A 72,089-nucleotide genomic window follows, 5' to 3' on the forward strand; every position below is an offset into this window, starting at 1 on the left:
ACTTTAGTTTTTTACAAGGGTCAACTTTATGGTTTTCAGACAAAATGGACAATTAAAATGACTAAATGCCCAAAACTGCTTAAGGCAATGTAGGGGAATGAAATACTATTTATTTACTGATTATACATGCTGAACTGAAAACTACTTGTTCATTTTGTAAAAACTTGTAACTGAAAACAACTAATGTCTCTTTCTTAAGGTAGAAGCAACACTAATTCTACACGATGCGACTTATGGACGTGAGCATTTACACATTCATACACCTGACAATGATGAGGTGGAAATCCAGCTGTGTCTGGTTTGTAGTTCAGGAACTTACATGAAGGCATATCAGAGATGCATGCAGTCCATAATAATAGCATATACCTACATTTAAGGCCTAGTTAGAGTTGTTAGTAGTTCCTAATAAATGTTACGAATGCAGGAGAGAGTGAGAAGAAACAGAGACAACGCGGTGGTATGAAGTGATTAAATAGGTTTATTTGATTTACAGACATGTACATTTTCTATCAATCCCCTAGAAGGAGCGTCACAGTTCAGTTCTAGAACAATATTCCTTTGATTTCTCTACACATTTCTTGTATTGACGCGCTCTAAAAATAAAAAATAACCTCTGTTTTCTGCTCAACATCAGAAATAGGTTTCTTTATACAGGATTCTTGTATAACAAGAAGTAGCACATTTCCCAGCACATCACTTCAGTGATTATCAACGTAGAATTACTCAATACAACGGACTTCTAAATAATTGATGCTAAATCAACTAAATTTGGCAAGTGAAACTCAATTGGTGACCCGGCTGACCAGAGCCAACGTCCCTTTTCATGTCAGGTGACAACATGTCAGCAACTACAGCGCTGTGAGCGTGACGTGACAGACTTCTGAGGCTGTGGTTAAAATCAATCCCTGAACATTTAGGTGTGCAAAATGGTTTGATCGGATGTTCTCAAAATAATAATAATAAAAAAAAATCTTTACAAGAGCTACAAAATGAATGCAAAAAGTATTGCACCCTAAACATTGGAGCAGTAAAATCCATCCACATCGCAGTTCCTTTTGTGTGTGTGTAACGTGTGTGAGATGTCCAGTTCATGATCACAGTAAACGGGATAAATCTCAGTGATGTATGATGCTTATGTGTAGTTTCTTGGGGATACAAAAGAATGAACAAACAATTTCTACACCCAATGATATACAACAATTTGCAGTATACTCAAACCTTATATTTCCCTTTATAGATTATTCTTCATTATGGTAACAAACAAATAAATACATTGCATCCAAGCCATCATTTACAATATGTTAAAGTTGCTGCATGATATAGCTTAATATCTATATATATATATATATAAATCTCTATGGTAGTTATTACATTTTTTAATTCATTTGGTAACATTAAGACAAAGAAAATCAACAAAAGGAGGTAAGCTTAGTCCATTAAGAAGATGTAGGTGTGTAAACGCGTCACATTCAGAGAGCTCCACGCAGTCGGAGAGAAGCTAAAGCTATTGATCTGGCAGCAAAGACGCTGCCCACACAGCAGCCCGCACGCAGCCGGTGAGTCATGCTCGCACATCAATGCTACAAGAACCACCTCAACTTTCCCTTTGGGCCTCCGCTAAGGTCATTCTATCCTCCTCCGGTGTTTTCTCGGAGGTCTGAAAAGTGCCTTTTTCTCCTTTTTATGCGTTTGTTTTCAAACCTTTGACGCCATTAGTGGCTTCAAGGTTGCAGAAAAAAAATGATCCTCCAGGTAATATGCAACAAAAAAGGATCCCTCAGGGTAGCTTCTAATGACGCTTTTACCTAAATCTTTACAAGCAACTAGCTATAGCTTATGTTTTGGTGGGGTTTTGCATTAAAGTTGCATGATTACAAATACCAGTCTAAGCATATGAGGGAAACAAATCGACCCCCCCCTCCCCCTTTTGTGTATTTCTACGTTGTGTGGTTGGGGTATTAAAAGAGACCCCTGCAGAGACATCTCAGGACTTGCTGGTCAGGTTTCAAAGGGGATGGGGGGGGGGGAAGGGGGGATTCCTCTGCGATAAGAGGTCGCCACCAGGATTTCCTGTTCCTGTCTGGAATTTTGATTCCCCTCAGTAATAAAGAGATGACCGCGGCCCCTGCTCTCCTAAAAGGTCCATTCTCTTAATTGTGGAATGGGATATCTACAATTGCGAAGTATAAAGGTATCTTTCCACAATGGCTGCTATTGTAACCAGCATGGGCAGGACGTGGAATCTGTCATTAAAAGCGACTCCGTCCCTGTGTAGGTTTGGTGTCCAGAAATTCAAAACCAACCATCAGAAAGAAAATCCCTCTGAAGAGAAACCTCTCTCCCCCAAAAGGCAGTGTGGATAAGAAAGGTTGGTTCTTTGTATTGCTTCTCGTGTACACAGAAAGACATTAAGCTACTCCTTAAAAGTCAGAAGAGAAGCTTTTCTTTTACTTTTGGGAAAAGCAAGTACATTATAAATTATAAAAACATAAAGTCCAGTGTCTGCTTAAACTGCCCGGATTGCATCACCTTCCTTCTGAAACAATCATAGGCAGTGACCTCCCGTTTCAAATCCAACAACATGCAGGAAAAAAAAAATCACAAGAAAGCTAATGAAAAATAATGTGCAGAATTCTCCCATCGCTGTCATGTTCTCTGGATCTGTCCACGCTTATGTAAGTGCTAGAAGCTCAAAAAAAAAAGAAGAAGGAAACAGCGGTTTGATGGGGAAGCGCCAATTTTTTCAGGGTGCTTTACTGATGATGGAACAGTTTTTTACTTTGAGGGCTATGATTACTAAGCTTTGATCGATGGCGAGGATACTGCATTCATCATGTAAACGTATTGAAGTCCAATGTAAATACTGAGGTTAATATGAGCAATTAAACTCCTGCCGAAAACTTTAACGAGACAAATCTCTCACTCCACAGAACTTGAATTATACAGCTTCTTTCTGTTTAACGGCTCAAAGTGTTTAAGAGCCAAGACAGAATGAATTGTGGGTAATTTGCACTGGAGCAACACAGACCCCAATGGAGCCTAATGATTGCAGGTGACACATGCGGATGTCGAGCCAATACAAACGTAATCAAACTCGCTAATGGCTGAATTCTGGCTGAATTCTGGCACGCATGTAAACATAGTCAGTGATCAGAAGTCAATGAGGGTTGTGGGTCAGTGCAAAGTCAGAAGGAATGTAATGACGCTATGGCACTTGGTGCAGATTGACAGCCAATATGACAGACAGACAAGCAGACAGACAGGCAGGTTCATTGTCAGCATTCAGTAGTATGGTATCAGGAGTCGGGGGGGGGGGGGGGGGGGTCACAGGGGATTGTGGCCCCCTAAAGTCCTCCCTGGAAGGTTCAGTGGATCCTTGGGGACAGAGGGGTGGAGGACACCAGCTGTCGGCTGGTCGGCAATCAGCTCGCGACTGTGCTCCCTCTCACTGACCTGTGATTTAGAGGCGTATCAAGGAGGGGCAAGACGCTCCCTCGTTCTAGTTCTGAGCAGCTTCTGTGAGTCTGCATAGACAAAGAGCAGCAGGAGCCAAGAGGAGGAGGAGGAGGAGGAGGAGGGGTGAAGAGGGGGAGGATCGTGGCAGGGACGGCAATGACGAGAACGTGGACATGACTTCAAACGAGTGGATCGGCTGGCCTTAGTTCTAACTCCCATGTGTCATCTTTAGAGTTTGGCTGCTCCTTCAGGTGGCTCCTCATGTTGTTGTCACCTGCAAGAGCGAGAGATTGAGGGGGAGAGAGAGAAAGAAGGAGGGAGAGAGTGGGAATGAAATATTGCCGTTAGAGTCTCGACTCACCACAGGACACTCTCATGTAATTAATGTGGAGGTCAGAAGCTCTGCAGCCATCTGTTAGGACCTCCCTGACCATGCCTGCACACAAGGACCAGCCTGTGACCTCAATATTTTCCTGCACACAACATACCAACACACAACAGTTTGTTTTAGGCAGACCCCCCCCCCCCCCCCCCCCCCGCCCCCCTACCCGATTATTCATAATTATTGTAAAATGTTTTTAATCCAAATAAATAGTGGCGTAACTCCGGGAGACAAGTGAATGTAGGAGAGTAAACAAAGTATTACTGGAGGATTAGAGGACTGTTGTTCTGGTTCTGTGGATACAGATCCAATCCTCTCAGGGATGAACCTTCCTTATTAGTGTCGGTTGTTGTGGTAAACTGTGAATTGTTCATGAGCCAAACTGGAAATGAGGCTGCTCAAATGCCATCGTGATAATTAAAGCTGCGAATGCTTTAATATGTGTGACATTGGCCCACCTTCTTGAAGATTACTTTGCTGTGTACCGGTCTGGAAAGCGGGGTAAACTTGGCTTTTGGCTTCGAAGTCGCAAGCTGCGTGAGAACTGACTGGCCTCTCACTCGAGGACGGACGGAGAGAGCGGAGAATGGGTTGGTGCGGCCCGACAAAGGATACTTTAATGTAAAGAAAGGAGTTCTCTCTTTTCACGTGTTCATTTTCTTATGAAAGAGGAAGTTGAGGGCCTTTCTGAATGCATTGTAGCCTAAACAGGTCCCATCATGTGTGTGGTTTGTGGTCACTGGCCTGCCCAGCACCATTAACCCATTCTGCTGACTCGCTTTTGTTAAATGATAAGAGTGCAAAGAAGGAAAGTCTGCGCCTGCAGCTGTGCAAACACTTTTAACAGTTAACGTTTGGACAGCGGTGACTAAATCAGAGTTTGGCCTTGAGATGTGAGTTTCCTACCCCAGTAATATGGGATTGTGGTTACTGAATAAATGAGCGCAAAGCTCCGCTGTCAGGTCTCACGCTGGTCTTTTGACTGCCGCCCCCCCCCCCCCCGCCCCATTTCCTCTAGTCATCACGCACCGTGGGGTCAATCTGGTCAGCGGAGGCCGGTTCCTTCTGCAGAGGAAGATAATTGGATCTCAGTCTATCTGATCTGCGTCTGGGAGATTGATATGATCGCGTTGGAAAGCGGCTTAGGCCGTCACTGCTCCTCTCGATCCTCATTCTGTTCAACGGGCGTGTGTCATTTCTCTCCTCCTCTGAATCCCTCTCCTTCACTTCCACTCCTCGTCAGAACCCAGCACCTGGTTCCTGTACTCTGAACACTACTACTGCTTCACATCGCCACCTTCCCACATTTCTGCCTTAATTGGTTCCCAGGGCAGCGTGTTGTACCACTGGGAGCACAATGGTCAGAGCAGGCGGGAACGCTGAACACTTGTCGACGGAGAGCGGATGAACTGTGAACCGTATTGATCGGCAAGTCGGACCCGAGGGAGGAAATAGTGGTCCGACACTGATTGGATTATCCCCCTTAACAGATTTGTTGACAATCAATCACCACAGTGCGCCACGATGCTTGGTTTTAGCTTTATTTAAATTAATCATTTTGTAGGTAAATTTGAATCTGACCTCAAGCCACTATAGTTGCGTTCTGTATAACTAGCCTGTTTAGACACTAGGGAGAAAACGCTTTAGCTGCTGAGTGTGACGGTCGTACCGAACATGAGCGTCCCCTGAAAACCTGATATGTTCAGAAGCCCCCGCGGGAGCCTTTCATGTCACCTATCATTAAGTGTGCATACTAATGCCGCCCTGTCAATGGTAATGACTTTTACTAAAAGGCCATAAGGCTGTAGTTTTGCATATTGCAGCACGCTAACTGCAAACCTTTGTATCCACGATATTTCTTCATTCTTTTTTCCTAAAGTGTCCCACAGATTTTTCTTCTAGATTGATTTACGGCCTTCAAGACAGCCGTTGCCTCCCATTCATCAATGCACAATGCAAATCGTGGAGCTTTCAAAGCTTGCGTTGGGTAATCTATCATACTATTACTATTTCTAAATGCCATGCAGCTGCAAGCACAAACAGCCTCAGCAGCAGTCTCACTGCACAAGGACAGGGTGAATTTGAATTTGATTTTTTTTCCAGATAAGTAACTATCTAAAATAATTACAAGACATTGAATTCAACTCCAATGATCCCTCTTGCAAAAAATCCATGTCTGTATCCTCGGGTTAAAGTCTACCTTTTGAATTATTACCTACAGAATAGTTTAGAATAGAATAGTCAAAATTCATCAAATTCCATGTCCTGATATAATACAGCACTGTACAAGGAGACAATGAAGCCAGAGCTTGAACCTAGAATGTAATGCTTTTCATCAGCTGATGCTCAAATGGCAGCTCCTTTTGATTCGTAAAAGAGAAATCTGGATGTAACTGACTTCCCACTCTGACTTTTCTCCTACTGGCGAGTAGGACAAATATGACACTTACAGATATTGCCATTATACTTTCCCAGGTGATTCTTTACATTTAGACATTTCTATCTGAGATTGTGTGTTTAAATATGCAAATGTAGTGAAAAAATGTATAAAAGGAGGAGACTTGTTTGTCACACATCCATCATTCCTTTTCTGAACCTCTTCATCTCACCCTGGACAAGGAGCAATATTGTAAGGTGGTGATAATAAGCTAAGCCATACACACATTCATGACCTTTTTTTCATTCTTTGCTCTTGGAGTAAACATAGTATGAATGTTTAGAGAAAAAATACACCCAGATAAGGTTACAAAGGAATGATTAGGAGGGGCTAAAACCTTGACCTTTTGGCTAAACATAATACCCTTCACACGTACTGTAAGTCACAACAGATTCCTGGTCCTTCTAATCAGTGATTCAGAGTTCATTGAACTCTTGTTATTCTTCACCAGCAACTACCGTAGCTCCCCATTGTTCCGCAGTGCAGTTAGCTGGTGTGCATTTATTGTGTAACTTATTTGTGTTATTTGTAATAATTAGAGGGTCTTTTGCACCGCGTGTCTGGGTCTGATAAAGAAAGGAAAGACGGAAAGGCGGCTGAGGTCTTGATAAGAGGCCAGATTGTTGGTCAAATAACAAGCACTCCAAGAATGCCAAGACAACCTGAGTACAAGGGGAAATGGATCATCTGTATTATTATCATCTGTCATTAATCTTTGGATAGCATCGGGTCGAAGTGCCTTTTAAGTCCTGAAGACCCTTTTTCTGTTCCTTCTCATGATAGAGTTCTTTACTTGAAGGTTACCAGGTAATGAGAGGAGAACCTTATAAAAGTTGATGTTCTGAGACCGTCTTTTTGTTTGAAGACACTTAAACCACTGAGGTGAAAAGCATTAAAGTCTAAAAGCTTCTTTAGGAGGAAAGGCAATTTACCTGGTCATACCTTGACTGTGGAGGGCGGTCGTGTCATCTGGCTCAACCTGAGGAGAGAGGAACGTCTTTAGGAATCAAAGATGCACAAACACTTTCAGACAAACCTCCTTAAACCACATGCAGCACTTAGTCCTTGCTTACACATTCTTTTAACTCTAACTAGCTCACTTTTACCAGCAATTTCTCCTGGTTTATCTTATCGAATGCAAGCTCTTCCCTGGTCTGTCTGTGTGCAGCCCTTTATCAAGGAGCATGGGCAGAGTCAATCCTGCTTGCTCACATCGCTGAGTGTAAATGTGGACCAGGTGAATGTGTTGAACTGGGGGGACACGCGGAACCAGAGCTATTAATGGAATCCCCGCTGCCCAAAAAAGCAAACTAGGAATAATAAAGCACTCTTTTGGGCTGGAAATAGAAAAGCGCGCTCCAGTGAGTTACTCGTTCGGACGCGCGCCTTTTATAAATAGCGCTGACTATCTGAGGACAGACTCGAAGCAGGGGGGAAAAAAACGCTGCAAAATTCTCTGTACAAATCAGGGGGTTTATAGTTTGAATGGAAGCTATAAATATCACAATCATGAAACAACTCTAGCTGTTCAAAGTTGTGGATGTTGCCATCTTTCTTAGTCCCCGAGGTGTAGTTCGCAGATTGTTACATAAGAGCTGCTGCTTCTTAAGTTTGCCTTCTTTCACCATTGGGAGGCTTTCTACAAATCTGTACTGTGCTGTAGAGGTCTAGCGTGTGGGATATGGGATGGTTATATTTGCTGAATAAATATACATATTTGTACAGCTTGATGTCATCTGACAAGCTTGTTTGTGATTAACCCAGCAATAGGTGAGGCAAGAAAAGCTGGAAGGGAACAAGGACTCCCCTGATAGGTCATATGTTTACCATCTCTAGATACTGTACATGAATGCAGTTCTGCAAAAAGTTTGGGACCACTTTGTATTAAGGGTGATTATTACCATTTATAACCACAACATTTCCTCTTTTTACTGTGTTTCAATGACAGTGCTGCTGGCTTGTTTGCTCATTAGACACACACCTTTATTCATATCGTGATGAGTTACTTCATTAAAGGTGCTCTACATGGAGTTCTACCTCCAGACGGCTCTCTGCAGAGCTGTTGGTTATCTAACGGTGCAAAGAGTACTGCTGCCAAGCTCATGATTTTTACATCGCTAATAGCTGCTATAATAATGTCGTATTTATTACATTTGCACCTTTAAAGACTATAAAAACCAGAGAGATTTTTCATTACCTGGCAACACAAAGGTTTTTCACATTAATGTCTTGTTGCTGATAAGAAAGTTAATTAATTATTTGTGACCTTTGGAGCAGGTGGCTTATCAAATAGGGTTAACAACATTTTATATAAATTGATTTTTAAATGTAGTAAAACTCAAAAGCCAGACTCCACACATGATTACAGGATTCTATTTGTTAAATAGCACATATAGGAACAACCGTCCAATGCCTCCAAGCGTCTCTGTGTTGTACCGGAGAAATATTTACTTCATCTGTTGTCTATTAGCTTTGCCCCACAGTGTGTTGTGTGAAAGTCAAGGGGTTGTGGTCAGATCTAGTTTGAGTGAACAAGTGCCAAGTTGGGAATTATGTGGTGAGATTGCTCAGACCACATACTGGACCACAAACCAATCTCATACAGCAGACGGCAGAAGTGTGACTCTTCTTTCAGTCATTATTTTTGCATTCCTCCCTTTTCTTACACTGGATCAGGCCCAGCAGAAGCCACAACCCACTTTAAAACTATAATGATTACACAAAGGAATTATTAAGGGCAGATGGATGCTTGAACCCGGAATTATTAAATGCAGTCCACTGAAACTTGAAGCTCAGTTTCCACATTTCTTTCCATGTTTACTTGTCCTCTAATTACATGAAATCAAAATTGTTCTTTTTCGGCTTAAGTTGTACAAAAATGTTTTGGGGGCATGGGTAAAACAAGCTACTAATGGTGAAGACAAAGAGGCTGCAGAGGGACGTCAGACAGCAGACTGCCATCCTGTCTAAAAATGTCCCTCATCTCCAACAGGAAGGAAGTCATTTCTGAGAGCGCTGGCACCAGCAGAGTAAGTCAATGTGATAAAAAAAGTAGGAAAAAATAGTCAGAAAGAAACAAGAAGTCATGTCTCACAGCCTGAGGGAGGATGAGTGTGTTTGTTTTTGCCTTTTAGGGGCATGAAGACCTATACAGTGAAACTGTGGGTTTGCGTTTTTTTGGTGTTTGTAATAGAAATATATGAATGCATTAAGAAAAGGGGATGTAGCTATCACTTAAAGAGAACACTTAAAGAAATTGATGGCTCGGACCGCTTGTGTCATCTCTGCAGCACTTATAGCTGATTGGGACTATCTATTGATTCTGGGGCCTTTCTGAGTGTTGCCACCATTGTTGGCATCACTGGGAAGCTTGTCCCTGACCCACGTTGAAACCCGGTCTCATTGCTCCTTCCCCAGCCTTGTGCACTGGGGAGGTGTGCTTGGATTTGTGGAGTTCTTATTCACAAAGTCAACGGAGGACATCAGGAGCACTTCTTAAATATTTAAAGAATGAATAACAAATGAAACGACGACGAGTTACGCAAACAAAGGTCTGAATCACTTACTGTTTCTCAGCCTTCTCCCTGTCATCCAGGAAAAACAGCGCCGTGGCCAAGAAAAACATGCCCCCCAGGACGATGATGAAGGGACAGAGCATGAGGGCATAGCCCAAACTGAGGAACCGCCACAGTGCTGACGTCGTGTAGCTCTGCTGAAGGGCGTCGGAGATCTGCACGATGAATACATACACAAAGAGAGAGAGAGAGAGAGAGGAGACATTTTAAACAAACTAATCATCCACCAAAAGTTAAAATATCCTGTCAGCATCTGACACACATCACGTTGTGCTGTCTGACTTAACATGCAGAGCGAGATCTGCACGTTTCATCATAGCAACAGACCAAAGTGACATGATGTATGACGCCTTGGTTTGTTTGAAGCAAAGCGGGATTTCACAGTGAATAGCTCACATTGCTGCAGAAAGCTTGTAGAAAACAACAGCTGGAGGAAGGTGGGTGTGAAGGGACTGTTTCTGCCTCCCAGCGTCATTCACGTGGCAGCTCTCAGAGACGTCGCAGCGCGTCGTGACGGAGGGGAGGCCCGACGACGGTAGCTTTTAGCGGATTACTCGTATGTATGCACGTCAAGAACAAGAGCCTCTAGTCTGTGAGTGAGCGAGTAAGAGTCTGAGCGGCCATAGGTCACCACGGCCGAAGCCCATTGACTAAATGTTATCGTCAGCAGAATGAGATGCTCTACGTAGGGAGCAGGAGAAGTGCTGACGGGAGGATGCCAGAGGGAGGGGCCGGGGTTCATTCCGCATATGCATGTGCATGCACGCACTACGAGGAGTGGTTGGAGAAAAGAGGTACGTGTGTGGCCAGTTGCATTGCCTGCAACTTGCTAAACACACATAGTGAGCCACTGCACATGTAATTATTGAGCGAGAAGGCCTCCCTTGGGAGATGCCAAGAGATTGTTCCTGGCGTCTCCCCCGCCACCCGCGCGGCCTGCGGCCATGGCGTGCTCGTGCAGTATAGGAGGAGTTTATTATGTGTTTCTCGGGGGACTCTAATGTGACAACTGCTTTGTTCTACGTGCTGACGGAGGGGAATTATGGCTACAGCAGTTCTTTTGCGATTGTTGGAGAAGTTATACTTTTGGCATTTGGACAAATCTGCATGGGAAACACAACGTTGTTTTTTCTCAAGTTGAGCGCCTTATCTGCCGGGCTGTTAGGAGCACATCTGAAAACCCAACAGTGAACCAAAAGGACTCACTCACACCCTCACTTTCTCCTGCGGTTGCCTAGCAATAACCACAGGTCAGTTTTTCCCGAGATTCTCCACTTATTTACAGAATTGGTGCCCGTCTGCAGGGGTGACTGCATATCTGGCTGCGCTGAGCGTGCGTCACGATGAGTCCATCGCACTTGCGTGCTAAACCTCAGATCGGGGACCGGAGGCGGGAGAGGTGATGTGCCTGGCACTTGTGGAGGGGGGGTTTGAGGAGGAGTGAGAAACCCCCGGACATTCAGTCTGTCACTCAGAGGAGAGCCGTGACCCCGCAGACTGGATTGAGAACTGTGGGGCCACGTCAGGAGGATTGTGGCTGGCAGTGTGTGTGTGTGTGTGTGTGTGTGTGTGTTGTCTGCATTATTCTGAATGTTGCAACTTGCAGGAATGTTAGCAGAAGAATTCCATTGTGAAGCTTCCTTTCTTCATATGACTTTTTAAGGTTCAAGGTGCATTTGAATAGAATTTTTATTTTAACTTTTATTAAGTCCATAAAATATCAGAAAATAGATGAAAACTCAAAGTAATATCTCTGCGCTGCTTTATCCAATTATTAATAACGTAAATGAAACGTTAATGTTCGGCCCTGCCTTGAGCTTACTTTTTTATTGTTTTTCATTTTGACATCCTAACTTCTCCTTCATTTTCTGCCCTCATCTGCCATCAATGACTCAACTGCCCCTGATGTTGCCGTCAGTCAACAAGTTCTTTGCCTTGTTCCCTTGTTTTGAATGTGCTTGCTCTATTTGGACTGACCCTACAAGCATGGCTTTCCAGTAAAGCATAGCCCTTTTATTGACCCTGAATCACATTAAATAGCTCTAAGAAACATCAAATTTGAAATGCATGTTTTTTTTTGTTTAACTACTGAAATGCTCAGATGACACTGAGTTTATCTATGGGCCGCCGATTTCTGCTTCCCAGAATGTGGATCTTTTTATTTCTTTTGTCTTTAGAAAGAGTACTAAGAGATGAATTAATGAACCCTTTTATCTGGCTTCGACAATAGTAGCACAGTAACATTTCCATCTAAGGAGGAAAAGACCTTTCAATGCAGCTCGTCAGACAGAGGAACTCAGGCATCAGTTTGATTCACTAATCAAGGACTTCCCCTTTGCTTTTGTAAACATGACCTGGGCTGTCAGCCAGAGACACAACAATAAAACACAATGTAAACCCATTGTGTCATTTCTCTCCCAGCGATTCATTGGCAATAATGTGCATTGTGAATACTGATTAAAAAAGCTAATCATTGGGAAATGGTGCCGTGATTTTCCTGTAGCACGTCTTTGTGTGTTGCTTTGTTTCTGCTTTCTTCCCTGCAAGAATGCTGCTCGACTGTCTCAGGTGGACCCTGTTTTACGCTCCATCGGATAGCCAGCCGCTCTTGTATTCTGGCTGTATGCATGTAGTTTCGATGGGTGGGGGGGAGGGGGGGGGCTGTTGGAGGTTGAGTGACTCTGACCTTGAAAGGCCTACCAGTAAGAGCTGGTCTTTCACTTCCCGACCAATCTGATGCAGTAACACAGGTTTACTGGAATATGCCCACTGACAGCCCGAGAAATCGCAACCTTGTTACGGGATCTCCTGAGACGTGTGCGAAAGCTCCTCTTGTACCCCACTTTGCACTGGCCCACTTAAAATCAAGAGCTGAGCCTGTATCCGACGCGTATAGTTTGAGTGGAGATGCGCCCTGAATGTTTGTCTGGAGGGGTTCTTACCAGGCCTATCAGGTACGGACTTCCTGCGTCACCCAGCAGGTGAGAGGTGAAGCTCTGAAAAGCCACTGCCGTTGCTCTTCTTGTGGGGATAACGACAAACTGCGCACACAGGGGGAAAAATACACAGCATCGTGTGAAATGATGAAGACACACATGCAGGCAAGTTTGTACACTGACTCTGCTTCGCACACCCACTTTGCTGACAGTCTAATGTTTTCACTTTTTCAATAATTAGCCCCACCCAAACTGTATTCCCCTCACACATTTCACAAAACCGTATCTAATTGGACAACCAACATTTTTTGCAGGATTTTCCAGGGACCCAGTGGATAAATATAGGTCCTCCGTACTTACCATTAATATGTCTGCTGTTATGGCCCAATTCAGGAAAAGCAGTGTTTCTCCAATAAAGATGCAAACCTAAATAGATAAAGCAGAAAGAGAATTGTCCATTTAGTCGGGATCATCAGGATCAGCCAATTTCCTGTGCACAAGACTGGTAACCAGACAGGAAGCCAAAAGAGGAGGCGGCAAACGTTGCTACCTTGAATGGGAATCCCCTGCTGAACATAATAGCTTTGGTTGCTGTGGCTTAAAAATATTTTACACCCAATTATACATGAGGTGAAGCTTTGTGGTCTCACTGAGCTGGGTATTTTGCCTTGGAGCTGTAAAAACAGCACACAATGATAGGGCTAGTTTCTTCTTTCAAAGCTTTTATATTCAACGTGTTAACGGTTGAACACCTAAGTTTAGCTCCGGCTGCACAATTTTAATTAATGTCCTGATTGGGTGGAACAGAGAAACTACACATTAAATAACACAACTTGGCATGCGTTGCACTATATGCATGTTGCAGGCTACTGTATGTGCCAACTGGGGTTGCTTCTCGGCCACTTTCTTTAAGACGGACCCAGAGGGATTTGGTTGCAGTGGAATCTCGGGTGGCGGTATTGGCTCTCCTCGTCTGGTACGGTTTGACACAGCCGGTCGTTGTGCGTTTCCTGGCGGGGAATAACCCTTCCGCCTGCGTGCCAGACGTACAGTACAGCACAGAGCGCTATAGAGGGAGTCTGACAGAGGAGATGTCTGTTCGGAGAGCCGCGAACCAGACACCGTGACCGAAATGTTAGCTGTTAGAAAAAGAGAAGCCCAGTGTTTCCTCAGATGTGTTGACGAGACAACAGCTGCGAGCGGGTCAACAGTCGTGGCCACGTCACGCCTTATAACGCGACACATCTGTCAGGGCTTTGGCATGAAACTTGAGCTGATCACTTACAACTGCCGCACTGCCCGATGATTTAATACTATACAGTAGAGCGGGCGCATGTAAAAAGTCGTGGCCTGTTAGGGTTAAGCTGCTAGCGTGCTGTTTACATGAAACAAAGAGAGAAGTAACTTTGGAAAGCATCGGCTGACCACAGCTTTACCCTTTCACACCAATCCGAAGATAGAAATCTGGTGTTCTTCTTCCAGCTGCTCCCACACCCTCAATTAATAAGGCTTGTCATTTAACAATGCAATTGTCTTTTGATTGGGTTCTAATTGCCGTTTCATAAAAGGAGTCATTGTCCAATCGTGGGAATACAAACCAGATTACTCAACACTTAACCACATCTCAGCCCAAAAAGAATTCTGAGATAAAACACGCCACGGTCAAACACATGTTCCTGTTATGTTCCATTGCATGCAGGGGGAAATATTTCTTCTTTGTATTTTCCAGTGTTTTCTCCACCCAAGGTGCTAAGAGTCAGTTCCTCTTCCTGTGTCTCTGATTAGACTCAGAAATATGCGCTTATTGAATCCAAAAGCCCAGAGTGCATTGTTTCAAGGCATTGATTGTGAAGTTGCACCCATTTCCTGCTTCACAGTCAATTAGACACAAGCTCTCTAAGCATTAGCCTGATACTCAGGCCAGACGAGGAGGGAGCCTCAGCTACCTGCAGCAGCCCCTGGGGCCATCTCAATCTGACATTATGAGAATCAGCCCCACTCACTGCCTCTGGGCCTGAAAGGACTGGCATCAGGCAGGTGTCCTTTTACAGCTTCATTCCTGATTCAAACATAGACCCCACTCGATGAGCCTCTACGAAGCCCGCTCTTTTCAAGTGGGATAAAGCACACTTTCACTTGTATTTCTTTGCCCCTGAGGGTTGCTAATTGCTCTTTGTGTGAGGAACACCTCTCAATGCCGACCTTTCGATTCTTAAGAAATAAGAAAGCAAAAAGTGACCTAATGTCAACTCCTTCCACGGTTCGAGGAAACGTCCCTGCTGGAGACACAACAAACGTGCAACAGAAAGTGACCCTTACGTAGGCTCCGACAATGCTCTTCTTTGCCACCACGAAGATGAGGCAGATGAAGATGGCTGATCCCAGCATGCTGACCGCGCACACCAGCGGGTCGGCTCGCTCTGTCTTCTGGCGGCATAGGCGCGTGGTGGCCGCCCCGATCACCACGCCCAACAGGCCCGTCACACAGGTGATCGCCCCGAAGATCAGGCTGGACAGGAGAGCACAGACAAGACCGTTATTTCAAATATCCTGCAGGTTTTGAGTTCATACAACACAAGTTCAGTTCCAGTAAAGAAGACGCATGAGTTATTAGGAAAGAATGAATGAAAACCTCCCATTATGAATAGATGAACTGGACTGAACTACAGTAGTATAGTGGTTTGAATGCAACGTGTGCTTCTATCCCTCTCGCTTACATGCTTTGGATTACACTAGTGAGTTATCAGCCTGCATCACTTTAGTCATTGACCTCTCACCTGTCTTTGCTACTGCAGATCTCTTTGGTGCAGTCCTCTGCTGTCTTCTGCACCACCTGGGCTCGGGCCAGGTACAAAGGGATCCACATCCCGAACGCCCCAGTGGCAAAAGACACTGCCGAGGATGCCAGGGAGGAGAACACATAGCTCCGACTAAGTCAGGAAGAAACACATGAAAATATTAGGTGATTACAGGTGATTATCGTGACTTACCAAAAGCTTACAGAAACAAGGTAGTGTTTACTGGATTTCTCTCCTTTAAACAACACATAAACAACTGCAATCACACAATAGAATGTATAGGGTTAAATGGTAAGTCAACTGAAATGATGTGCAGTTAAGGTCGATAGTTTTATGTGCAAGTCTGGAGTAACACTATGAAGACCTTCCATTGGTTGTGAATGCTGTGTACAGCTAAAGGTCCCACTGTGAGGGGGCTGAATACGTGGCTGCAGGACTGAAATAGATCCAATGAACCTGCATGGCTGCATCGGAGTAGCTTTATAGAGCTCATAACATTTCTTAAAGCCCACAAGTCATATACTGAAAAGGAGCCTAGAGCGTCATAAATGCAGACACCCTTCACAGTTTAACAGCATTGCAGACAGGGAATGATGTTCTCTGTAAGCTGTAGGTGGCCTTACTTCTTGGCGAGCGCCTTCATGTCACACAGCCAGGAGGTGCGGATCCTGATGCGTCCCAAGTGGTCAGCGACGCCTCTCTTTGGCTCAGGCACGAAGATCAGGATCAGGGTTCCCGCGGTAATCCCTAATACTGGGGAGACCTAGTAGGGGAAAGAGAGAACTGTAAAGCCTTGGATCGTGCCAACACATAATTTCCGTGACCTGATAATTGCACTGCCCGTGTTGTTGTTGGGGCAATGTGATGCAGATGCAGGGAAAAGGACAATGTGATCATGTAAACCTGTATAATCAAACAGTTATAATTCAAAATGGACCCTTTTGCCTGAGGAGCAATTAGGGGTTGGGTGCCTTGCTCAGGGACACTTTGACATGGCACATGGAGCAGCCGGGTTTTGAACCACTAACCTTGCGGCTCCCAGGGCATCACACTACTCCACGTGCCACCATCACACTTAACTGGATCTTAACTGATTTCTTGTGTTTCCGCGTTCACGCTTAATGCACCGAGAATGTAGCTCCTTCCGAACCTAAAGCGGGTTGCCCTTACCTTGTAGTGGGTTACTTTTTTAATCCAATAGTGATACATACTTTTTAGATACCATATCTTGTTGTGTGTTGTGTGTGAGTTTGTGTTTATTTGAAGAAAAAAAAAATACAAGACTCTGAAAGAGCTTTGAGAGCTGCTTTGTGAGCCCTGCACCAAGGTGATGAGCTCACACTTTCCCATCTGCTATTATGTTCACTATCATCTTTTATTGGTTATGAGGTAGCATGTTTGTGTGTGTGTGTGTGTGTGTGTGTGTGTGGCGGGTAGGGGGACAGAGATAAAAGGCAGGATGGGATGTGTGGGAGAGGAAGTGTTTGAGTAATACATTCTGCTCACAAAAGCAAAACCAATTTCATCTGTCAGGTGAAATTCATCTTATTATACTTTGCAGCTTATAAAAGCCATTTATGTGCTGTGAAATGTGCACATATTTATATGTGTGTGTGGTGAGGGACTAATTTTATTGATTATTTCTTTATCTTTCCCTTTCTGCTTGTGTGGAGCGTCTTAATCGGATCGACATCTACATCAGAATGTTATAAATGAGATTTTCAGCGTTAGGGCAAGGAGGAAAAAAAATATGAACTCTGTTATGCATAGGTTTTGTAGTCAAGTCTCCTCCTTGACCTTAGCTCGCACATTAGACATTTCCCACATGGATACTAGGCAATCAAACAAATTTGCTACTACCGTCCTGTGTTCCTCATTCGTGTCCTCCCCCCCCCTGGTCCTTATCGGCCACATTCTTTTGCTAAACACGGAAGGTAGCTGAACATGTTGGGCAAAAACAAACGGAAGCGCTGCAGTGTTTTTTTTTCCCTTTAAGCAGGAAACTGCTCCACAGAATTCGTTTCATGTCTTGGGATTTGTTTTCGTTTTCAATGCCACGCGGGTGATTAATTGGCTTTGAGATTGTTTTATTGGAATGTCATGGCTGGCTGCTGTGGAACTAACTTCCCGGCTCTTTGTGTTTTCTTCTCTTCTCTTTTAATACGCCACAAAAATAAATGTGTGTCCTGTTTCCTCTAACGCAGCAAGTTGCCACGTCCAGGATTTCTTCTCCACCACGACATACCGAGAGGACGTGTAATGTCTTCCTTTTAAAATGTCACCCGGGTCATAAGAAGAGTTGGGTCATAATTTGTTCGGGGGTTTTAAAGCTGACCCTGAAGTCAGCGGCTCTTGGGGAGTCCTGTTAGTCCGTTCATTGGTCCTCTTGCTGGTATGCCTTATTGAGCTGTTGGCTTCTAAACGTTTTTGTCTCCAGTTCCCATTGAGGTCACAGTAAAAGAGTGCCATGACAACAGTGATTTATGCTCCTGATTTACTCCCGTGTTTGCTCCTAAGTGCGCTGTGAGTACGCTACTGCAAAGAATTGTCCACTCAGGATTTTCTTGTTTTTTGGAAGGGACCCAAAGTGGGACATCCCAGCAAATTTCTACAGATATATATCTCTTGATAACTGAAATCAGCCTTTGTGAGCCAGTGTGTAGGAACAATGTATTTCTTCGTGCTCGGTCAAACTGCCTCCCGCGGGAGCTAGGTGTCTTCTCTGGTATACAGTCAGGTCCATAAATATTTGGACATTTTACATTTTTCACTCTGTACACCACAAAAATGGAGTTGAAATGAAAAAAGGGTGTGAAAAGATGTGCTTCAAGTGCAGACTTTCACCTTTAATTTGAGGGTTTTTCCATCCAAATCAGGTGAACCGTGTAGGAACTACAACAAATTCAAATGTGGCTGCCCTCTTTTTAAGGGACCCAAAGTAATTGGACAATTGGCTGCTCAGCTGTTCTAAGGTCAGGTGTGTGTAATTCCCTCGTTATTTCATTTACAAGGTGTAGATACAAGGTCTAGAGTTCAATTCAGGTGTGGTATTTGTTTTTGGAGTCTCTTGCGGTCAACTCTCAATATGAAGTCCAAAGAGCTGTCACTCAGTCAATCAGTGAAGCAAGCCATCAATAGGCTGAAAAATCAAAACAAAACCATCAGAGAGATAGCGAACGCATTTTTCATTGCCAAAATAATGAAAAATGTATTATGTATGTATGTCCAAATATTTATGGACCTGACTTTATGTTTTTCTGGAAGTTGAGATTCTTTAAAACACCTCAAAAGATTATCAGGGCGTCATTTTCATTCCATGCAATTTTCACTGTTGTCTTTTGTTTTAAAAAAAAGTACGTGTTGATGCTTTTGCAGAGGCAATAGCAAGCTGGTTGGTCTCTGTTGTGATGTAATGACACATTTGCTTGACCAAAAAGAAAACCACAGTAGAGCTAGGAGCCCTGATAGTACCAAGAAGAGGCATGTGGTACTGCATCCTTGGCAAGGCCAAAATGTACCTCCAACAATAAAAGCTTATAGTTTCATAAAATTCTACAGACAATAGAAAAAGCCCTTACACACCTTTTCATTTCACTGGGGCAGGCATTGATCTTGTGTCACCTGAGAAGACCCCCGCGGGTAAAGTGTAATTAAAGATGAATGTGTTTGCAGTGCCCGAAAGGAAACAGCTAGCGCCAGCCTTGATCTTTAATAGAAATCCACTTTTCCTGCTGCAGTCACTGGATCAGAACTGAACCACCACAACACACAGCCTTTGAGCCTGAACCCATATCACGGGAAGTCGAGTGCCTTTGATGTAAAAGTAGAAGAGTAGAAGGCTAAAGGCTCAACTGATGATGATGATGTATGTGAGAACTGTGCCGCCTTCAGCTCTCTCTGCGCTGTCACATCACGACAATGTCAGGGCCGCCGCATGTTGAGCCATGTGCGTGCCCCCTGGTGCCTCTGTCACCAGCGAACCCTCTGACCCCGGATCCAAGACGGGCTCTTCATCTGTCTCTGTGTGCATGTTTGTGTGCATGTTTGTGTGCAGTGTTGTAGGGTGATGCCCTTACCCTCAGTGCCCAGTGCCAGTCCCCCGCAGCCACCTTGGCGCTGGAGCCCAGGATGTAACCCAACCCACTGTTGAGAGACAGACAGACATCATATAAATTCCTCTGAACATGCACGTTATATCCAGTGAGTGTCCTGAAGCTTTCGCCTACTCTACACACATGTTGTTTGTGTGGCATGTTGAGTGTTTGGGTTCTTGACAGGGAGAGCTTATGACAGTGTAACTGATCAAAGCCCCGGGAGCCGCTTGGCCCGTTGTTCTATTTGTGGATGTGCGATTTGTGCACAAAATGCAGGTGCAAAGTTAACGCCCACGACCCCGGCACTAACTCGGTTGTCTGAAGGCTGTGTGCGGCACAGTGAAAAAGAATGAACATTTTGCAGCATTTTACCTCAGTTAAAGATTGTTTTGTGAGTCCTAAATGGAAATAACAGTGAAATGCTTTGAGGGAAGTGATACCATCAGATCGATAAGATAAAGACGCCCTTATGCTGCAATAAGCCTGTGCTGCTAGATAAGATCACCATCTCAAGGACAAACGGGGTAACCTTTGATATTTGTGTCACGACCGGACAATGGTCCTGAACCCAAATGCACGACTCACGCGACGAGGTTCCCAAAAAATCAAAGTTTATTAACAAAAGGAAGGGCAACAGCTGCTGAAATTAAAATCGCTCGTGGGCGAGAAAAAAACCTACACTAAATCTAAGAACAAAAACAAATCTATAACATAAACACTGGCTGAGAACGAGGAGTTGAACAATTGTTCCGTGGCACGGGACAAAGGGAGACTCAGACAGTATATACACACACAGGGTGGGGGCAGAGGTGGAAACAACCAGGGGCAGGGCAGACAATCAGGCCGACACACAGGGGGATGGGGCGCGTTACCTGACATAAGAGGAAAGTTAATTTTCAAAATAAAACAGGAACTCACAAGACAGACACGAGACAACCTGACTAACATATTTTTCTGGACATGACATATTTGTCTGTGTTCCAAGGCTTGAAATAGTTTGATAAGAAATTAAGAATCCAATATATAATCAGTGATAACAATCTGAACAATCTGCGTGCATACACAGACATGCACTCACGCACCAGCATACAGAGAGCGCGCGTCTACTACTACTACCACCCCCCCTTCAGCAGGTCCGTTCTCCCCCGCAAAGCTGTAAACGAAGGGAAAACACCGAATAATGAATATAATCTAGAGACAAAAGTTATCCCCCCAGATGCTTCCACACAGCCCACAAGGCATCATAGCCTGCTTTGACAGAATTACATTCTAGTCTGTCTGTCACTATCATCAAAACATCAAATGCGTGTGACTCTTTTAAAGACCGGTGTTCTTTGAATACTTTACACTTCATTTGTCATCCATCTCAGTTAGTTTCTACCGTTTCAGTTTGCAAAGAACTGTTATCAAGAACTGTCAATCAGACTTTGTGCCTTCTCAGGTAACCTGTTTGTCTGCATGTGCAGAGCCTGCGGCCAAGAGTTGCTGCTTTCTCTTTAGCACAGCGGTTCTAGAGCGAGCTCTAGATGATGATTAAATGTAGACAGTGACTTTGCACGAGACTCTTATCAACACCGGCTGCCAGAAGATGTTTAACTGGTTTCACACACGCATCCTCGAACGCAGCGGGGAAACGCTTTCAACGATTAGTTCAAAATAACAGCACCGTACGAACAACCTCAGACCGCATATGATATTTCTAGTGAGTGACTAAGAGCAAATGCTATCAAAGTCTTCCCAGAGAGTGTTTGGAAAGTTCAACACCAACAATAAACCTCAAGCACGACAAATATGCTCACATCAAAGGGTGGCGTCAGCGGCGCCATACAGAAAGAAACCTTTCTAATGGGGTTGGGGGGGGGGGAGGGGGGGGGGGGGGGGGGGGCAGGGGAATCCATTTCCTGTGAACCCAGCCTAATTCCTGAGGTCACTTCCTGGAAACGGTCATAACAACCTCAGTAAAGACAAACAACTGGGAGACTGGATAGGATGTTTGACTGCACTTTACCGAGGCCCACTCTTTCAGCTTCTATTGTCCGTGTTGCCGGGCAGTTTACTGTGACCCAAACTCACTGCCCAAACCACTCAGGGCAGTTTAGATTTTCCCTTGCACGTTCATCCTTTCCCACCCACGATTAAGCATTTCCTTGCCTTGTGTTGGGCTGTGCGTGCAGAAAACCTGGATAACCATAAACCTCGAGCGGCTTCCTTGCAACATCTACCGTCCAACCATCCATATTTTATTACCTAGGTTTGTTTGTTTGTTCCCTGTGGCCCTTTTTGTGATTGAAAAAACTGAAACGGCTAGAGATTTGAGCACAATAATAACGCCTACTTGTAAAACCCCCACGCCACATCCCCCAAAAAAGCCTCCCACCTTCCTGCAAGCTTCACACACAGCTGATTATAACCCTCTGGGTTGAATATTCTGAATTGGATGAAAGCAACTGTGGTTTCATAAATGTCTCCAAAATTGAACACATATCTTGCTGTTTGCCTGAAGAATACAGGATCTATCTGTCACTTACCTTCCCAGTGGGATGGCCAGGTAGAAGACAGAGAGCATCATGGTGCGGCTGTTATTAGTGAACAGGTCTCCTATGATGGTGGGAGAAATGGAGGAGTAGCTGGACTCGCCGATTCCCACCAGTCCCCTGGAGAGTACAAACAGCCAGTAGTACTGCAAAGACAGAGAAAGAAAGTTTTATGATCAAGTTTTGTGTCCTGGTGCAATGTCAACCCAAGGGCCATTTTTCTTGGTCAAAATACAACATTTCCTTCAAGAAATAGTCTCTTTATTCTAACCGTAATAGATCTAGAAAATCCTTTTTGGGTCAATGAGATTTGTAAATGGCATACCGTCATTATTTGAATGTGTTTAATCCAACGTGGCTTTATTAAATTACCATGTATTATCTTCCATAGGAAGTAATACAGGGAGGAATGAAAAGATGCAGACTTAAAAGGCTTTAATAGGAGATTGCACACTCGCGGGGGCACCTGTGTAGGCAGCTGGATTGTTAACTGTTTCCATGGCAACTGCTACTCAATGGCTGCAGACTGCCTGCTCATGAAGCTACAAGGGAAATCTACCCCCCCCTCCCCGCCCGCCCCCCCTCCACACACACACACACACACACACACACACACACACACTCACATACTGGAAAGCTGCAAATTTTGTGCAGCAATTTGCATACTGTCCCATAGGCCCATTAACACTACGAGCTGCCAGTGAGGAGTTGGTGCAGTTTGCAGTCAAGCTGCATTGTTTCATGCTTATTTGCTTGTATGTATATATCTTTATCCTTGTTTGACTTACATTTGCATTTAATATTTGATCCCCCCCCCCCCCCCCCATAGACAAATTTACATTGTGGGCCCCTATAATCAGAGACTTTTTGTATGTTTAGCGTGATACGGCAGCACTCCATTTGTACGCAGTGAAAAGAGATTAATGATTGTGTTGCAGGTTGCCAAGACCAGGCTGACCTGACCTCTCAAACGTAACTGCAGGCTTGAATACCCGCTTGTGTCTTGTAAGGCCTTTTCCTATTTGTTGTGCGGTGTGGTTTAGAAAGCCTAACTTTATGCCGTAGAACGTGGAAATCCGTGAATCACGTTCAGTTTCCCTTGAATGTGGTACTCTCATTTGTTTTTTTAGGTAAAAGAGAATATCTTTCTACCTCTGGCCTGGTTGCTGTGACGGAATTGTTACCTGCTGTGCAAAGGTTGAAAAGCTGTACAATGACCAAATGTGGTGTGTCGGGTCAGAGTGAGCGGGACAGTATTTGTTGCACTGTTTCCTTATTGTTAATATACTAATTTGTAGTCCTTCCTTCCTTCCTTGCGTCGATGAAATCCTCTTGTATTGAGAGTGTAAGACCTCAGCATAAAACCGGAGCACGACGTGGAGTTACAACGAGTCTATTTTCTTCTTTTAATGGCCTACAATTAGTGGGATCATGATGGTTGTCCTTTTAGTGTGTGTGGTCACCAGAAATGCTTCAAGCAGTAACAAAAATGAGAAGCAAAGAACGCAGGGGAAGCGCCACAAAGAAACGTTTTTTAAAGTGTATCGTGAACTACGATGACACACTTTCTGCTTAGAATCCACTTTTTTTTACCATACCATACAGATAAAAATATTATTACAGCTATAAAGATGATAATCAATGAAAGGAATAAAATAAACTGTCCTAAAAATGGTTATCCATCTACAGAGTAATACAGCATTGTTTACCCCTCTTGACAAGATCAAAGTCTAATGTGTCACGCTTTCCATAGAATAACATTTTCAAATAATCTTGCCCGAAAGTTTCAATTGAAAAGTGATGTTCATGCATGTACTCATGCAATTATTTTTTTATAGCAATTTCACGTTATTGTCATAGCAAAGTTTTTTACATGAGATCTGTATCTGCTGCAGATCCCTTCATAAATGCCTGGAGTGTGATGAATGCATAATGATAGGACTCAGTAGTAAGTGCTCTTTAACATTTCATCAAATGTTATGTCTTTCATCTCCCATGGCGACGGCGCCGTGGAGCTATTACATAAGAGCCATCTACTCTGGTCTCATTTGATTGGTGTTTAGGACGAGGTCTTGAGGGCAAAGTTAAAGTTCGTGGCAGAGGGCCGCAGGTGACGTTGATCAGTTCCCCCCTCCTCATCGCCAATCAACAGCCTTCGAGGCTTCACAGATGAAGAGGCCCTATGTGTTTGCTGCTTGGGCAAATGGCTGCCCTCTCGCATCCAAGCAGATGAGTCTGTAGGAGATTTAAGTCAAAGGACGCCCCCCTGAGACATCTCCGAGCTGTCGTTTCCTTCAGCGGCTCTGCGCTGACGAGCTGAGGCGAGATGACACTGCGGGACTCCATGCCGCTGCTCTGCAGACACGCCACACGCTGCATGCATCCAACTAACATCGTTTTTATGCCACGTATTTGTCCATCAAGACTGCATGTCGGGGTATGTGTGCACACCTCCACACACACACACACACACACGCACATACACAGAGCATTTTACGGTAATATCATGCCCACTCTCTCCGCGGGACACCCCCAACCTCCAAAGAAAAAGGTTTTTGTTTAATGCACCCAATACGGGCCGGCACACTGGGGCTTTTACAGATATCACATCTAAATCCGCTTGTCAAACAACAGTGAAACTAGCGTCTTATCTTCTAAAGCATTGTAATAGAGACGGGTCTGGGGCATGGGCCTTCATTAGCTGATTGGCTGGTAGCCCGTGTGTGCGAGAACGAGGGGGACTGGCAACAAAAGGCAAAGCGGGTGTCCGACTTAACAAGCGTATTGTATTTTTTCCACAAGCCTTAACATGAAGCATATCCGGATCACAGCAGAATAATTGGCTTGTCACTGGGACGGCAGACCAACAGAATCACACCAGATCCTCTCTAAGAGAATGCGTGCATTGTCATACCTCTTTGCCGATGAAGGAGCTTGACAGAGTCACAATGGACCAGAAGAAAATGCCGCAGCTCAGGATGACCTTTCTGTTGAAGCGGTCGCCCAGGTAACCGAAGATGGGGGCGGCCACCATGAAGCTGCAGATGAAGACTGCAGAGGGAGAAAGGAGAATAAGAAAATGTTACCATGGATTTATTGACAGAAAATGAACGTTACTGATACAGACGGGTCTTTTTCGGACTAGGATTAGCCAGGATTTTGGGCTATTTACAGTATCAGGTGTCCTTCCAATTCACTTTGACGTAAAGATTAACGCAAATTGTGATTGAACTGAAAAAAATATTTTACAGCTTTAGGTCAACTTATTAAGCCATGAACCTGTCCAGATTTCCTGTGTGACATCGATGTGTCAGCCAGAGACACAGGGAAGGACACTTCTATTCATCTCCAACCAATTAGGATTCTAATATTCTTACTTCACAAAACACAAGATAGAACAACATGTTGTCAGTTTATTGGGATTCAAAAAAAAGTGGTGGAGATAAAAAGACATGGCTTTAAGGTAGCAGTGCTGGAATTGAAAATAGCAATCACCAGAGGACAGAGGACCGTCGTGTCTGTGTGGCCATAAATAATTCTAAAATAAATCTTAATTTCCCACAGCCAGACTTACGTGCCAGCAGAGGGAACACACAGTTTAAACTGTGCTCTCCCCTAATTTTGGACCACTGGTTAGGCCTTATAGTCAATATTTATGAGGAGAACCATCCCAAACAGACCTGGATTTTCAATAGTCACAAACCGAGTTTGTGCATCTTTGCAGAGGTAAAGGGCAGAGATGTTACTCAGCTGGAGTGTTTTGACACATCATCAGCATAAACATACAGGAGGGAGAGGAGATGAGAGGGAAAAGCAAGGCAGGGAGGAGAGGGGGGTTGTTACATAAGACACAGGCATCACAGTCCCACAGATGCTGGGGCCAACCAACAGGATAAGGGACAATAATCAGATTATAGCGTTACTGTGGTTTTAAACATTCAATATTAGGTGATGGAAATATATATATATATATATATATATATATATATATATATATTTTCAAAACAATCTTTTTACTCAATGAGTTACCCCAAAATATTGTGTATTTCCCATTATTGTACATTCCTTTGTTACTCTCATGGAAGATGGTTGTGAACTGTAAGCCATTTAACAATAACCAATCAGTTCATGTTTCATTTGAACTCAATTCTGTCAACTAATATTTTATGTAGGACTATGTGCTTTGTATGTCATTACGCATTTACCTCAGATATTAATGCTGCAATATTCCACTATATCTTCATATACATTAGAAAAATATAAAAAGTAAAAGCCTTAAAGCAGCAGGGAACATGCACATAAAAAAGCATCAAACATGAAGTTCGGCGATAATTTGGGATTTAGAGCTATTCTGTAAGTACACTCATTGCAAAAACATCGCACCAGGGATTTTAATAGAATGTAAAGCGTAGACACCACTGGCTCGTTTTCTAACTAACAAATATAATTTCTTTGTGAAATGATTATGTTTTAGGAAATAGATAAATATTTTCAGGATATAATAATAGATAAATATATCCTGCATGACCATGTTGTAATGTATGTAGTTGTATTACTATAAATAAATGAATCAATTAAAGTGTGGTTTCTCTCTGCTGCTGCGATTGCTTGATCTGCTCATCACACATCTCTCTGCACCTCAGCATGCGGGCTCTCCCCTCTCTGCCCCTCTGTCTGTCTCCTGGTTGCCTCTCCTTCTTGCTGCCTGCGCTTCTCTCCTTTTTTGCCGCCTCCATCACTCTCATTTATGTGGCTAAGTGCTGCAGGTCTGTTGTGTAACGCTAAATGACACTGATGACTGCTCAGTGCGGGACAGGCTCTCAGAGAGCTTTACCAGAATGCCCTGCAGCCACACACACACAAACACACACACACACACACACACACACCGGGATCAGCGTGTCCTGCGGTACAAACTGGAGATAAGATGAGGGAGAGGTCGACAATCAGTCAGGACCAGCTGGTTCCACGTGCGCTTTGAAAAGCCGGGGCCCTAGAGATCATCACTCTCAACATTAGGGCCCTCTTCAAAAATGCCTAGCCTGAAACTGGTGAGCAGTGTACTGTGTTAAATGTCATTTTAGGATTTGCTTTTATTAAGGCTCATTATAACCTCTTGAAGTCAGCCATTGCACTTCTTTGGTGTTGCTCTCTGTGCAAGGGGGAGAGAGACCTTATTGCTTGAACATCCTAAAATGTTTGGTGTGAGTTACGCTTCTGTGAGAAAAAGAAGAAGCTAAGGGAGACAATTTAAAAACAAAACAAATATCTATAATGAAAACATTGTCGACAGAGTGACCCAACAGGCCACATGTGTCATAAATATTTTGTCAGGATGCTGCCTTGAACTGACAGAACAATAAGACGATGAATTGCTGTCACAAATAAATGCTTCCCTTATTTGACAGGAATCATAGAGGAATGTTGGCAGTTTGTTTTTTGGAAGCCAAAACAGATGCACCCTTCCACCGAATCGGCTTACGGTGTTGCGGTTTCTCTTTTATCCAATTCCGAGAAGGCAACGACTTCCTGCTTTGCTATAAAGATTTGGATCGAGATATGATGTTCTGTTCTCCCTAATTTATAGATTTTTAAGAGAATAGAATATTTGAAAAAGGCTTTTGTTTGGAATGACAGTAGAACTATCAATTTGAGAAAAATCTAAAGGAACTTTTTAATTGTGTCATTGCACGCAATGAATCCAAGGTTAAAATGTACATTTGAGCATATTGTTCACATGCAGCATAGATTTGCTGCATGATATAAAACACTTGCTGCTACTGAAACCGGATGAGCACTGTTGACACATGTAACCTTTATGTAGGCTCATCTGCTGCAGGAAATGTCCCGTCATTGTAAAGGCTGTCTTAATAAACTATTCTACTGTTCTCTTGTCAGTTCTGTGAAGAATGTAAACCCTACAAAAGAGGAAACCTATCACACTTGGAAACAAAGATGTCATGCTTCGAGTACAACTTGTTTTTAAGGGAACCAGCATGTTTTCTTAAAATAGTGCTCAAAGACAAGCTTTTAAAAAAGCATTCTTTGTTCACTAAGTGTTACGGGTGCACCACGATGGGCAAGGCAGGACTTTTTCTATTGTCAGGAGGAAAAACATTTGCAAATGACAAATCACACATAAAACTTCAAATTTGAAATGCTTAGTGACTCCTAACTCAATCTGCAGAGGATGTGTCTCATTTTGCGGTCTGGAACACCTAAAAAGAACAGCTATGATGACTGGAAAGGTTTAAATATACAGTACAAGGGCTCCTGAAATGTGAAACATGCATAAAATGGCAGTCGTCCTCACAAGTCACATTCCTACGCTGACCACCATTGTCTCCTTGTTTATTCTTGTTTACGCAGAGATAAGCCGTGGCTTCTCGTCAAAGATGTCAATCTGTCACAAATGAAGTAAATAACAAATATGCAGCAGGAAGGCCCTAACAGTGAGGAGTCGAGTCCGGAGCGGGGCTGCTCTGTGGATGTTTACACTGAACATCCGCCATAGGGCAAAGAGGGGGAAAAGTTTTCCTAAACTTTTTTATGAAACAATGGTCCGAGTTTACTACTTTTTCAGTCTAGCAGATGCAGAACGGGCTTTTATTATCGAGCCCAAAATGATGTCAAACACCTTGGTTTGCATCAAGGCACTTTACAGAACAGATGGATAAGGATGACCTACATGCTGCAGGTCAATATTTTTCGTAAGGATCATTTTGACAATTTCTGTTCTCGAAATGAGATGGTTGTTGTGATGGCTATCGGTGATCTGTTTCTGAGGGGATGCACCACCGTAGACCGGGAAACACCTTAAACAAGCTCTACACATTCAGCTCATGCAATATTTTCCGCTATTGGCTAAACAAACGCATTCATTTATTTTTAAATCTTTGTTTGTCACAGACGTCCCTCGTCTTAAGCTGTGAGCAATTGGTGATTCCACAGCAGCAGCATTAGTTAGGAGAAGAGAAGTTGTGTAGTCAATTAATGACGAGGAGTATTTTGAACCAATCAAGGTTCGTTGTTAATGTTCCCTCATCTGACTGCAGGGAACCCTTTAAAGGCTCGAACTCCATTTGTGTTCTTCAGACAGAATATATAACACATCGGATTACAATGAATAAACTAAAAAAACAAACTAAAAAACACCAAGAATACATCCATCGTTATTTCAATACTTCTACAATAAAAAGAAGTGGCGAACCGGTTTCTGATGTTCTTAAATTTGGAAATAAGATGTTGTGCATATTTCTCACAGTGCCTAGGCGGGCAAATGATACCAATTACCAATGATACCAAAGTCTTTTCCAATTCCACCAGCGGACAATGGCTTCGTGAGAAGTCTATAAGCAGACACAATAACATGAGCGATACTGGATTCACATACGTAAGTGTGACACTGCTGTGTTGTCTCTGATTGCCCGACAACGGTGAATCACGCTGTTAATGTCCGCTGGTCACCGCCTCCTGATGTCAACAAGCACTTATGAACAGTACGGTGTATGGGGGTGAGTCCTGACTTAGCATCCTTCCATCACTTCTCATGTCTTATCATTTGAAGCCCTAATAGTGAATAGGTATCATTCATCATTTAAGCATTTTACATTGGAAATCATTTGAATTTGGTTGGTCTAATAGATATAGATATAGGTATATATCTATATATATAGATATAGATTTACACACACAGTGGAGCCTATGAAGCCAGAAAGTAATGACATTGATTGTATCTCACTTCAAACGGAATACAATAAAGCAAGCTGAGCCCTCTCTGGCAGACGCCCTTAAATAAACAAAAACACGCACACACACACACACACACACCCACACTCCTTCCGCGCAGAGAGAGAGAGGGAGGGGGAGAGAGACTAGAATCACCGGACGTCCAGCTTTGATTGACCAGGAGAACAATAGCTTCTGGAATGACTCACCTCCTATGATTCAATGCCACTGTGAATAGAGCATCAGAAGGAGAGGCAAACACACGCATGTTGTGTGTGTGTGTTTGTGTGCGATTGATGTTCACCGAGCATGCACTGATACATTTCCCTATGAAACACTAGTTTCTCCTGAAGAGAGCTCCTGTGAAGCTCTGCATTAGGCTGTGGGACCCCAAATGGTCAGCCGCCCATTTGACCTTGACATTCTAAAATAACAAAATATGTTTACATGGGACAACAAAATGCAAAAAATTGAGAATTTCAGGCACTCATTTGATCCTCTGGGTTATTGTGTGTGTAAATTGATAACCACAATGTATCTGAACCCTAAATGGTTGCGAACCAATCATGTTTTATTCTCTCTACCTCTTCAAAGCTCTATCTCGTCCGATCAGGATTTCTGAAATCTTTTTTCGCGACATGGGTGTTGTCTGGCAAAAGCGACGACATTGTCATCCACCTGGGAACTAGACAGTACAGACATCTAAACAATGTTAAAGGAATTCGAATGTCCTTCCGCTACCAGAGAGTTATAGGAATAGGAGAAGAACATCCTGTAAGCAGGTCCGAACACGCCTGCACGCTAGGCGTTGTCATTCAGTGTCATTTATGTTACCACGGAGTGTCGCTTTGACCTGTTCGCAGTAAACAAGGTGTGTGTCTCGGCCTCAGCACATCACTTTGAGAAATACACCCCCCCTCTTCGGCGTCGTTTGACCCTCTGCACTTTTCTGAATTACAAGGTTGTCTTGGCTCGGTGCCGAAGGAGGCGTTAACATAGATGAGTAATGTCCATAAGAACTCTTTATAAGAAGTCTTTACAAAAGATTATCTCCATTATCATACAGATTAAATGATCAATTATTAACAAACTATTACTTCACAACAAAAGAGTAAATCGCACAAATTGCTGCTTCGAATTGTTCAGAAACTGTGATGAATTTGCATATTTTTTGGAGTTTTCTCCAAATAGACACTGTGTGAGATGATGCAATACATTTAAAACAAGTAATTAAAGGTGAGAAGTTCACTTTGAGAATAAGCGTTAGGGTTCCCAGGTAAACATTGCGTACTTGAGAAGGCACAGGGAATGTTGTGGAAATACAAAAGGTAACCCAAGCCGTCACATTACTGTCAAAGATGTCTGGCACTCCGACCACAGGTAACCCTTGTCAGCACGAAACATGATACCAGAGAGTCTGTTATCACAATGCCACTGTGCAGCCGGCAACCAATAAAAAGACACAAAACAAACGCGTCCGCCTGTATTACACTGCCGACACACACCGCCCACTAAATGAAACTTTGGCCAAACAACGTTCTGTCGTATTGTTTTCTCAACGATAAATCTTTCGAGATCTTTTATAATAGCACTTAGTTGTGAATTCTAAGAGGGGAAGACGTTTTGGCCAATTGTGGAGTCAAAAGCCTGCTGTCGCCAAAGGTTTCCTTATTCAAACTGACGGTGTACATTTATGTTCACACGGAAAAACACCCGAGGTTTCCGCTTGGTTCGTGTGAGGTAACTCTGTGAGAATGTCTGAGTGAATTTACAGGTAGAGGAATCCTCGTTTACAGGAAGGAAGTGATTATATCAGTTCATAAACTAGCTTCTATCTCTAGCAAGGTTATATTTCTGGATATTCATGTTCAGTGTGTGCGTGCGTGTAAATTTGAAATCTAATAGTCTAATAATGCTAATGTGCAATCATAGTACTTCAGAGACGTTGACGGATTTCCGCTTGGATCATGTGGGAGAGTTGGAAACGCAGAGAGTGGGTACGGTTTGTGTCCACGGCCCGTGGTTATGATAACCCTACCATAGTGAACTTGACTGCTGTGGTCAGCATATACTGGTTTCAGAAGGATTACACTGTCTCTGGTGTCGTCTCTTTACCTCAACGCTAAATGTATGGCCGTCACTGGAAATTCTGTGTCTAGTCAAAAGCAGTCGTTTTCTGTTCTCTCTGCCTGCTTGTTGTGTTATTCAGATGGAATAACAATGAGAGAAAATCAATACCATTACTACAAAGATTTGCATAAGGGATTTGTATTCACACTAACTTGATCATGCTTCTGACTGAGAGGGTGAGACAAGGAGTGGAATCTTTCTTTAGTCACCACCAGCTATGGGGACCAGTTTCCAATCAAGTGCAACGTCTGATGGGAGTGGCAGCTTTGTTACTTCGTCCCCTGACGATGCACGGGGCTGCCTGTGGAGGGTGTGACACATAACTCTAGCTTGACTAGGACACCAGAGCTGACCGAGCTGTCCTGACTAAGACGTTCTGGTACATCACTTTCGGCATTCCTCACATTCATGATCACCACTTATTCTCTGTGTTCGGCAGTGTTGAATTACTAATGCTGTTTGATAGATGACACACGCAGCCTGGGAAAAAAAAAAACCCATGCAGCTTTCTCTCGAATCTAAATGTCAAACTTGGCCACTAATTCCACATTATGTCAACAAGTTCAGCAACTCTGAGAGCCGATGCTGTTTGTTGCCGCGGCGGAGGAAGAGCACTCGACTACCAGCCCAGTGCGAGAGCTGCGGATGGAGAGAATAAGACAAATACATTGGCTACAAATACCGGGGCCGGCTGGCGAGAGTGTGCTGGAACATCAGCTTTTGTGCATGACTAGCTGGGTGTAATAAAGGAAGGTGCTTGCTTGTTTGTAACCCCTGTCCCGCTGCAGCATCAATGAAAAGAAGGCAATTAGAGATCTGGTTGGACATTTACATAAAGAGGGGTTGACAGCATGCTGGTTTAATTGGCCTTAAAAGCCTGATTGGATTGGCAGTCACTCATGGCCAGTGCTGCTGGTTTGTTGACAGAAAGCGTGGGGGAAGGAGACAGGGAGCAGAGTGCCAATCATCGCCCAACAGCTGCCCTCCTCCGAGACGTGGCCTATAAAAACAGCCTGGGATGGAGAAACACACACACAGACACGCTGGGATGTCGATGCAACATCAGGTCATCGTTCTATTCTGGTCTCGGCAGGAGAGGGGGCCGCTGAACACCATTGCAATGCAATTATTTGGCTTTGGGAATCAATAGTGGGAAAGATTAAGCCTCGCTGCCATGCATGACCAGAGAGAGGAAGACACAGGTGGCTCTTTCTTCTCCCTCCATTTCCCTTCATCCCCTTGACTCCTCTAACTCCCATAAGTTGACAACAAGGCTACAACAGCTGCCAAACTATAGAGGGAGAGAGGAGGCACTGAGGGACACCAACAAGGACAAAATAGGAGCAGCTGTGAGTGGCTTAAACAGCTAATCAAGCACTGATAGTACAACTTCCCACTGTGTAGGTAAAATCAGAGATTAAAAAAGAGAAACTTGACTGTTAACCGTACGTAATGCATGCCACAGCTCAGTCCCAGAATATCACATTATTCAGAGAGCCACAGATCCAGCATGAGATGAAAAAAAACTTTTTTACAGTACAATACTGACTTTTTTTGGCTTAAAGCTTTGTATTTACACTGTAAGTCTGATGTGTTTTAAAGTCTTACACAGCACCTGTGGCCTCAATTCTAACAGCTCGCATGCTGGCTGGCAGAGTGACACCATGGTAATACTGCCGCAATGTCAGTTGGTGTGTGTGCGTGTGTGTTGGTGTCTAACGTTTCAGACAAGGTGGGCAGCCACACACCAACAGGGCACACACAGTCTGCGAGCCGTTTTGAGCGCCGGCTCCTTATTAAGCTGCCGACGTGGTACATCTAGCCCGACTGACCCCAATAACTTGGCTGCTTCCGTGCTAAACCAGCGGCTGACAATTACTCTGCTATTGTGAGGGATAATTCAACCCATTTAGAGCTTTTTTTCCCCCCTGATTTGCCTCAAAGCTCTTGGATACAATAACCTTTGCATTTTAACAGGAGGAGAATACCGTCTCTCAGATTTCTCCTTCACGCTCAAATCTTCCCCCTTAACCGAAGGTAACACCACCCAGGTGAACCCCCTCTCCTTTTCCCTTCCTCCATTAACCTTTCGTGGCCCTCCGTACCCTCGGGACTGGTCCTGTTCCCAGCTGTGTGTGAGAGTCACTCACTCAGCCGCTGCCCACGGGCCATTAGCACAGAGGCCTGTCATCTCCGGAGAGGGCAGAGCTGAGAGCAGGCCGACCTGGTGCTCGCACAGGCCTTCTGAGATCAGGTGAGACCGCGTGTCCACATGCTGATCGATGGCTCGCACTGCCTTCACACCCGACCTGACTGACAGCTCTGAACACCTCATCCTCTTACACAGGGAGCCAAGACTCCCCTCCTCGGGCAAGAATGACACACATGCACACACACACACACACACACACACACACACGTGCACACAGTATAAATGAGCGCATACCTCACGTCAATTTGTGTTGTGTGAGCTTCTTTTGAAAAGGGTTGGAGACAAATAACAGAAATAACTTGTGCTGCGGAGGTTGAGCTCACCACAGGGTATTTTCCATTTGTTGTCCCGAGGCATTAAAACACCACTAACATCCAGCACACTGCACTATAATCATCACGCCCGCCCCCACCCCCATTCCATCCAGCCAAAGGGGCTGTGATATTTAAGTTTCATTTTTATTTGCAGTGGAAAACACACACAATTATCTGATCCAATTGTAGGCAATTTGAAGAAATGCACATTTTACCTGTCAGAAATAAACCAAAGATAGACATTTGTTGGAGTGCAGCAATCAAAATGCAAACACTGCAGCAGGTCTAGAGGGCTCCTCTGGGGCTCAGTCAGCCGAGAATCTTCCAAAAGCAAACAACTTGTCAGTAACTGCTAGATATGGGATCCTTTTTTCAAAAGGAAAGAGTGAAATCTTTCTTTGCGCAACTTTAACCACAACAGAGTTCTTGGGTTGATCCTGACTCAGACTTGTGTTTATCTACGACCTGGATCCTGCAGTGTGCGCTGAGTGTTTTTGAAAAGTGTGAGGGTGACCTGGCAGCAGAGAAACCAACTCCCACCGCCTGTGAAACACCTACGTTGCTAGTTTTCTTTCCCAGATGGACGTGAGCCGCCAGGACAGAGGGAGCGAGCCGGGAGAGCAGCCAGAGCCAGGCCTGGACCGCAGGTGCTCACAGAGGCAGGGATTGTTCCCTCTGGAGACGGAAGCGGGGGGTTGGGGGAAACCGGAAGGTGTATATATATATATATATATATGCATACACGCTCCCACTGAGACCTGCCCATCCAGCTCCTTACGTCATTACGTCAATCTCCTAACATCGCCTTCACACCTCGGCTCCCCGTCTGGGCCGACCCGGCTGCTCTAACAGCCCAAGGCCCAGACGCACCAGCATTCCTCAAGCCAGTGTGAGAAAGAGGTCGCGGGGGATCAGGGGCCAAGCGGAGTCAGAACCATGACGGGCCGGCAAAGGCCAAGGAAAACCAAACACACAGAAGCCCTGCTTTTAGGAAAGGCCAGCTGGGAGCCTCTCGGAGTCATGCAAACGCAGACGGTACAGAGGGCAGACCAGCTCCACGTGCCCCTCCACTAACAAACTGTGGGTCTGTGTGTGAGTGTACGTGTGTGTGTGTGTGTGGGGGGGGGGGGGGGGGGGGGGGGCGGTGCCAGTGCGGTGGTGTGCATAACTCAAATGTGAGTGAGCCAAACAGAACTATGAGTCAAACACCCTTCACAGTTTCCTGTTTCTTGTTAAAATACATACAAATCTCTATTTTTACAAATGCAGGCGTCTCGCTGATTGAAAAAAAGAGTAATGAAAGCTTTTGATCTGACATGTCCGGACCATTAGGAGTCTGTTCAGGCATACAATGAAAAAGCTGCTTTGAAACACCAGACTTGGACCACTTATGCAAACAGAATCGACAAAAACATGAAAGATATGGAGATGACAAATAAAGAGAAATTGTAGTAAAACATACATTTTTTGTGCTGCAGTGTGGGATGGAAATGGGATGTGGAAATGATCAAATGGCCTATTCACTGAAAAGCCAACAGAACAGTGATTAATTTTTTCCCTGTGGATATTTCTGTCCTCACCAAACCATTCAGCTCACCTAAAGTTATTCTAAGAGCATCAAGCGATGGAGGGAGGAGGGGGGTTGGGGGAACAGTGGGCTGTATTCTTTCCCTCTCAATCTCAAACCCGCCTGCTCGCCCCTCAATGGCACTTTGTGTGCAGGTTTGTTGGTGTTTGAGTGAGTTTGAGGGCACACGGAGACGAGACCGGGTCTTGTCCTCCAATGTGAGAGCTTTGCGAGGTATCTCCCTAAAAGGTGGATTCATTGGGGTCCAGAGTGGAACAGGAAACCCTGCCCTGAGCCGGACTCCTTGGACTTACAGGTACATGTGTGCGGGCCTGGCTGCTGACTGTTTTCCTTTCTGTTGACCTGCTGCACTGCTGTTAGGAAACGACACTCCCTCCCTTAAGTAACTTGATGTTCATTTTTAGAAAGTAAAAAAAAAAAGTAGTGTACGGTTCCGATCAAATTCTTGCAAAAGCAATATGGCAGTGTTTTTATCTTGTAACTTTTTGAAATCCATTCAAAAAAAGTGTTTCTGTAATCATCCTTGTGGATTATAAATTAGGGATGTTGAGCCAATTTGTATCTGCCTTTCTCCAATGGATTTAAATAACTAGGTGTGGTCGGCTCAGCTGCAGGGGAGTGAGAGCGGGGGAGTGGTCCAGGGCACGGTGTCGGTAGGTGGATAACGAGTGCAGCTGATTGATATCCCCCCCCCCCCCCCCCCCATATAAACACTGAGCAGGACTTGGAGAGGAGATCGGCAGAAGTGCTAGTGCCGAGAAAATAAGAATGCACATAAAGTTGTTGCCACCGATCCACTGCCGAGTTTACAACTCGTTTCTATTGATGTGAGCCTAATAGATACCAAATAGAAGGATTGGGTAAATCTTAAGCGGGCTGATTGTGTAATGTAAATTATCTCCATAATGTGCAGCATTACACATTGTAAATCATGCTTTTGATATCTCTGCCAAAGTAAAACCTTTATTACTGTGAATGTGTAAAAAATGCTTTTTTGCTGTTGACTGTTTTTTGGCCCAAAACCCGCTGTAATCGCTCCAACACATTTAACAAACCAGCCAAACAACAACAGAGTTGCTCAATGATTACCCCATCACACAAATATTGTGTTGCGGTGTTGAGCTATGATCTTTCCAACGTGCAATTACGGGATTAAAGGAGTCTTACCTGTTTGCAACAAGCCGATTCCACTGTCGGATACTTTGTAATGCCGCTGGATGTCAAGCAGAACACCTGTTAAAGGGCGAGAGGAAAAACATAAATGTGGTGTCAAGACATAATAATGATCACAACTGAAACACTGAGCTCTATTTGATTTGAGGCTTACTTTATCGTTTGTGGCTTTGAAATTGGTTGGATATAATGGATAAACATGGAATCATTCACTTATTATCCCTAAAAAGTGTGCTCTTAACTGCCAACGTTTAGTAAATGCTCCCAAAGATTTCCCTGCCAGGTGTTATTTCTGGGTTTTAACCTCAGACCCCAGACCAGCGGCGCCGGTTGATTTTTGCATTTCCAAATGACACTGTAACCGAGGATGTGAGGTGGATACGTGGTGGCTCTCGTTAGTCACGCAGCAACAAGACACGACTCCACTGTGAGAAACCACGAGGCCTTTGAAGTCGTGTTCAACCTGTTGGTGAAATCCCACAGAAGTTGGAATGATGAGAATTCTCTTACTGTGCATGCCTTTAGTGCATTCGTGGCATTCATGCGTTCATCTGGTTGCTGACAGAGAGCGCACAGTAGGTGTTTTGAGGAGCTGAATAACTGTTCATCCATCAGCATTATGACTTGCGTGTGTTCAACGTTGCCTAAATGCAAAGCACGCACACAAAATCTCATAAACTTTTTTTTCCCCCTTTTTTTTTTAACACATCGTAAACATCAGACCATCGAGATGAAGAAGAACATCAGACGTTGATTAAATAAGAGTTGAAGAAAGCCCCTTTATGTCTACCACCATTTTAAGACCCAGTAAAGCAACACGTCTCATCAAATGAATTCTGCTCCCCCTTCGAGACCACCGGCTTCGAAAGGCTTATTTTTCGGCCCGAGAAGAAAAGGAATAGGCTGCAGTCTAGATGCGCGTGCATCTCGCCGGCGCGGCCTGGCGCTCCGTGAAACTGGCAGGCGAGTCCCTGGGGATTGCAACACCGCTCATAAAAATGGAACAGCAGCATGACTAACGTTTGAAAAAAGCTGGCTGCCTCTGATCTGTCTGCTCCTCCCCAGGCGGGGCGACGCAGAGCGGCCCGACCCGCCGTGACCTCGCCTCCGCACTCGCGCACCTGAGTCGCCGTAACACTCGCCGCTCACTACCTGAGCGCACCCCGTCCGTGGGATCTTTGGCACTTCAAGCTCGACAGACAGTGAGAGAGTTCCCAGAACAGCATGCCAACAATGCGCTCAACACAATGGAATTTGTTTTTTCTTCTGTTTTTATTGTCTAATTATTAACAAAGGCGGTTTTAACGGAAGGCGCAGGTTGGACGGAGACATACGTCAGATTCCTGTCATGTGAGTCAAACCACCTGCCCGCATTCTCACAGCATTCTTGTGCGAGGGCTGCACTCGACTCTCTACGCCTCGTTTCCCTTTGGTGAAGATGACACTCAAAAGGTGCTCTCTTTCAATTTCATTGAAACCAAAGTTTCAGTCATATACTGTCATAGAATAAGGAGAGAAAAAAAAACAGTGCAGTTCCATTTTCTCCATCACCTCTGCATTTGTATGTTGTAACTGTGCTTCTTGTCAGCGGGTCTCACAGCAGTGGAAAAGCACAGAGTGTTAATTATGCAGCAAACGCCTTAAGGCAGGTAAGACTCAATGTGCTTTTCCAGGCATCTCTGGTCCAAGTCAGTCTGATCATATTCGAGCCATTCAGAGATTTAGGTAATCTGATCATCACGACGTGGCCTTGGCAGACTATTTTTTTCTGCGACAGCGCCTCTGCGCCCCTTCCCCTGTTAAGCAGTGCCTTAACAGCCTACTGTACAACTGCAGCTGTACTCCAATTAGCCTGAAAGAAGGCTAACCCACTTACACACACACACACACACACATTTACAGCCTGCTGGGAGGGGGATTCCTACGGCAGATGGTACAGCATCCCTCCTGGACAGAGTCTTCATTTGTCTGAGCCACACCCTCCTACGTTTACCACACAATCACCAGACAATTGATGAAGGTAGAGTTGAAAAAAGAAGGCTATTTACTCTAACAATAGAGAAGCGGAGCTGTGGTTGTTAGATCAACTAGAATCACTGTGTGATGTTGTCCTCCAACGAGATAAGATGGACAAGCACATGAAAATATTGTATGAGAAGTTGTTATGAAGAAGCAGTAAAGCAGTGCATGGTAATAGTGATCAAAGTAGCAGGGCTTATTTGACGAGATTCAAGTGCAATGAGCTGTGTAATGAAGTGTGGTAATCTGTCAGGGATTACAGAGAGCCAGCAGCTCTGTGTTTGTGTAGCAGTATATCAAAACTCATCTCCCACTCATCTCCCAACTCAATGTTGGCAATAAAACTCAGTCCTTTGATTTACCTTTTCCCCTACGTTTCCAATTCCTCGACCGTTCTCTCTTTTGTTGATGGATCATTTTTTGGATGTTTTGGTGTTATTAAGAACGAAGGACACAGTGATATAGCTGATAAACCAGTACCACAGCCCCTCGCCCATGGAAGCTGGCAGCGCCCAATTTAGTTGCCATGGCGATGCTGTACCAGATAAAGGTCAAGAGCCCACAAAGGAGCTCAGCTTGCCAAAAACTGCCCTTATTTTAAATTCTAAAACCATAATTGCGGTTTCGTCTCAGTATCTGCACAAACGCCCTTTAGGTACGCCCAATATAACACCATAGCTACAATGGAAAGAGAGTTTAATGTTGCTAACATATCAGGTTGCTACTGTGATTGCAAGGAGATTGCATCTCGCATACTGTAAATTAGTTTCTCAAGTGTTGTGGTGGGGGGCCCGGTGGGGATCTGAGCATGAAACCGAGTGCAAAACACACAGGGAATTTGGATCACTCAAGGTAGCAGCAATCATAGAACACGGGCCACTTCCTCTGACACATACCCAGTACAATGCCCAAGCTCTTAGTTTACCTTTTGTTTGGTCATTTTTTTTCATCTTTCTGACTTTGAATAATCATTTGGTCCATTTGCCGCGGGTTGATTCCCTTCACACATGACTGACTTGTTCTGCGATGTGCAACAGCACAATCCAGAGCAGCATTATCTACTGTGTGACACTTCAGGAGTGAGTTGAGCAAAACAGCTCACTATGTGTTGCTTATTCTCATAATGCCCGCCTTTATGGCCACTTTTACAGTGTAGATTGAGAAGAAATGACTCAAAAACATTGACTTGAACACGCCACAGATGCTGCATTTATAATTATAATGAATAGCGCTTTCTTTAAATCTCTGCTGTTTCCATCACATGACTACCAGCAGAAGTATCAATGCGTATCAGACGCAGGTCCAGAACGCTGAAACCAACATCTTGTTATTTTTCTTTTCTCTACCTCTTCGCTGCGCTAGCTGTTACTCTGAGCCGTTCCGGGGTGCGTGGCTCAAACGCAACGCATGTCAAGTCCTGGTATCGGTTTCAGAGGAAACATTAAATTAAAAGGAGGATACAGCATGCTGTTTTAGCAAGGCCAGCTCTTTGTGTTGTGACGCACTATGGAAGCATCGGTCCTCTGGGGCCTACATACACTCAGAAATACACCATAAGTGAACACACACCAAAACAAAAACATGCAGCACACACACACGCACACACACACCATACAGCCATACACGGATATGCTCACATAGAACAAACCCAGTTTAGAGAGGACAGATTTCATATCAAATCCCCAACAGAGACTTGTGGATCTCCGGCCCCCCTTGGTTCTATTTCTGCTCATAGAAACTAGGCTAAGAGGAAGGAGAGAATAGCCGTCCAATTTAACAGTGACGTGTGCTGGAGAGACAACCAGAAAGGAAAGGAGTCATGAGGAGAAATAGGTGGTGGCCAAAGCCTGGTCCGTCTGGGCTGGAATTGTTTTGCAAAGCATATATTTCCACTGTTTATATATACAATATATCTATAGTATATATTTGTGTGTAAGCGTGTTCCCCTTTGCCTTGGTTTCACTGTGTGTGTTTGTGTTAGAGCGAGAGAGAGCCAATGCATGGAAGTCATTCATTCTGGCTGGTGTGTGACGGACAGCAGCGAACCGCACCGCTGATGTGGCCAGATCCTTCGCCTTCATTCCTGCAACGGGGTGATTCCGTTTCATGTGTGAACCCCATCAGTATAAATAGTCTGGGAGAGGAAGATGGAGCTCAAGGGGAGTGGGGCATAATGAGGGAGGAGAAAGTGCATCTTTTTTTGGTCGTTCATGAGACCAATTTGGGGATTTGAGCGCGTGAGAGACAGTGGCAGAAACAGAGAGAGAGAGAGAGTGGCGGAGTGCAGCGGCAGGCCGCGCCGCGCGGCCTCTCGGAGGGGAAAGCCGACCGCAAATATGCACGACTGTGGCCGGCGGGCTCCTGACCGACTGCTCTCCTCCCTTGCCATGCGGCCGCAGTGGGCGGGGTGTGCTTTTTCCATTCCACTTCCTCTCCCTGCCACACAGAAAGGAAACGCGCTGCAAACGTCTTGGGAAACAGCGGGGAGAGCTGCTTGCACACGAGGTTTTTCTTACAGAAGAACAAAACTCGGCAAGAGATGGAGTGAGTGAGTGTGTGAGTCCTGCTTCCCCCGTTGGAAGCATGTGTGAGACCTCACGCAGTCCCTTGACGAGCTCGTGTACTGTTTTGAAGCCAGAATCAACTATTATCTACATGAGTGGTGAGCTTTGCTGACTGAAGGAACAGTGTGACGTGTTGTTTCACCACTTGTAGTGATAACACTTATATGGAGCTTATATGGATGTGTTTTTACCAGCATGCTCCTCTGCGCCGTTTGTGCACACGCAGGGCAAAGCACATTTTGCACACGCTTTTTGAGGAAGAAACTTTTGTCAACATGTTTGTTAAATCTCAAGGATGCACAATAGGTTATGGTGAGAAATGACACCTGATATGTGTTGTTATACATTGTTTCAGTTCAGTAGTATCATTATGTCACTCAGAACTAGTGACTCAGAATGCACTTGCTGGATCATGTTTAATCATATGCACATTTAGCAACACATCCACTCTAATGCAAATCCTATTGATTTAACATCATATCGTCAAACCCACAAGTAAAAAGTCCAAGTGCTTAAAAATGTCCAATACACCAGGAACGAATACATTTGAATCAGAAGTGGGATGATTATGCTGTTATCTCAGTAATAAAACCTCTATGACATTTCAGATAGCTTTTACACTAATCGTCTACATTTGCCAAACTGGGGCAAAATGAAATTAGAGGCCTGAAGGTGCGCCAGCCTTACCACTTTGATTAATGCAGTTTTTTTTTTTCAACATCATTTTCTTTCACTAATCAAACGCTTGAATTCTGGTCGAGGGCCGCGGCGCATTAGTCCCAGCCAGTACGTGCTAAATATTTGATGGTAGTGGAGAGGATGCATGGCGAAATATCAAGGGAGCAGACTAAACCTATAGCCCATCAATAATACATCCAGGGCCATCCCACATGCTCGTATGAGATAGCGCTTTAGAAGGGTCGTAAAGACGTGCAGTGAAGCGAAGCAACGGTATTTCAAATCGCTAGACTGTCAGGGGATCTCCGTGAGCTGCACTCATTCACACTGGCGTTGCTCAGGAATACTGAACAGCAGTTGAACTCAACCTTGAATGCGGACACGGAGGAGTGTGTTCTTTGTGGAATTTTTAAAAAAGGAGCCACGTTAACCAGGGAGAGGCTCAAACAGTGTCTGTTTTTATTTATTGAGAGGCTGCTGAACCAATAAAATGAACGGTGTGTAGTATTTAGAGAGATTTGATCTAAATATAAAATTAAATTACAGAATCACATTCAAATTCCTCCCCTGGGGAGCATGAAATCTGTTTTATCTACAAATCTACCTGCTACTGTATTTCAAAACGTTTGACATAATGGAACACATCAAAAGTCAGGGGATCCCAAAACTTCATAGGATTCTTCCCCTGTGGAAAAATTCATGGAAATCCATCTTAGTTATTGAGCAGTTACCGTTAGGACCATAGTTTTGGTATATATGTAGGGTTAGGTTGAGGTAGTTAAAACCGCTCCAGAGTTCCAGTGCAAAAGTGATTTATAAAAATCCTGTCAGTAATCCCAGCATTATTTTTACATAACAGTGTAGAGGATTAAAGTCGTTATGTACTGTTTTTTGAGGGGATTTTATTCCTCTTCACTCTCTTTTTTCCATTTAATGAGGATGTGGGGAATCCACAATGGGGGAAATTAAAGCGTCTTGCCGTATAATTATCACAAACTGTACTTACAGTGTAAACAGGCTTTCTTACAATATCTCTCTTTATGCTGCTTATTATTAATACTCCTAATTATACAAAGATAAAGGAGGATGTTGTAAAATATACATCTAAAAACATGATACCTTAAAGATCTACTTAAAGAGAAATATACATCTGTGGTCTTGGCTTGACACCTAAATCTACTTCATCAGACTTCCTCTTGACCCACTCTCTGTGTGAGCTGTAAAGCATAACGCGGGACGTCCACACACTGTTGAACTGACTGCCTAGACCACGGAGCTGTTTCTTTAAAAATGAGAGTGTGTGCAGTGACCTCTAGCTATGATGAAAACAGAAATAAAACTGGCAAAGTGTTTTCAGCTCAATTCAAACAGTTTCAGTGCAACAGTCCTCTCTGCATAATGAACATTGAAAATACTTCATTCTGAGAAACTGTCAAGTTGATGCCGCACACATACTCAAAAGCAATCCTACAAGTGTCACTCCAACATCCATTTTCAAGGATGACAACTCATTTCCAACTCAATTTCCGTGATGGGGGGGGGGGGGGAGGGGGGGCGTTTAGTTTAGGCCGCAGGGTTCGTCTGTCACTCTCTCTGTAATTAGACATGCATCTCAACCCAAATATGTAATTTTGCCCAAACATGCATAAGATGACCTCAGTGGTCAGTTCTCATCTTGTGCTTCAAACTGGAAATTCCTGAACTCATTTTACATTACGAAAAAAGTCTCCAACCACCAATCCAGAGATTGAGTTCTTCTTGGCGCGAGAAAAACTCACCTTCCTTTCTACCTTTATGACTTCCTGCACATACCACATGTGTTTCATTTTAAAAATACCCCACATACCTACAGCACAGTACAGAGCCCCGGTCCTTATGCACCCATCAGTCATATCTTATCTTGTCATTTAACTATAATGAAGAAAAAGCACATGAAGCGCATGAAGAACCGGTGTGAATGTGAATGTCGACACGAGACACTGGCTGCGGTCTTGTCTCCTAAACATCGCGGAACATCTCAAGTCCCTAATTTCACGCCGCAACGACCACATGAAGCGACGCATTCAGCTTAAAGTAGAATGCGTTATATTCAGAGTTTATAAATACATGCAATCAAAGTAGTTGTGCGTATTGTGTTGACAAGCCGCCTGCAGATTTATGCAGTTAAACATGGACCAGTAAACATTTATGGTGCTAAAGAATTGAAAGTACGCTGTAATAACCCTCCGTTGGCAGTGAGGCGTAACCAACCATTCTGGTGTACACATGCTGTGCTGAAACAGACACCTAAACTCAGCCTGTTATTGTCTTGGAATCTGCCCCTTTCTTTGGTGATCCTGAATAAAATAATTTAGCTTTTTTTTTTTACTGGCAGAAAATAAACCCAGCTACAAAAGTCTGCTTTCCTGCATATAAAGTTGTGGAGCGCAAAATTAGTCCAATTTTAAGTGAGAGACCGGGTGGGATAATGCGAGTCCAACATTTAGTTTTAATGCAATTTATGTTGCCCACGTGAAAGCACTGATGTCTTGGAAACACACGACCAATGAAACATTCTCAAAGGAATGCAATCCTAAGTGTGAAGCTCTTATAGAAAAAAAAAAACACTAAGGGCAGTGCTTGCCTTTGTGTGAGTGCGCGTGTGTGTGTCCACCTCTGACCCAGGGCATCTTAGTCTCTGACAATGGTCGGTGCCCTCACTTAATCCTGGCTCTTCCCACAAACACTGTAACACGCACGACAAGCGCAGTAATGAAAACCCTACTGCAATCGGATCTAGCTTTGACAACATAAACTGATATCCACAAAATAGATAAAAAAAGGAGCTGATGAAACACACACATACACACAACCTTGTCCAGGGTCTGATCAGTTGCTATAAAAGATTACACAATCCCTGTGCCAGGCTCCTCTATTTACTTCCTCACATGTAAATGGAGGGGGAAGATTACATTTTCCCTCAGCAGGCTTTTCAAATATAGAGCTGCTGTAAATAAGCACTCTAAATATTATTCTAGCAGCTGTGGAAGATTCCAGGGGCTGAGAGCTAATATCACCGCTAGCTGGTTTGTATCTCATGCTCTGAGCAGGTGGAGTGAGAGATTCCAACCCTCTCAAGAACAACTTGTTCATGTCTGATTGAAGAATCCAATTTGAGTGGGTCTCAGGACACAGCGGTTTCATCAGTTGTATCAAAGTCCAACTTGTTGTTTTGTTGATCAATATTCACTGTCTGTCTTCTATTTCCATTTTCTCGCATGTATCAGCGGACTCAGGGGAACATTTGAAAATGACCTCTAAAACACAAAGGTTTCACTTGTGTCGCTTAGTGTCTTTTGTTTACATATACAGTATATATATATATATATAATGTATTTGGGCCAGCTGGGGGGAAATGGAAATTTACAACGTAGCCTTAGCAGTGAAAAATTCTCAGTGTTCTTCCATACGCTCCAAAAAAGACATGGAAACAGGCCAAAGACCAACTTTTTCCTGAATTTCAACAACATTGGGGCACCCTGACTACCCTGTTAAAAATCAAGATTATCGTGAGAGATGGAATGCGGGGAGTGAGGAGAGCTAATTTTTTCCATCACATTTCCTAAGCTGAGATGATCTGTTATTTGACGGCGTGTCAAAGAGAGCAAATTGCTCAACGCATCCCAATCTCTCCTCCTTCCTTCCTTCCTGCGATCTTTGCCGTCTGCCTGAAGAAACTAATTTGAGCTCTTTCTTAAGATGAAATATCTTCTTAGATAACCACACAGGAAGGGTGGGACGTCTTTTCCAAGATGAGGTCTAATTGCGACAGCGTGTTTTGTATAGGTCTGGTGGAGGCTGCAAGAATCCTGCTGCTTCTGTTTGGGACTCTTCCTGCTCCAAGTTGGCAGATACTGTGTTTATCTCAGCGATTTGACCCCTTGAGGAAGCTTGTAGGTTCAGGACACAACACCAAAGAAATACCTCTAATGACAAAGGAGAGGTCAGTGATTATCAGGCTACCACTTGGCTCATCAAGCTAATGGAAGTTAAAAGATAAGAACCAGTTAAGAAGTAAAATTACAAGAAAAGGACACTGGTGGTTGACAGAGCCACTCAGTCTTGCCTGATGTTGAGTTTTGTTGATCACATGAGTTGGGGCTTTGTTCTCAATGGCTGTGGGACAGAGGTTTCTTGCACAAGGAATGGACACGCCTGGCCATTGGCTGAATTATGACTGAGACCAGAAGAACTATCCTTGATTCAAATTGCAGACGACGGGCACGAGGGTTTTTAAGTAAAATGATCGGAGCTGGCCATTGCTACGCTATGATTGGCCGCTCTGCATTCGAGGGACGAGACCTAACGAGGGGTCAGCGGCCTCGGCGAGCGGCGGTCTCTGCAGGGGAGGGGGCCAGGTTAATCCGCCCGACCACAATAACTAACTTGTTGCTGTTTCTAGAGCGCTAGTGTGACGTCTTAGTGCCCTCTCGTCTCTCCCGGCGAATCAAACAATGTGTCTTTTGAGTCGTGTCGGATGCAGGGTCGGCACGAAGCCAAAATAACAGCTGTGCGGAGGGGAGGAGTCACCGTCCAGTGGCCATCGTCAGAGCGGCAAAGCGGTGCGTTCGTAGACGGGGGGGGGGAGGTCACAGGGCCGAATGGTGCTGCGAGGAGGGAAGTAGGTCTGCATGTGGGTAAAATCTGGAGTAGCCACATGAAAGGGCCGACAATGTCTGGCAGAAGAAGAAACTTTCGACGGTTACTATTACAGACGTGGACCAAATCGGAGCCTAAAGAACACACAGACTGTTTTCTCCCATCAGCATGAATGGCGCGCCAGGATGTAGACATAAAGAGATTAGTGGGATATCTGTGGGAAACCCGTCTGGAAAAGTCGAGTAATTTTTCAATTTAACATCTGTCGAATAGGGTCAATATTTTGCAGTCAATGGGGAAATAAAAGATTTTGAAAGATGTCGAAACACAACGCATTAAAAATATCTTGCGGCGCTTCATGCGTCTGATTCAAAACAGCCCCACAACAAATGAATAAAACATGGGAAGAAATATGCAGCAACCTCATAAAGCGATTTGATCACAGACCACACAGCCTCTCACAGGATTTCCTGTATGATCATCCTTATGTATTCCCACTCCAACACAACATGCCATTGAGAAGACTCTGCAGGGACTTCAAACAGCACACGTTGTTCTTCTACTTTTCATAGAATTTGCTTTATTCCTAAATGTCCCCGGCAGACACAGATTCTGTCTTCACTTCTCTTCTCCTCGATTCTCTGTGGAACTGAAAGTGGTGCCCTTTTCTTTCCCCTCGTGCCCTCCCAACGCAGAAAGTGAGTTAAATGTTGTGACATTAGACGGCCAAAACATGTAAGTGACAAAAAAAATCTGCTTAGCATTTCCCATTGCTGATGCGGAAATGATGAGGCACAAAAAGGGCTCCTGTGAACGGTAATATTGAGGAAGCACGTAAGTGGACAAAGCAATCAGGAATAAATCTGCATAGCCAGTCAGACTGGATAGATTTCTACTTAATTACTTACAGAGCGCCGGAGCTGGCTTTAAGAGGATTATTGCCACGCGGGTCATCTGTGTCTTAATTGAAGATGCCAAAAGTTCGAGGGTCCTGCCATTGCCCAATTGGATGAGACCTTGTTTAATTTTTTTTCTTCTAGTATTCCCAGAACGACAGCTTGACTAAGACAACTCAGCTAATCCGCGGCTCCCCAACATTTCTGTTCACCACAGATTAGGCTGTAGTTGGTATACCCCCGAAAACTGCCCCAATGCAGGCTGAGGGGGGGGGGGGGGTGACTCTGGGCGCGTGCAGGGGGGGTTGGCTGGAGTTGACACTGATCAGGGTGTACTTACTTACCAAGAAGCAGATAACGTTAAGTGCTGAGTGTCTGCCTCTTATATCCTCATATTCTCTGAAGAAACACTTAATCCCCTCTTTATGATAAGCTGTCGAGTAGCTTGGACTGTCTGCTGCGGGTCTATGCAGAGACCAGCACAGGGATTTACGCTTCCAAAACCACCTCAAATTAAATCAAACAAGGTGGCCTTCTGAATCTCAAAGGTGCACTCTAAAAAGCAAATGGAATGTGAATAAATGTGTCCGCGGTTTTCATGTTGTCGTCGTTACTCATCCCGCTGCGCTCTGGACTCTCACTCCAATCTTGCAATTTGTCTGCACATTGCTATTCTGGAAGACACTGAGCGGTACGTACCAGGACACACTGAAACATCCCAGACTCTCGTCATGTGTGCCTGCTTCACAGATGGCCGTAAAAACAAGCTCAGGCTTCTGACCGAGCCCTCCCAGCTCAGGCTAAACAGCTGGGGCTGAAGTCCAGATCACTGCATTTAGCTGACTTGGCTTTTTCTTACACCACCATTTAGACCTTGCGTGTGTGAAACAGATCTCTTTCCTTTTGCCAATTCCATAACAGATGAATATTGTCAAAGTTTGACAGCAGGGCCGAGATCCTCCTTATGGCACTGACGCAATGGCAACTCTGAGGCAAGCGCCACGATGGCGTGCTGAGTGGGCGGAGCCACATTTTAGGAGATGTTAGTCCGACAGGTCAGTCTTATGATTTTAGTTGATACACCTGAGCCCCCGTTCTCTTTGAGTTTCCACAGTGCTATTCATTTTTATTTAAGATTGATTTTGAGATCATAATAAACTCTTTCCATGTAATTATTTTTGTAGCCATTTACAACAGATGTATACATAATGAAAATAAGTCGTCATGTTCTTTATCATTTCAAAGCATCATTTATAAAAACGTTTTAAAATTAAAATCCATAAAATGGCCAATCCAAAAATATCTTCACTCTTCCTCTGCGTCTATGTAGGTTTCAGCGTGTAGTAGTAGTCAGAGGAGGAGGACAATACATACTATACATACTGACACTTGCATATAAGCAGAGGACAAGTATGGATACTTTTAGACATGTCTTTTTGGTTCATAATCATAAAATTCAGGCTGTATGTGCTGTTTTTTTTTTAATTTTCATTAACGTATTTGTGTGTATGGCTTCAGCCTCTGACACCGGGGATCAACAGAAAGATCCAAGTCTGTGCATTGGTTGGTGCAATCTTCTCATCATTGTTGTGGAGCAGAATAGTACCGGTGTCTGGAATGGTCGCCCTCTGTCTGTGTGACAATGCTTTAGTGATCCACACACACTACAGTAACGGCTGTCGGTACAAAGACCTTTTGACGTGGGGGGGAAAAACAGCATCGCTCGGGCTGAGCCCGCATTCTGCGTCCACTTCCCTCTGACCGCCTGCCACTGCAGCAGCCTGCCCCTCCCCTAACTACTCCCCTCTCTCATTCAGCCATTCTTGAAATGGTGGGGAGAGTCTGTGTGTGTGTGTGTGTGCGCCCATGCTGGCTTAATTGACATTAAGATCTATGAGTTTTAGGTACCTGCTGCTGCAGAAAGAGGACAAGGTAGCTGGGGAAGCGGAAGAGCAAAGGGATTAGACGGGACACTGGGAGACACGAAGCTAACGAGATGGAGCGCAAGGTGGTGGGAATGGAAAGCTAAAAACTGACACTCAATTCCACTTGCAATTGCTCAGAAATCCCATCAGGAAGAGACAAGGTTTAAGATTAATGTCCCATTTTTACGATCAGCAGGTCTCCAATGCAGCTCCCAGAGCAGGAGAGTAGAGCTTTCTCAGAGAGAAGGGATGCCAATGGCAGATCACGCCGTGCTGTATGTATCTGTTGTGTTGGATGTGCATGGTCGCTGGTCCTGTTTCTACGAGGAGTCCGCGACATAACCCGGGTCATGAATAATGCATAACGGCCCGGCGGCGTTCAGGTGGCAAGGACAAGAAGGAATGGGGAGGGGGGTTAGTCGGGCTGCTGTAACCCCGCCCTCCCATCCCGACGCCAAAATCCCGAGCTCCTTTCCTCCACCCTGCTCCCACTTTTCTCCTCATCTCCCGTCAGTCTCCCATCCTACTGTCCCGCTTAACTACTTTGGGTTAACTGGTGAGGTGTAAATGGCAGGAAACAAACTGCGGAGGGATCACATCGGAGAGGACGCAGGAGAATAGAGTAGTTTTTTGCAAGCCCCTTAATGAGATCAAAGCACAACGAGGGGCACGGAGACAGTAGAAATCGTAATAACGTAGAAGGTGTTCAACGCATCACTGAGTGAGGATGAGGATCCATTGGCTGAGGCCGAGTGGAGCTTGATGATTGCTGGGATCAACCCCCCCCCCACCATCAACACATACTTTGCTGTAGATCGAGCAGAATGTTCCCGCCGTAATGATGGCTCAGGTGCCCATGGGTGTGTAGTGTGACTAAATACAGACCGGACCTGAGCCCTCAGGGTGATGAGCCGCAGGCATGTGGCTACTTAGAGCGTACACATTGTTCCATTTGGATTAGCCGCTCCTTCTTTCGACCAGGGGCTACACAGTGAAATTCCACCATTACTTTCCCCCTGATTTATCCATTTTAGAAATCTTGATGGGAGATATGCTTCGCTAGAGTGAATGGGCGAAAAGGTAAAAGAAAAAATACCTGAATTTCCAGTAGACTTCTGTTGTTGACCAAGTCTAAGAAAATAAATGTAAACGTCTACTTTAACCAGAAGGGAATCTCTTTGTACAGAGGTGTGTACATGGTTGCCTCCATTCTCCATGTTGCAGCAATATCGTTAACCCATTCAGTGCCACAGTCCGATGTGCAAGCCCTGATAAGTGCCGTTTGTAAAAACATGAAGATAACATGAAGATAAAAAATTAGATTTAGAAAAAGATTAACCTGGCCGAATGTTTTAATGCTTAGGTTACACAATTAAGATGAAATCCCTTTTTGGTGTGAGTAAAAAACGGGAATATTCTAATAATATAATTATGTCTGGTATTTCCTTGCACTATTTAACAGAAGAAAAAAAAAAACATGAGGTCCACCCTGACTTTAAAACGTTTATAATCAGTTCAGTAACAATCCTTGGAGATGAGCTCCATCACGTGATGCACTTTTCACATTGTATCCCCCTCTCAAGACACACGCGTCATTTCCATCCGTACACAGCGTCCAGTTTTTTAGCGAACCATGTTGCGGATCTCGGCTCCAGTGAAGAAATGCGGAGCCTTGAGTGGGACGACCACATGGCCTCATCCCAGCGTCACAGCGCGAGCTGCCGCACCAAACACACGCACATAATGATGATGGACCTAAAGCAACTAATGAACGCTCCCCCCCCCCTCCCTCTTCTCTCGCTCCCTCTCTCTCTCTCTCTCTCGATTTGCGGTGCTGAAACTCATCTGACAAGATAAGCCCCCGTGCGTGCGCAAACACGCGCGCGCGTCAATTGATCGACCTGCAGCTCCCGGTAAAGAAAACATTACCGTCGAGTATTTTTCCTCGATGGGTAACTTTGTCTTTTGGTTTGATTTGACCGCAGCGCACGAAGTCTACACCCGACAACCGAGACACCTAAGAGCCTCGCGGGTGTAGCAGGTAGTCCGCTGCGCTCCTGCCGGCCAAAGCCCCATTGTTCCGCCCGCCTGCGCCGAGGTGCGCTCGCCGCTCTGCCGGCTCACACTCAATTAGCGCACGTACGGCCACTCCGCGGTGCGGCGTTTGCCCGGGAACCCGCGTGATTAACGCAAACACAACGAAAGGGAGAAGGCGGGTAGGTCACTCACCGGCCACAGTGTATCTGTCCATGTAATTGAGGACGTTGCCAAAGCTGAGTATCCCGGCGGCGGCGGTCGGTGAGCGGCATCTGAGCAGCGCGGCGCGGAATTTGTGGCCGGGTTTGCACGGGTGGAGGTCCGGGCTGGACTTGAGAGCGGGACTCATGCTGCCCGACAGCGTGCGCACCTCGTCCGAACTGCTGCAGCCTTCGATCTCGCATCCATCGCCCTCCACACACATTTTCTGGCACGAAAGATCCAGCGCAGAAGAGGGAGAGAGTACGAGAATGGAGAAGAGAGCAATTCAACCGGGAGAGCAGGCGCTGCGATGATCTGTGATTTCAGCTTCTGTGAATTATTCGCGGCAGAGTTGTTGTCCGGAGTGTTGAAGCGCAGGAGTCGCTCCTCTCGGGATCATATTTGTCTACCAGTGTGCGGTGACTGACGGACTGTGAGCTCCTTTGGATTTCTTTTTTTCCTTTTTTTTTCCCGAGTAGCCTACACACAGCATTAAAGAGCAAGGGGGGGGGGGGGGGGGGGGCGGGGGGCGGGCCGGTTTGTATAAAACTCCTCCCCCCTCAGCCGCGCAGCGAATGATGGAGCCGCACCTGTGCTTTGCTGCAGATGCTGGGGAGACCAGAGAGTAGAGTGCAGTTGGAAAACCTCTGTTATTTAAGAAAGCTGACCGTGGAAAGAAAAGGGTGGGTGGCTGTCACTTCGTTGATCTCTATATCTTTATTTTATTTACTTGATATGCATCTTTCACATTTCTTCGGGAGCAATATGGCGGTGGACTAAATAACATTTAGCAGATAATTGTCGTTTTTTAAGAGAAGCAAAGGTCACAAATGTTTGTTGCGCACACACATTTAAATATGGAAGGTATAGCTTCCGCTTTCTCTGCTCAAATGTTTAGTTAAAGGTCCCAAATATTTTTATTTTTTAGATTTGGGATATATTTTGTTTTCTCTCCATCTAAAATGTTGATGTGTCCGTGGTTGAGACCGCCAGGTCTCTTTAGTGTTTTATGGTCAAAGACATTGAAGAATTAGTTAAGTCAATTAATTTATAGACCATTAACCACAACTGATGTTGACTGGCCTACTTTACAGACTGAATTATTGATGATGGCGAACAAATAAAAAAATCATGATGATCAGTTATTGAATTAATAAAAGTGTAGCGCATTAAAAACTGTATTAAAACACAGCAAAAAGTAAACAATAATTGCAAGAAAAAAACTAATTATGAGTGGCAAACTACTGGCACTCAACAAGAGAGATAAAGCATTCAGAATTTGTAATAGGCAAGATAAGAAGAAACTAAAAGCATTAACTGTTCTCTACAAACCCTTAACAGACAGGAAGGATTTCACTGTGATCTAATCTGCTGCTGACAGCGGAGTTGATCTGTTTATTAAATGTTAAACATATAAGATAACGGGCCCACCCAAAAGTGTTGATTGTGCTGTTAGAGAATAGATTACATGAAAGTTAAAGGGACAGTTCAACCCAAAATCCAAGGTCCATTTTTTTCCCTTTTATACCTGTATTGCCGTTTTTCCGTCTCCATTGTTTTTGTGTGAGTTGCCTATTGGAGATACCAGCCGTCCAGATGTCTGCCTTCTGTCCAATATAATGAAATTCTTTTTTAAAACAATGCATAAAAAAGGGAAACCTTTTTATCATGGGGCGAGTTGAATCCTTTTCCTTGCAAATTAAGCAGTATGAATTACTGTTGACAATAAGATTTCCTTTAGGAATTGAGAGTAAAGGAAAATAGTTCTTATCAGGTAAACGGGAACTGCTGTTCAGGCGTGTGGAAATAAAATAAAGAAAAACCCATGAACTGGGCTTTTCCATCACACGTATTTAGCGTTCACATAATTGAATTATTAAGTTTACTTTGAACATGGACTCCAGGAGTAATACTCCAATCGGAAATGAGAGTTACAGTGCAGTGTTGTGCTGAATCCTAAACTCCCTTTGATCTTGTCATGTGGGGGTTGATATCATATCAAGTCTCAAAATTTAGAATAGAGGCATTCTGACATTTTAACCCCCCCCCCCCCCCCCCCCTCAATTAGAGCACAATCAACCTGGAAATGTTAATGGGACATTATGATTTGAAAGTGATTCACAGATGTTTAAATCTTCCTGGTATAATGAAGGGACGCCCCTACATTTAAGTAATTAAAAAGAACACATTCAGCCTTCTGTCGTCTGCAGCAATCATGGAGATGTGCTGAGTGATTCTGTGACTTTGACTCCACAACACGCAAACACTAAATCTACACTGGTAACATTTTTTTTTTATTATTCGAGGCTGTTCATCAATCTCAATTTCCTCCGCTGGGTTCTGCACTGCACACATTTAGACAAAGTTTACACAACAGACAGAAGCGGTAGTTTAAACTCTGCCTGAGGAATGCACATGTTATTTTTCCCTCCAGCATCAGTATCAAAGCAAGGGTGTTTGACTGACACAAATGTCCCCTTGACTGGGAAGTTCTGACTGGGAAGTTCTGACTGGGTTTTGCAGCGAACCGTTTTTACTGAAAAAGTATTTGAGGCTTGAAAAAAAGGGAAAACATAAACATAAAAAAGTTAATGCGTTGTCTTCCATCAACAAAGTGGCTGTTTAGAAGTCGCATTTACGTGTCATCACAATAAGCCAGTGGGGGGGACAGCGGTGAGGCAAACTGAAGCGGTCATGTGCTATGGGACATGCTTGTCTGAGGCATTCCTGGTGGTTACAGAACAAATCCAAAGAGGGTATCATTTGGTTCTGTTAAGAAAAGATGAACACAATGTAGCTGGCCCCGTGTTGACATCTTTGGTGGTTTCTGCACTCACACACAGCTCCCAGTGGCCTGGACTTCATTTACAGTCTTAACCAAAGAAGCCATTAAAACCCTTTATCCGCCCATACAGTTTGGATATAACTTCCTTTGATGATTCTGGGATGAAAACGGTTTGAAAACCTCAGAGACGGGTGACAATGCACATTGTGTGTAAATATTGCTGAATATTCACACCTCAGTGAATCCTCATTGGGAATGAGGAGGATAAGCTTTTCTTTTTTTCTGAATGGCTGGGACAGGTCCAATCCTGCATGCAGATGAGTGTTACTGGGCCATCTGTGTTTCATTAGACAGGAGCCAAACATCTCCAGCTAATTGATAGACTATTTCAATGTGTATTTTGACTTTGCCAAGACCCCAAATCGTCCTCAACAACATATTGCCGAAAAGCAGAGAGTGAAGAGGATTTTGTAATTGCGGTCCAAGACTTATTGGTAGGAGTTGGACCAGAAAGGTGTGAGGCTTAGTGAGTGTTCAGTGAGTGAAGTGAACAGTGGGAGTGCTGAGGGGGCATTCCTGACAAGCAGAGTATAATTTCACTCAAAAGCCAGAGGGGACATACACCAAGAGGCTCTTTCTCTATAGGAATTGCATGGCATCACATACTTCTACAGACACATTGAGCCTAATAACCAGAAAGTGAAGTTTGGCCAATCCTTTTGGCACCATGTAAACTAGTGAAAGCTTAAACTAAACCTAAGAAGGTAGAAATTGAAGAAAAAAAAAACCCTGGCATGGCTGGACTCTTTTCTGGCTCTGCTCTGCAGGCCTTTGGCATTGCAGGAGTATCAGATTTGAGGCCTTGAAGGCATCCGCATGAACCGAGTCAACCTGCATTGTCTTATTTGAACTGAACGATTCTGCCAGCGAAACCTAAAGCCCGCCTCATGGTGTTTGTTTTGCAAGAGAAGTTCGAAAGCAATCATCCAGTTGCTTCCCATTCCCTCTGATGTCTGAAAACCCCCCTTTCGGTTTTGAATCTGGAAAGCATGATGCAAACAGTGCAGCCCGGCGGGCTCAGCCGAGACCGATCAAGCGATACTGACAAGGACTGCTTTGGTAGTGCTGCGCGCTGGCATCCCGGGGACAGAGGATGCACAGAAAGAGACACGGGCCAACCAACTAGTGGTCTAGCGCGGAGGGCTTAGGAGGGTTCCCTGTCCCCCTCTCTGGAACCCCCACCTTCCCCTCCTCATTCTTTGGGATGTGTTTGATATGCTGCTCATGTCTGCGGGACCCTGTGTGTTTTTCCATGGTGCAGAACAGCTCGGTGGGCCGCGGGGGAACCGATCGCTGGCGTTTTCTCTGCTGTGTGGCCCGGAGCCACTGAGTCACTGCCCCGGCCTTCCTTCCTGTCTCAGCTCAGGGCCGAGCCTCCAGTGCAGGATGGGAGATAACCTGCTAATCGCTCGGCCCAGCGGCTGCAGGGCGATAAGGCCGACTCCTTCTGCGCTCCGACACGTGGCTGCCAATGAAGTTTAAATGTCCCGAGTGGACCATGTGTCTATCAGCTGTGTGCATATCAGCTGTGCTTCTGGTAAACTCCACCTCTTTCAGACCACAGAGTTCACAATATTAATTTGTGTTTTTCACTGCAATAAAATGAACTGCAGTAAATTGTTTTGTAACTCGTACATGCAGTGTGCATGTTTGATGGAGTGCTGTATCCGAATCTTCTTAGTTTACTAATGGTTGTCTAAGTACCTGTCTATGGAAAACTTGTTCAGGTCTTTTTGGGGTATTTATAGTTTAGTGCATTCAGATTTTGTTTCCATCATCGTGCTTCTTCATTAGTTCCAATTAATCGCTCCAAAGTTTTCAGAATGTGTAATCGATGGTGACTGTTTTTATCTGATTGCTGCTGTCTTTAATGTATATAAATCACTCTTCTCTGGAAATGGATGTAGATTAATGTAAATTGTAAAAAGTGTGGACAATGAATGCAATCAAGGACATTTTCAATTACAGTAATCAGACTGGGATTGTCCCGTTGTCGTCTCGATCGGACGCAGGCGCGCCAGTTACATAAGCACATTTCCTCTTCCTCAACCACGTTTCCCTGAGAGAATTCAGTGGACATTAAAGATCTTGCAGGAGAGGATGAACCGGCTTCGTCGACATTTGGCTCGGCTTGGGGAAAAACAAACAGTTGTACATTTGCTTTGTCCAGACGTTCTTCTCAATGGAGATGAGATGTTTTAATGCATACCATGGCAAGTAAACGTAGGCCTATTCTAATTTCAAAGCATCTCTTTTATTATAATCTTTCATGTCTGGCCACATTTCAGCCCAACCTGCTGAACCACACATTATTCCATTATTCAGCAGTTATTCCAAGTTGTTCCATTTCTATCTGACACATATTTGTCACCAATATATATAATTGTCTACAAATGGTTATGATCACTCAATGAAGCTCTGACTCATTTCACACAGGCCAGTGAGCAGATACTGTCAGAGATGTTGCTACATTCTCTCAGTTGATAGCACTTGCAAAGTCCTGCTTCAACAGACTGATGCCTTAATATTTCCAGAATACTATCTTGTGACCAGCAGGAGACCAAAGGAGACTAAAGGCATTAAGTAAAACAAAGCTGTAGACATGGGCACATGACATCTGGTGGCAGTGGACCACCCCACTTCTGATGTTTTTGGAGCCGGAGCCGTCTGGGTCCGTCCTGAGGTGTGGGCTCTACCATTCTGACCCCTCTCAGGTCCGCTGTCACCTCCTGTCCGCTTGCCTGTCTGTGCCTGACAGGAGACCGGGGAAGCTCCTGCAAGCCCACCCCCACTACCACGAACTTCCACACTCGAGCAACGGAGCGTCTGGAGACAGAGCAGCTGAGGATTTGAATAGATCAGCGCTGATGTCTCCACCGATCTGATCCGGGGGCCGCACTGTGCCGTCCAGCGGCAGCAGGGGGCAGAGAGACAGCAGTCACTAAATATAGTGTTCAGGGGCAAGCATCTGTTATCTGTGCATTTAATTATTTAGTGAACGTCTCCAACCAAGCTGGACTCCTTGGTTGTGGGTCATCATTCCCATTGGTTTTGTGTTGCCTTAACACACCCTAGGCCTCTGGCTCAAGCCCCTGCTCCTAGGTGACATGTCTAAAGTAGAGTAGAGTGTATCCCTCAATCAACACGGTCCGGTTAAGTAATCTTGCTATCATAATAACGCTTACACTGATATATTCAGTTTGTTTCTCAGTATGTGTGAAGACTATTCAACACAGCATAAACAAAGGTGTATACGGGGCTGCTGTCACGCTGTTCGATGCTGGACGAAGGCCGTGTGCAAGTGCTCCATGACGTGGGATGGACTGAAACATTGGAGACGTTGCAATAGCCATTTTACGTTTATATACCTTGAAACGCAATATTTGATCACAAAACAGCAAAGACATGATTTGTGATAATAGTGATATCGAATGAAGTATAGGGTGATTGGGCATACATATACTGTATATCAGCATTAGCAATGTCAGACAGCATGCACCGTGAGGGGGTTAGCACTTCAGCATTATATGTTGTTTTGTGAATTCATTGCTTGGTGTCGAGTTTTGTTTTGGTAAAATATAATCCTGAGCCAGGCCTCTCCCCAATATATTTGCAGGATAAATATGTTGATGTATGTTTACTGTGTCCTAATCTGGTGTTTTCTGCATGTGTGCAGATGTCCCGAGGTAAAAGGGCCGCTCGGGTTCACAATTAATATCATCATGTTGATATCCTTTGTTGTTTGAGTCACTTTCCTCCCGTTATATTCTTCATGCAACTTAGGAAAAACGTTTTATCAAGCTCTGCCTAATTCAACGTGCATATTTATAGACGGGTCTTTGTAATCACCCCATAGCTATGAGTGTTTGTGAATCATCTTCCTCCAGCCCAGCGGCCAGCGTGTCGCTGACAACAGGAATGCTAAATACATAGGACCAGAATGTGCGTATGCCATTACAGGCCAAACCTCAGATTGGGCAGCATTTCCGTTGCAGTCCACATTTGTACTCTGTGCTCCGGAAAAAGTTATTTGCGTGACAAAAACGTCACCGTACACAAGCATAAATAAGCATTCACGTTGTTAATGAAGAAACAGCATGCTCAACAGACCAATTACCGAACCGCTGTGCTAATTAACGTTAACAGTTTTGAAAATGTGTTTGTGCATGTCTGTGTAATTCATCCCCCACCCCCTTTTGCATCACAAGACCAATACACGCTGTGCATTGTTAAAGAAGAAACACTCACTCCCCAGGCTCAGGATGTAAATAACAATCCTTTGATTTCTTTGGTTCATTTTGTGGGCTTCACCAACCCTGCTCTTCTTTTTATCCTGAGAGATTTACAGTAAAAATAGGACATGCATATGTGCATATGTGCACATATGCAAGCTACGATGTTGAGACGGGAAGGGCCCACATGATGTAATTTTCCAAATAAGGGGCAGCGCTGAGGGTGGAGAAGGCTCTTCCTCCCCATGATGTCATGTCACTGCAGCAGTTTCTTGGTGATAAGGAATAAAGTGTGACATCACATCCACAAATGTGGATTGACGTGTCTTATCATTGTCCTAGAAGGGTGAGAACAACGCAAACAGAGTAGATTAGCTTGTCTCCTCTGTTACAGTAACTGTGTGAGATGCACAATGTGATGCTCTGGTTACTGTTGACATCATGGTTCGGCATTCTGATTGCTCACATGGCGCATGTTGTTTTTCCATGTAAGTGCGTCTGAAGCCTGAATTTCATGACTGAAATGCTTCCCATCCCCGAGTAAACACTGACTTTAACTACCCTCCCACCCACCTGTTCCCTCATTGATTGGCCTGGACAATTTATTAGCCATTGTGACAGTTTCCGCAAGGCCAGGGTCGACTAGGGAAACAGAGAGGTATGCAGATAAAGTGTTCAGAAACGTGCTGCACAATACCTATTGTGTTTTAATTGCAGGTTGAACAGTTACCTCTCGAATGTTTTCCACATACCTTTCAGTGTGCGTGTGTGCTTGCTTGTTATTCTACATACACGTCCTGCTGCCCAATCTATTCCCCTAGCACACTGAGTAATCATGACTTCTGGAAAATGACACCCGTAGGGCTGAAATGCTCAAAAACAAAAGGAAATACCAGATAATTCCACAATGAAGCACTGAAACCTTTAACAATGGCCCGGCGGCCTTGAACTACAGCATTCATTCATCTGCAAATGCCAAGTGGAGTCTGCAGTTTCAACACTTACGATTCAACAATAGGAAATATTTGATACTTGACTGGAATTTACATTGGTCAGCAAAGTTTTCATGAGGGTGAAAGAAACAAACGTGATCAAAATTGGAAGCCCGTTTGGGGATATCTGGAAGAATTCAGCCAAACAACTTCTCTCATTCTGGTAGATTCATTTGTAGATTCATACTATCAGCGCTACGTTTGCAAAGGCAGGAGCAGTTCTGTCGGCCCGCAGGCCGGAAGAACAACTGGCTAACATCAGGAAGAACATCGCGTTTTGTCCTTGTTGTTGGATATAGAAGAAAACATTTCAATTGGCCCTAAACTGGCGTTGAGGTCCTCCCGCCGCAATGCTAGATCCAATCACATCCAATGTGTGGTCTCCTAACATTCATGTAAACATAACGAACATGCGTGAGTGTTTTATGGTGCTTGGTGTGTCTCCAACTCTCATCCTTATCAGACCTGGGTCCGCCTGCTTTTCCCTCTGACCTCACACTCCTCAAGACAGTGACTCCCGAAATGAGCACTATGAAAGAACTTTTGATCATCGAGGGCCCTAGAGAAGATGTCGAATGCCACCCAAACAAATGAACTTTGCCAGTATCTGTGACAATAGCGAGGAGATTACAATGGCAAGTGGCCAAATATTTAGCACCCTTTATATATATATATATTTATATATAAATGTGGAACGCTAGACCACTAGGGATTTTAAGAAACATCACAAGTCACCCGATGCTTCCAACTGCGTTATCTGTGGTGAGGTACAGAACATTTAATATCATGACATAGACTCAGAGCGTGGGAATTTATTACATTTTAAAAACAGCACAAAGTGGTTGTCTACATGTGTAATAGGGGACAGCCCTAGAAGGTGCTGGTTGGTTCCTCTCACCCGAATGCATCTACAATCGCTCACAGAGAGCGAAGACGTAACTGGGCTTGTAAAAGCCTTCAATCACCTGGTTCATTCTCTACAGCGGGTACCATCTACTCAAGTTACCATGACAAACCACACACGCATTGGGCCCGAAAGTTAACATGTTCACTGGTTAAACTTGGATGCATGCTGCTCTGAAACGGTCATGAACCCGCCTGTATCCTGTAGGACTGAATTCCCCCTGTTGGGATAATGTTGTAATTAACTGACAATTATGTAGCATATAGGCCGGATCTATTTGCCGATTTCTTATTGCCCTTGTATTGCCCTAGAGAGACGATGATATTTGACATGACGGTAGACATGTCTGTAGCAGCAGAATTAAGAGTTTAGAAATTGAGTGACAGGTGGCTGTCACTCTTGGCTATGAAAATATGTCCTGTTTGTCTAGTCCGTGTTGGTCTTGTACAAGATCAGCCGGGGTTATGATGATGAATGTTAGCACCTATCATGTTCCACAAACTCAGCAGAGGTCACGGACGAACGCTCACGGATTCGGGTTCAAAGAACACCATCAGAAAATAACCAAAGAGTGCAAGTCTCAGGTGGAGACACTCGTATGGTTGATCGAACATCGCAACACATCGAACGGAAAACTGTTCTGGCATCTGGGACAGTTTTATTTATGAGGAAATCCTCTGACATCTGGGAGAAATGGTTGTTGCAGTGTTGCACAGTTCATGTTGGTCCAAAACCTGTGTTGTAGTTGTGTTAAATTCCTGTCACCATGACCATCCAACATCACACCTGCCTTTACTAGACATTTTGAAAAGGAAAATGGAAGGGCTACTCTTAAAAGTTGTAGTATGGGGAGCAACGTAGGGACTAACACATGTGAAACCTAGTTCCTCAATGAATATGAGGTGGTTTTAAAATATATTTTTGGCATAAACAATATATTACAAATACATGTAGGCTACAGGAAGGGCAATGCTTATTGTGATCCGTCAATTTACTTGCTACTCTTTTTTAATTTGAACAGTGATTGGAGAGGGCTATATCCAGTGGGTGACTATTATTCATCAAGGCATTATATTGTGACCACGCCTTGACTCTGATATTAGGATTGCTTTCAGCCACCAGAGAAAATCATTGTGTTTGTTTAACCCATTGTAGCTAATCAAAGGAAGACTACTGGGATCCTCGCGATGGCACAGCACGCTTCACAGTAGTGCAGCTTTGCCATCTAGTGGACACACTCAAAATAAATTGAATACACAAAAAACAGCGTTTATTTACATATTTGTTATTAAATAGAAAAAACGTCTATATTGTATTTCCATTAATGGACAAACTATCTAGAGTAGGTCAATATAAGCACTGTGTGCAACAATTGTTGTAATAGTTCTGTCTGTGTATATAATTGTTGGAATGCATTGATGCAAGTATTGTTCTTGGAATCTTTATTCAACTTCTTCTATTTCTTTCGTTTCAACTCCTTCACACTTTCAGCTATTTAAACCGTTCAAATATTAAAATGTTCAGCTCTTTCAGGGGAGGGGTGATTAATTAAAATCATAAACTTTGTTAACGTGGTTTTCAAATGGAGTTTGTTTTCAAAACTTCGCCAATCTTTGAGCTAGAGACACCATTTAAACTTTAAAATGTTGACAAAAGTCTAAACTATTTCATTAAAACTGCTTGTTGATATCTATTGTACTTTTTTCATAATCACTAATTATGTTTCTTTAGTTTTGGGGTCCGTTTCTGAGTTTTACATTAGTGTGAGTTGCCTTTCTTAGAGTGGACCAGAGTGGGAGCAGTGTCAGAGTTCACTAAAAAAACAAAAGGTTCTTTTGCCCTCACAGGCACAATATTCACTTTTCTGGCTTCATTTTTAGATCAAAACCATCCCGTGCTTGTGCTGGTCGGACTAATATGAGTATGGAATCCCACAGTTATTTACTTATTGAGGAGCCAGAGAGTGAGACAAAGTCTGTCCCAAGCCCCATAGGCTCCAATACAAATCTGCCGACATATTTCTAAAAAAAACCCACAAGGTACGTGTTTTGTAATTAGGCTGCCCCTCGGAGTGAAGAAGAGCTGGTCAGTATCTGGTCTCCTCAGCACTCGCCATACGGAGCCACGATTCATTATTCATGTGCAACCCTCGGGGAGGAGGGCATGAGAAGATGGGGAGGGGGGGGTCGGGTGGGAACTGATCTGAAGCCTGACCCATACCTGTCGGGTCCAGGCGGGGTAGTCATCAGTACGCCTGCCAGACTATAAACCCTCATCTTTCCTCCCTTTGCTCGTCAGATTTCCTGCACTCAGCTGCAGCATGTCCCCCTTCACTTACAAAACAAACACACACACACACACACACACACACATACACGCAAGGATCGTTACGCCTCAGACCTCCTCCACTGACAGCGGAGCGAGCCACAGGATGTCTTCTTGACAGACGGCATCAAACAGGTTTATGGAGCTGCTGCAGCCATTAGAAAACCCAGCGTTCCTCCATCAGCTGGAAGTCGTCACGACGTCTCCATCGTGCTTTGGCCCCTGATCGATGACACGGCATCATGTCGGCAGGTGGACGAACAGCTCGACACTGTGAAATGGAACAGATTCTCGGCTCCTCCTTCTGCCCAGAATATCTGATTCGATGGGCCGAACAAGCTCACAGACTGCGGATCTTGAAGAATTATTCAAGCTGTGTCTGTAACTGTGGAGTGAACGCTGACAGGAGATAAGGCCTCAAACCTGTGCGATGCACCTCAAGTGTCCTGAGGCGCGGCGCGGTGAGTACTTTAGTGAAACTGTGTACATGGAAGACAGGGCTGGACACAATAACAGGAACACTTATACAATGAAATGTTGCTAAAAAAGACAATTTAATGACAATGTACATAATTCTGTTATTTTTTATTTTTTGGGATTTTAGTCTAAACCCTTGTAAGATAGGCCTATCAATTAATAACTTCTTAGTTTGAATAACAAACACTCTGTTAATTAATTAAAAACAACATTGTAACAACAACATCATTCATTTAATTGTCATTAATTGAGATTAATGATTTGAGAAATGATCAGTGACGTTTGTCCTTTACTGACTTAAGTAGTGCTTTGAAAGATTTACCACCATTTTTCGAACACTACATCGAGTCGTTTACCGACAACCAACAGCTTTTTTTTAAAGCTTTTAGCCATTTTCAAGACTTTTCACCAGTCTACACCCGTGCTGACAAACAAAATAGAGCTATCCCTCCACTGCTCGGGACTCCTCCGACTGGGTACAATGTGAGAAATGAACTTTCATGTGCCATAAAAGAAGTGCACTACTGGAAAAGGCAAGTTAGCGAACTTAATGGCTGCATTGAAACGCTGAAGGCCAGTACCGACCGCAGGTTGGACAGTCAAGTGCTGGCCTCTACTCGCACTATTACAAAGCGTTCGGACCTGACCAGAGAGAACGAGGGGTTATCTCTGAAGCTCACCGAGATCACAGAACAACTTTCTGTTAAAAGTGCTGAACTCACGGTCAACAACATGATCTGGCAGCAGAAGTATGACGTTCTGGAGTCTAAAGTAACAGGGTTACTCTCCACCAACGGTTCTCTTCAAGAGGCGCTGCGGGAGCAGCGGGCCAAAGACCACCAGTTGGAAGAAGAACACAAACTGCTCAAGATCGAGACAGATGCTCTGGCTGCTTTACTAAAGAGCCAAGAGGAGATTTCTACCAGTGAGTCTTGCCTCGCAAAGATCCGACAGACCACCTGGGATTGACAGCGCTAAAGACCACCCCCCACCCCCCTTCAACCCTTCTAACACCCGGGGTTGACCGCGCTAAAGACACCCCCCCCCCCCCTCCTTCAAGCACACTACCACCTGGGATTTACAGCGCTAAAGACAATCGCTTCTACCAATACTAATACTCTTACTAAGAGTATTTCAACTGCTATTAATACTAAAAAGATTCCTACTTACTACTTATACTATTAGTAGTAGTACTAATACTACCATTAATAGTGACAATTCTGGGGGGCCCCATAGTCCTTCTTGCCTAGTGGGGGTCTAGAAACTAGAATACTAGTACTACTAATAACTAATTCTCTGCTATTACTACTGCTATTCAACAAAAATTTACTTATTCTACTGCTACTACCACTAGTACCAAAATTAAAACTATAACTAATACTACTACTTATATTACTACAAAAATGTTTTTAATTCTCAGCTTCTCCCATTTCTGTTTTTTTTCTTCAATTCTTTCAAATTAATTTCAGCTTTTCTCATTTCTGTATTTTCAGCAATTTTTAAATTAATTTCAGCTTCTCCAATTTCTTCTCCAAGCTTTATGCATTCCAACACATTTTCAGCAGGAAATGCATTTTCTAGTATCTATGTAATATTTCATTTCAGTTCTTATATATTCTTGTTTTTTTATTTTATTGCGGCTTATTTTTAAACATTTTGATCATTTTTTTTACTATGTCTCGGATGCACTTTACCCTTTGCTGCTATAATCCTATGAATATACCCACTTCGGGACTAATAAAGGAAAGGATTATCTTATTTTATCTTATCGTAGGTCCAATAAAAGGAATTATTAAGTAAGTCCGGGCAGCAGAGAATATTCAACTCCATTTTATGCACACGTTGTGGTCCAGCCTGAGGCCCCTCTGGTTCTCATTAGGCGAGCAGCTGCCTGCTGACTTGGACATTCAGAGATGGAGAGGTTAATCTAATGATGCACCACATGGATACTCCATTCGTGCTATTCTGCCAAGGTATGATGAAACAGTGTGAGTTGGAGCCGAAAGCGGCCAATCTGAATGTGGTTGTCAGCATAATTCAGGTGAAAAACAAGTGAATGATATTCCTAAACACTGAACGCAGCTGTAACGATCGCAGCTGAAGCAGGATGCAGGGAGGACTCAAGCGCAGAGTTTTCAATCCAAGTGCTCTTTATTTTTAACCAAACTAAAACGTGCTCCAACAACGAGGGACATTTAGACAATGACGCGACAAAGGACAACAGGCACACAGGGCTTAAATACACAAGGGAGGTGCAGGTGATTGGACACAGGTGGAGACAATCACGCAATCACAAGACAAGGCAGGAAGTGAAGTTAACCCAGGACCACAAGAGACATGAAACTTCAAACTAAAACAGGAAGTGAAGCCAAACCGTGACAGCAGCCCTTCTGGTGTCACAAAAACTATGGTTCTGGGTCCAGAAAATCACTTGAAAACAGCTTAATGAACTGAGCACCGTGCCTCTCCCACACGGTTGGCACATGTAGAAGTTTCAGTGTGGATTTGACGACATCTCTACCCACAATGTATGGGGGGGTGGGGGTGACATGTCATTTGATTATTTTGTATATTTAACTTTTACTTTGATTGACTTATTTATCATGCCTTTACTGTTTGATTATTTATTTGAGTACTTCTTTGTCTTATTTTTACTTTATTTATATTTTCTACTGCTGTCTCCTGTGCTGCAATCCTGCAAAATTTCCATCCATTTGACTAATGAAGAATTATCTTATCCCATGTTCCTTTTAAGGATAAGGATGGAGCTTATTGACTGTGTCTTTTGGAGGAGTCCGGGGTGGAAGTAGATGTATTCAGTAAAAAGGTCTTCTGCAAAAAACTTTTTGAAGCAAAGTGAACACATCCCTCCATGAACATACATCTTACCGGTGAATTTTGATTGTTGAGGGACAAGAGTGGAAATGACGGAGGAAGGCAAGGCAAGGCAATTTTATTTGTGTAGCACATTTCAACAACAAGGCAATTCAGTGCTTCACATAAACATTGAATGAAACATAAAAGAAAAACAGTCATTAAGAGGAAAAAAAATACATTAAGTGTAATTTAACAATGTCTTTAAGAATTCTGAATTGCAGAAACGGTCAATTATAGGCAGCAGGAAACAGAAAAGTCTTTAATCTGGATTTAAAGGGGCTGAGGGACTCAGCAGACAGAGAGGGAGGGAGGACAGATGGACAGATGGAAAGATGGAAAGAGAGAGATGGACAGAAAGACGAAAGGCAGAGAGTTCTCCCAAGTTGGAAGGAGGGAACTGCACTTAACAGTTTCACATGCAAATGTATTAAAAAAATGAAAAACAACCATTCCACTGACACATAATAAGCATATACCTTTTAAGATAAGCACAAAACATAACAGGGCCGTCGAATTCCTTGCAATATTGCAAAAATGTTTATGAGGCCGACAGCAGTAAAAGCATAACTGATTCCATGTTTCCTATCGGGTGAAGTTTTTGTTCAACAAAATTGAAGCGCAAAGGCTACCTTCACACTATTACGTTTGTATTATTCACCCTATTGTTTCACTTTATTATCGAGTAACGCCAAGGCGTAGACAATGCTTATGATAATGCTTAAATTATTATAAATATTAAAAATGCTTTTATTGTTCTGCACAACTATTCTGAAATTTACAAATACATTTTAAATAAAGAAATGTATTGACCAGAAAACTTTGAAACTTTGATTGGTATGTGTTCATTTTAAAGTAAATTAGATGTGTGTGAATGAGAAAAATATCTAGACCTGCAGCCCCATAACTCATATTTTTCCCCATGAAATTTGTCCGTTAGAGTATATTCTGTGTAGGATAATAATCACGTGATACTCGTTTTCAGGCATGCAGGTATGAACTCATTCCAAAAACGAGAGTGCTGTATTTAGTCTATTTTAAAGCCCTTGTTGTGACTTGATTGCATCAGAAGGAGATACAATTGAACCATGGGTAAACAGACAGCATTAAAAAAAGCATCTCCTCTTGCACCCGTCATCAGTGTGGGTTGTAAAATAATAATAAGGGATCTTGTCCAAAAGTTGTTGTCTTAACTTTCAATGATTACAGTTTTGTCCCCGTTGCTCAGTTCTATCGGTGGCTCGGATGTAGCACCCTGCTGTGGTGTTCCTGGAAACACACACACACACAAACAGTTTTAAACATTTAAAGGTAAAGGATAAAGCACATTTTTGAATTTCAAGTAAACTATGTGACCAGGTGTTGTAGACCAGTTATTTTGGGATCAGCCCACATCAGGGATCACATTGGCAAAATAGCAAAATGGTGTTTCCTCAACTGATCATATGTGATTAAGAGAAAATAGATAAAGTCGCTCACTCGCTCAGTCACTGTAGGCTACATGAAATTCTGTAGTTCAATCGAAATCCAACAGTTAGCTAGCTACTTAAGCCTTACCAGGTCTCATCAAAACAATAGAGAAGTAGTGAAGCCTGCCTCTTGCTTGATTTTATTGCCTGCCTGGGCCAAGTTCACCATTGATGAACTGTGCAACTAGGAGCATGGTGATGCAGAGTTTGGATTATTTAAACTCATATGTGATCTAAAAAGCCGCTAGAAAAATGCAACAAGACACAAGAGGAACAAGATAGGAGTACACTAATGTGATCACGTGTCACCCTTTTGGTGCAGCTTCTTTGCAAATCACTAATTGTCAATTATTAATACTCTAATTGAATGGAGAGAATGAGGTAAACATTGAATTACATTTTGTCCATTTGTTTCTGATTTAGGAGAAAATCTGTGCAGATAAATAAACTGTGGTCCTAAATGCATCGGGTGGAGTGCTGTTCTGTTTTAAGTCACTTTTAACTGTCACTGACACACATGACATTGTTGTTTGTTTGTGTGTCAGTGACATTAATAAATGATCACGTGCCAGTGTGTCATCCCTACAAACACAAAATGAAACATTCTCAGAACATTGTTGATTGGGTTGATCTTTAGCAAGTTAGCTGAAAAAAATGCATTGAACCGTATCACCATTTACTGTATAGACAATAAAAGTACCTTCAATCGATAGTGCAGCTACCCTCCTGTCTTCTGTAATGTAAACAGAAGTCAAGAGGAAAAACACTCCACCCAGGATCCCAACAAATGGGCAGACTAGGAGGCTGTACTTCAGACTGTGGAAGCTCCAACCCTGATTCTCAGGTTTCGATCTGCGTATAGCATCAGAGATCTATTGGCAAAGAGGGGGAGAAAGCTTTGGCATACACAGAAACCACCATTCGTGAATGAATACAGTTAAAAAAGGAACTGTGGGGACATTGAATAATTTCTCACCACTCCTACTAAGTAAGGACTGCCAGCATCACCCAGGAGATGACAGACTGAAATCTGAAGAGCCTCAGCAGTGGATCTTCTGGTTGGTACGACAACATACTGAAGTAAAAAATAGCATTAAAGAGCCAGTTGGCTGCCAAGTTTCAGCGGAGAGTTTCATATTTTAATTAATTTTTTCAAACTCACCAGCAGTATGTCGGCCATGACAGCCCAGTTCAGTGATATCAAAAGTTCACCAATGAAAATGAATACCTGAAATGAGACAGTTTAGACACAGAGAAAAGGATTCATTGAAAGATAAAATGTCTCCTTTTCCATCCTTTTAAACATTTTTAATAAGCAATAATGTCTAGATAACATAGCTGCAGTGTTACTTTAACTAAATTATTTTAGATTTCTTGTGGACCATGTTATAAACATTGTGCCATTGTTCAAGAAGACAATTTGGTCTGAGTATCTAAGGGAAATTATTCCCTTTGAAGTTGATATTTAGATATTACGTTAATAACACAATTGTTGGTCTGACAAGGCCATCCATTCATTTAATTGGGAGGGGGCACTTCACAGTTTTCTCAGACTTGAAGGTTTCTGACCCTTTGCACGCTGATAATTGGAGCACAAGGGGACATCGAGTCCTCTCACTGCATCACCACAGGCAGAAGGATGAATTAGGGGATCACCCTAATTCACATAATGATGGTGCTAGGTAAAGCCAGTGGGATTGTGTACTTAATTGCATGGCAATCCATCTACGTGATAAATTAGGTCGTTGAGGTATTCCAGTCTGGAGTCAATCTTTGGAGCCATAGATGAAAAAAAATCTCAAAAGTCTCTTACATAAGTTGTGGTAATACTTGCAGATGCCACGAAGATGGCAACAAAGAGGCACGGTGCCGATCCCAGCAGCCCTACGGCGCAGATCAGAGGGTCCACATTTGCCACCTTTACACCAAACCATCGAGATAAAACACTGCCAAGACAAGCTCCCAGAATGCCCGTCACCACCGTCACAGCGCCGAAGATGTAACTGTGCCGGGAGCAGAGGCAGACAGCACTGTTAAAACTTGAAATTTGGATGGAAATAAAAGGTGGTGCAGTTCAAAGGTCATACTACACCTGTCCGTGGAGTCACATGGCTCTTTGACGCACTCTGATATGAGTCCCTGATTGAACCGAGCTCTGGATAGAAAAGTTGGCGTCCAGAAACCCAGGGCTCCGGTGAGGAAGGCCGTAGCCGTCACCCCTAACGATGACCACACATAACTCTTACTAAGGTCAGAGGAACAAAAGGAGAGTAGTTCATGTCAATCACAAATCACACTCTCTGTGCATCACAAGTAGAGCCTGGCCAATTAATCTAAATGTTTTTAAACGGTTTTATGCAAAAGATATCAGGTAGTATATTTTACACTTTTAACCAATAAATGTATTGGTCTCAAAAATCCAGTATGAGTCAGGCTATAGTGTTAATCCAGTATCAGTTTCCATGTCCTACTTTTTCAGAAGATACTTGACGTCCTCCTGGTAAGAGCTCGCCACATTAACTCCCTCTCCTTGGGTTTCTGCAGCACCTCTGGGTGGGTTAGGGCATAAGAACACCAGCAAGACAAGTCCCACTACACCCAAGATGGGGGTGATCTGATGACACAAAACATTTCGTAATATTAATCAGCGTTTAGCTGAGATTTGCATGACCGTTAAGGAAAGGTTTCTCACCCTGAGAGACCAGTGCCAGTCTCCTGTTAGAGCAGCAACCCCTGCCCCTGTTATGTATCCAAGACCACTGAAAATACACAGAACAGTCCGACCATTTGAGTGATCGCGAGGACGTGAGCCAGTCTAAGAATAGTGTACACCTATCCTGTGAAATTCACAGATTACAAGGTAATAACTGCATTTTTGATCTAAGTTTTCATAACATTGGTCATCTTTCTCAGTGTATTTTCATGAATTGCAGCGGTAGCTACTCTAAAGTGTAAGGAAATGGGATGAAGGTACACAACTTGTTAGGGAAGTTACATCCTCGATTGAAAGAGTTGGAGACCTGTTGGATTACATTTTAATATATGTATTATATATGTGTGTTCGTACGGTACGTGCAGTTAGGCTGTGGCTATGCATTTGTAGTTTGGTAAATCCGTATGCAAAATTATGTTCCTCAAAGTACCAGCTCTATTTGAATCAGTTTTATATTATATAAAATATATAATATAATATGAGACAGGCCTTTATGTCTAATACCACTGCTTAGAATAAAAATGTCATCATGTTTCCTCAAATCCTGTTCGCCCTGTTTAATCCTTGTTGCGGCATTATGCTGTTAATTTGAACTCAAAATGTGTTCTCTTTCAGTCACTGTGGATTTACAATACGTGTTAATGTCAAAGATGTGCCACAAGATGGCAGAAGCTAATTTCACAGTATGCGTTCAAGACGTGCCACTGAATTTTCAAAAATAATGTTGCTTTGTCCATTTCTATTTAAATGCCCTGCACTGCTCCAAAGAAAAAAGGGCTTCTTTACATCGTTCACAATTAAAATGAATAATTTTCTATTCATAGTCACAAACCACTAGAATACACCGTGTTTAGAGTTCATGGGTTGAAATATGCAGTATTAACAAAAGATTAAAACACAATTATTAACTTTGATTGAGATTGTTGCGAACCTTCCTACGGGG

At 43.8% G+C, this 72,089-nt stretch overlaps 2 protein-coding genes across 3 annotated transcripts in view; both read right to left on the reverse strand.

The window, feature by feature from the left end:
• Nucleotides 1-458: 458 nt before the first annotated feature.
• spns2 (SPNS lysolipid transporter 2, sphingosine-1-phosphate) lies at nt 459-52,809 on the reverse strand. 2 transcript variants are annotated; one of them, XM_037467157.2, is made up of 13 exons: nt 52,307-52,809; nt 37,352-37,417; nt 25,127-25,263; nt 22,207-22,358; nt 19,661-19,727; nt 16,208-16,347; nt 15,564-15,716; nt 15,106-15,295; nt 13,147-13,212; nt 12,793-12,891; nt 9,842-10,005; nt 7,218-7,254; nt 459-3,730 (listed from the first exon to the last, which is right to left on the reverse strand). In XM_037467157.2, exons 1-13 carry the CDS (start codon nt 52,536-52,538, stop codon nt 3,716-3,718), a joined length of 1,518 nt encoding a protein of 505 aa, XP_037323054.1. In that variant the 5' UTR covers nt 52,539-52,809; the 3' UTR covers nt 459-3,715. The 2 variants fall into 2 exon arrangements, with proteins under 2 accessions (XP_037323054.1, XP_037323055.1); XM_037467158.2 differs by having other exon boundaries at nt 7,208-7,254.
• A 13,853-nt stretch (nt 52,810-66,662) lies between these two features.
• spns3 (SPNS lysolipid transporter 3, sphingosine-1-phosphate (putative)) overlaps nt 66,663-72,089 on the reverse strand; it is a 7,646-nt gene continuing 2,219 nt past the window's right edge. The window contains exons 5-13 of the mRNA XM_037468520.2: nt 72,078-72,089; nt 71,126-71,192; nt 70,905-71,047; nt 70,526-70,678; nt 70,247-70,436; nt 69,596-69,661; nt 69,410-69,508; nt 69,134-69,305; nt 66,663-68,233 (exon numbers count right to left, since the gene is read on the reverse strand). The exon at nt 72,078-72,089 is cut by the window's right edge and continues 140 nt beyond it. Of these exons, the coding sequence (XP_037324417.2) occupies nt 68,154-68,233; nt 69,134-69,305; nt 69,410-69,508; nt 69,596-69,661; nt 70,247-70,436; nt 70,526-70,678; nt 70,905-71,047; nt 71,126-71,192; nt 72,078-72,089 (982 nt within the window). The 3' untranslated portion in view covers nt 66,663-68,153. The remainder of the gene's footprint in view (nt 68,234-69,133; nt 69,306-69,409; nt 69,509-69,595; nt 69,662-70,246; nt 70,437-70,525; nt 70,679-70,904; nt 71,048-71,125; nt 71,193-72,077) is intronic.

Source organism: Pungitius pungitius, chromosome 16 (genome assembly GCF_949316345.1).
Source record: "Pungitius pungitius chromosome 16, fPunPun2.1, whole genome shotgun sequence".
Lineage (NCBI taxonomy): Eukaryota > Metazoa > Chordata > Actinopteri > Perciformes > Gasterosteidae > Pungitius > Pungitius pungitius.

Bases quoted from the DNA above. Each gene is read 5' to 3' on its own strand.
- spns2 (XM_037467157.2), bottom strand. From the start codon at position 52,538: ATGTGTGTGGAGGGCGATGGATGCGAGATCGAAGGCTGCAGCAGTTCG. The intron at 15,717-16,207 runs GTAAGGCCACCT...TTCCTGACTTAG, and splicing joins ATGAAGGCGCTCGCCAAGAA to TCGGAGCTATGTGTTCTCCT. The intron at 13,213-15,105 runs GTAAGGGTCACT...TTATCTATTTAG, and splicing joins AGAGCATTGTCGGAGCCTAC to GTTTGCATCTTTATTGGAGA.